General features: G+C 38.0%; 4 protein-coding genes across 4 annotated transcripts; 3 read left to right on the top strand and 1 right to left on the bottom strand.

The window, feature by feature from the left end:
* Positions 1 to 7,915: 7,915 nt before the first annotated feature.
* On the top strand, positions 7,916 to 10,091 carry LOC107765588 (uncharacterized protein At2g23090). The gene is made up of 3 exons (XM_016584255.2): positions 7,916 to 8,208; positions 8,310 to 8,350; positions 9,781 to 10,091. The coding sequence occupies exons 1-3, from the start codon at positions 8,136 to 8,138 to the stop codon at positions 9,898 to 9,900; spliced, it is 234 nt and encodes a 77-aa protein (XP_016439741.1). The 5' UTR covers positions 7,916 to 8,135; the 3' UTR covers positions 9,901 to 10,091.
* A 2,732-nt stretch (positions 10,092 to 12,823) lies between these two features.
* Positions 12,824 to 16,796, top strand: LOC142166811 (uncharacterized). The gene is made up of 2 exons (XM_075226222.1): positions 12,824 to 14,819; positions 15,164 to 16,796. The coding sequence occupies exon 2, from the start codon at positions 15,672 to 15,674 to the stop codon at positions 16,794 to 16,796; it is 1,125 nt and encodes a 374-aa protein (XP_075082323.1). The 5' UTR covers positions 12,824 to 14,819; positions 15,164 to 15,671.
* A 4,153-nt stretch (positions 16,797 to 20,949) lies between these two features.
* Positions 20,950 to 33,567, bottom strand: LOC107765591 (transcription initiation factor TFIID subunit 4b). The gene is made up of 15 exons (XM_016584257.2): positions 32,975 to 33,567; positions 32,749 to 32,857; positions 31,520 to 32,112; positions 31,339 to 31,434; positions 31,164 to 31,248; positions 30,298 to 31,064; positions 29,536 to 29,666; positions 24,867 to 24,954; positions 24,611 to 24,746; positions 24,423 to 24,478; positions 24,293 to 24,349; positions 24,051 to 24,191; positions 23,887 to 23,952; positions 23,503 to 23,767; positions 20,950 to 21,398 (listed from the first exon to the last, which is right to left on the bottom strand). Exons 1-15 carry the CDS (start codon positions 33,011 to 33,013, stop codon positions 21,223 to 21,225), a joined length of 2,805 nt encoding a protein of 934 aa, XP_016439743.2. The 5' UTR covers positions 33,014 to 33,567; the 3' UTR covers positions 20,950 to 21,222.
* An 11,316-nt stretch (positions 33,568 to 44,883) lies between these two features.
* Positions 44,884 to 50,741, top strand: LOC107802487 (protein SYM1-like). Its single transcript, XM_016626004.2, has 5 exons — positions 44,884 to 45,468; positions 45,904 to 46,132; positions 46,384 to 46,508; positions 46,601 to 48,873; positions 50,218 to 50,741. The coding sequence occupies exons 1-4, from the start codon at positions 45,157 to 45,159 to the stop codon at positions 46,682 to 46,684; spliced, it is 750 nt and encodes a 249-aa protein (XP_016481490.2). The 5' UTR covers positions 44,884 to 45,156; the 3' UTR covers positions 46,685 to 48,873; positions 50,218 to 50,741.
* The last annotated feature ends 21,348 nt before the right edge of the window (positions 50,742 to 72,089 follow it).

The following is a 72,089-nucleotide window of genomic DNA, read 5'->3' as shown; positions in this document are numbered from 1 at the left end:
AAGGAAAATGGAGAGAAATCCTGCCCGAAGTCCTTTGGGCATATCGGACAACGTCAAAATCCAGTACGGGGGCGACCCCATTCTCCTTAATATATGGGTCTGAAGCATTGATACCAGTCGAAGTCGGTGAACCCAGTACCAGATTTTGATTCACGATAGAAGAATTAAGTAATGAGGCTATGAATACCAACCTCGAATTATCGGACAAAAGGCGAGAAGCTGCCCAAAAGCACCGAATCGAAAGATTTTATAATCGAAGAACCAAGCTCCGCCATTTCAAGCTCGGGGACTGTGTTAAGAAAAGTTACCATCAATACCCAAAATCCGAACGAAGAAAAACTAGGACCAAATTGGGAAGGACCATATCAGGTTCTCAAGAACGTCAGAAAGGGATCGTATAGGCTACATTACTTCGAGTTTGAATCATTCACTCAACGACTAAAGCCTACAGGCTACTTTTATTTCGAGTTCGAGCAAGCACTCACTCGATCATTACGCCCACGGACTGCATTACTTCGAGTTCGAATCATTCACTCGATGATTAAGCCTATGGGATACTTTTATTTTGAGTTCGAGCAAGCACTCACTCGACCATTACGCCTACGGGCTACTTTTATTTCTAGTTCGAGCAAGCACTCACTCGACCATTACGCCCACGGGCTACATTACTTCGAGTTCGAATCATTCACTCGACGACTAACGCATACGGGCTACTTTTATTTTGAGTTCGAGCAAGCACTCACTCGACCATTATGCCCACGGGCTACATTACTTCGAGTTTGAATCATTCACTCGACGACTAAAGCCTACGTGCTACTTTTATTTCGAGTTCGAGCAAGCACTCACTCGACCATTACGCCCACTGGCTACATTACTTCGAGTTCGAATCATTCACTCGACGACTAAGCCTACGGGCTACTTTCATTTCGAGTTCGAGCAAGCACTCACTCTACCATTATGCCTAAGGGTTACATTACTTTGAGTTCGAATCATTCACTCGGCAACTAAGCCTACGGGCTACTTTCATTTCGAGTTCGAGCGAGCACTCACTCGACCATTGCGCCTACGGGCTATATTACTTCGAGTTCGAATCATTCACTCGACGTCTAAGCCTACGGGCTACTTTTTCGAGTTCGAACAAGCACTCACTTGACCATTACGCCTACGAGCTACATTACTTCGAGTTCGAATCATTCACTCAACGACTAAAGCCTACGGGCTACTTTCATTTCGAGTTCAAGCGAACACTCACTCGACCATTACACCTACGGGTTATATTTCTTCGAGTTCGAATCATTGACTCAACTAGTAAGCCTAAGGGCTACGTCACTTCGAGTCTGAAAAACATAATCAATCATAGAGACTACGAAGTCCAAATTTGATTAAATTGTTAAGATCCTTGTGAAAACATTTGTAAGGCACGTATAAAGTCTTCACAAGTCGGCCAAGTTGTCTATATACAAAATTGTCTACATGATTGATTGCAAACGTAAAAAATTAAGAACTAAGCTTCCTGATCATCCTCAGGGGCGTTTGCTTCTCTATCAGGCTCTTCCCCGTCCTCGGATCCGCTCTTGCTACCGTCATCGTCATCATCATCATCATCGCCATCAGAAGCCAAGGCTTCAGCTTCAGCTTCGAGCTCTTTAGCCTTTTTTATTTCTTTAGTAAGGTCGAAACCTCGAGTGTGTATCTCCTCAAGAGTCTCCCTCCGAGACCTACATTTAGCAAGTTCGGCAACCCAATGTGCTCGAGTGTCGGCAGTATCCGCCGCTTCTCGTGCCTCCATTTGAGCAGCCTCGGCATCAGCCCGATACATGGCAATGGACTTATCCGCCAAGATGTTCGACGACTCAACCTCCACCTTGGACTCAGCAAGCCGTGCTTCAAGCTCCTCGATCCTCTTAGCTTGAGCTGAACCCTTTTGCTTGACGTTTCGAAGCTGAACATCGGCCGATAATAATTTGGTCAAAATGGTCTCTTTTTCCACAGCCAGTCGGTTGATAGTCTCCTTCCACCGATTACATTCAGCTTTGATTTGATCAACTTCTTCCCAAAGTAACTCGATCTTTTCAACCTTTTGCTACAGCTGAGACAACGAAGGGTTAACTTCCACAGTTGAGTCAAATCCATACTTTAACAGAACGAGGCTCACCTGCTTATCGAGTTCGGCTTCTTCTTCACGAGCCTTAGCCAAATCCGCTTGGAGGTCCTTTATAGCCTCGTCCTTTTGCCTGCAAATAAGTCGCATGGCGTCTCTCTCCCCCGAGACCTTCTGAAGCTCGATCTCACACTGGCTAAGGTCGACTTGAAACCTACTAATGGCCTGCACAGTAAGGAAAGAACACAAGTCAAGTTTGGAAAAGAACAAAGAAACCAAGTATAGTAAAATCATTACCCCGAGTAATGAAACGTTGGGCCTCTTCTAGTAGAAGGAAAGTGTCACCAATATCGGAAGCATCATCAACTCCAGTAAAGTAATCCCGAAAGGGATCCCCTACACTAGAGCCTCCGCCCATATCAGGGATCTTCAATTCTCGAGCTTTCTTTAACACCTTCTCATAAAAGGTTGGAAGGGAAGGCGAATGATCCACTGTCATAGCCCCAAGGGAATCACTCGAGGAGCTCCGATCCAGACTCGAGATTCCGGGACTGACCCCGACCGCTACAGCCGCCATCGGCTCAGGAGCTCTGGTGACCTTGATAGCTCTCGCAGATCGGATCACCAAAGCTGAGGCATTGCCTTCTTCTTCTTCTTCTTCTCTCAGTCGTTGGACCGAGTCAATCGGAAGAGCAATTGCCTTCCTCCTCACCCTTCGAGTTTTGGGCTTGGGGTCCTCTGACCGAGAGACAGCTTTTCGCTTCTTATCTTTCCCCGATTTCGGGACAGGGAACTTGGTTCCTTCTATACCGCTCGAAGGCCTCAAAGCGGCATCCTTGGTTACACCTGCATGAAAAGAAATTGGTAACGAATGGAGCACAAAGAACACTTCCAAGGAAATGAGAAGTAAAACCTTATCATGATTCTTGGCCTCCCATCTACCTTTTGCCAAATCACGCCAAGCGCGTTCGACATAAGAGGAAGTCAAGGTTAACTTCTGAACCCAATCCTCGAGGTTGGGCACCGCTTGTGTCATCCAAGGGGAAGTTGTATATTGGAGAAAGACATCAGAAAAAATCGGGAAAAGATACGAAAAGCAACGTCTTATGAGAACTACTTACGGTCGAAATTCCATTCCTCGGGGAACGACATCTTCTCTTCCGGAATAAGGTCACGGGTCCTCACCCGAATATAACGACCCATCCAACCCTGATCCTTGTCTTCGTCGATGCTCGATATCAAAGCCTTCGATGCCCAGCGATGAAGTCTGATTAGTCCTCAAAAGATTTGAGGCCGATACAATCGTATGAGGTGATTCAGGAAAAAATCCAGCCCACGGCTTTGATGAAGAAGAAGCGAAGTAGGATTACTATATGCCATAGAGGGGGATGAATTTTACCAAGGGTGACCTGATATCTTTTGCAAAAATCCATGATCACCGGGTCGAAGGGACCCAATATGAAGGGATAAGTGTAAACACTTAAAAATCCCTCCACATGGGTGATGACGCTCTCTTCGGGGGATGGAATTTGCAACACAACCTCGGAACCCAGTTGCAGTCTTTCCTAATGGCCTCGAGATGACCCTCCGTTATAGAGCACATGTACATCGACACGTGCTCGCATAGACCCGGAACAAATGAAGGATTCTCAACCTTAAAATCGATCTTCAAAGTACACGGGCCGGGATTATAGTCATAGGTGGACGACTCCACCGACGCCTTGTCGCCGGACGGCCGTAAAGAAGAAGCTTTCTCCTTCTGAGGTACAGTTTTCGAAATATATGAGAGGAAGAAAGGCAAAGGAAAGTAAAAAATTGATGACACCAAAACTCTGGTGTAGATGGCTCTACAAGCGACGAAATAGAGAGAAAAGATAAGAAAATTTGGAAGAGTGAATGCGTAAAAGTGATAAATGTTAGATGGAAGGGTTATTTATAGGCTCTCATCATGACGGTTTAATATCAGAGGTGGCCGACCGCCATTTGACAAGCATTAAATACCTTGAAAGACTAAATCGATGGGATAACTATCACATACGTCATAATCTGTCACGACCCAACTGGAGGGTCATGACTAGCACCCGGGCCATACTTGCCGAGTACCAACGTACATTTTATCTAACCTTCCTTATTATCTTTAAGAGCCAACAAGATCAATATAAATAGTAGACATGGATCATGAACATCCAACAATGAAAGATAATGTCATGAACATACATAACATGGGACAACAAGACTGTCAAGAAACTACATATAAGGTACGAGCTACCATGATGCCATGAAAGACTATACAACAAAAATCAGCCGACAAGGCATTCTAAACCATACATAAGTCGACACCTGTCTATGAGCCTCTAAAAGAACATAAATGCTACAACATTGCCGGAACAGGGCCCCGACATACCCATAATGTCTATAACAAAAATGCATACCAAGACCACGGCAAGTCCGGAGAAGGGATCTCGCCAATAACCGCTGAACCGGATAGCCTACTGTGATGGGGGAGCTGCGTCTACCCGTCTATCAGGACCTGCAGCACGACATGCAGCGTCTACAAATAAAAAGGACGTCAGTACGAATAAAGTACTGAGTATGTAAGGCAGGAAAGCATAAGTGAGAACAGTAATGTAAACAGGGATAGAGAATATACAACCTGTGACATCTGGGTACCTCTGAGGGCTACTGACATGAAATACATGATACATACATATATATACATAAACTTTTAAAACATACGCCTTTGTGGGCATCACCATCATCATATCGTACCCGGCCGTAATAGGCTCGGTAAAACGTACCCGGCCATCATAGGGCTCGGTAGAATCGTACCCGGCCACGTGGAGCTCGGTAAAACCCAACTGATCAGTGGTTGCACAATAGGTGCCATACCCGGCCGACTATAGCGCGGCTCGGTAGAGTAAAATAGATACATATATATGATGCATGCTGGACTCATTGGAATCACATTTTGAACCTTTCGGAGTGACGTAAGGTCGGTATCCTTCGTACATGTTATTAGGATTAAATCTTCATCAAGAATCTTATAAGAATAAGGAACTACAAACAACATTGATAATATAAGAATAAGAGAAGTAACATCAATATCAATCGTTTCATAAGAAGGGCAGCAATGTAAGTACTGCTAGCTTCTAAGAGTAGAGTATCTTTGGGAGCTCATTCATTACATTATGTACAATCGGAGTCGTGCAAAAGAATGAAGGGGATAGCCTCACATACCTTGTATATACTGCCCAACCTCAAGCTATGCAAATGTCACGACTCCTTAGTCTACAATAAGACAAATGACACTATCATTATCGTTTAAGCGTCGTAACTATTATGTATCGACCACAACCTATTTTATGATGAAACGGACAGTACCTCCCCTATTTATATGACTTTCCACAAGTCAATACAATCACCAAACAGCCCAAACAACATCATTAATAATCATATTGAGCCTCCAAAACAGTCCACCAACCAACAACATTACTACCAAGCCTTTCGATATATATTTCACAAGTTTTAGCTTCAACGACTTAGCTGCAACTTGGATAATCTTAAATATATATAGAGTAAGAGGTTCTTTACCTTTAAACAGAAAGAACAACTCCAATTTGACTTTAATTTTCCACGAAATATCCCTTCAATTCTGCCACAAGAACAAGGAAGCAAAACTAGCAATTAATTTGGATTTTTCGGCACTAGAATTACTTTAGAAGACTTGAAATCACCTAGGGTTGATATTAAAAACTTAAAGGTGTATTTACAGGACATAAAACACTTAAAACAACCTCCCACACGAGCTAGAACAACACAAAAATCAGCAACAACAAGAAGAACAAGAAACTTACTAGCGCCACGGGATTCCTGACATTTGATTTGTGTTGTTTGCCCTTTGTTTGGTTCTTGGATCATGAGAGATCCTTGAGAGACTGATTTTAGGGTTATAAGGTCTGAATATACTGAAAAATAATGACTTAAAACGGGGTTGAGGTATCTTATATATGTCCATATGTCTTAAACCGCCTTTGTGGGCCCCATAGAGAGCAGCTTGGCGCACTCTCGCGAAAACGCGAATATCTCTCTATTCTGAGATCGTATCGACGAACGGTTTAATGCGTTGGAAACTAGACTCATAGATCTTCAATTTGATAGGTAGATCACCCCATAATTCCAAGCACATTGGGAGAAAAATGCAGTAACATTTGACCTAAAGTTTAAGTAAAATTATAAACCTAAATTGCGACAACGTTTATCGACTTTTATTTCATAACTCGCTTGACTTCATGACTTATGATGCGGATATTATATGATTCAAATACATTAAAACAAGACCTCTTGGGACAGTTAATCACCTCTAGTGTTACCCGAAAATACGGGTTATAACATTCTTGATTCGTTTAACTTCTAATATTTGTTAACCACTCTTATACACCCTTGTATCGTTTAAGACCAATAGGATTAATTTCTTATCATCTCAAAGATAATCTCTTCTTGGATTTACGTCGATTAACTTACGGCGTGATCTATGGTATGCGAATTTGGGTTGTAACATAATCGATCCCTGTTAAAACGTCAGCTTATAACCCGATCGAACCGTCGAAAATCATATCGATTCTCACTGCATCCTTCGTGAGAAACGAGGGGACTATCTGTATATGGTCGAAATAGATTTCGGTCTTCCTACGTTCGATCGAGTTCAAGTGGTAAGAAATCGGAGTGGAATTTTGGGAGTGAGCTCCGAAGACAGTACTAACAAGCCTCGAGTCCGAAGGCTGCTTGAGGAGTTGGCTCGATATTCTTATCAAGCACGTGACCAAATCAATCCGCAAGACATTGCTTCGAGGTCGGAAATGCGCGACGCACGTCCCGAAGGTCGAACTCGAGCCAAGACCGAAGGGCTCGACCCAGTAACGAGTTCGAGCTAGTATCGAGCTCACAAACAAGAGCCGTTGCAACCGCACCAAGAGAGAGAATCTTTGCGGGAATCGAGGAAGAGACAAATCGTCATGGGTCCTCCACTATATACTTTTTTTTTTTTTGTTATAAATAAAGTAATGACCCTCTACTATAAAAGTGGGGATCTTTGTAAGCTATGCATATACTGAATACACTGGAATAAAAGATATCTCCTATCAAAAACTTTGCTTAGTGTTGCAAAATTTACTGCTGATAATGATTTGTATATTGAGTTTTACCTCGTGTTCATTTTGTGAAGGATCGCACAAATAGTAAGTTACTTCTGGACGGTACATAAATTTAACGTTATCTTATTTTTCGGGTAAACAACAATATTCCATACAATTTACATTATCTATCTTTTACCGCTTTATACGATTTTTAAAAAGAAAATCAACAACTTTATTCACAAGAGTATTTGTTTAATTTAACATGTTCAGCAATGTCTCACTTAATTAATACTTCAGTAATTAAAACAATAAATGATAACTTTGATATTAGAAGCAGATGCAAGGAGTGAATTCTTCTCGTGGAAAGATGACTAGCACTTTAGTATTAACAATAAAAGAAAAACAAGTATAATATAAAAATAATATACTAGTAACGTTTTGCATAGAGACTCCTAGGTATAAAAAAAAAACGGGTTTGCTCAGTTGGTGGCACCTTATTGGTGAGAGTTTAATTCTCCATATATACTCAAGGATTTTCCTTTTAAAAAGTTAATATTATAATTTTTTATCTTAATTTATAATTTGTGCTTCCTACAAAAGAAAAAAGAATAAAAAAGACAAAGAAAGTAACGTTTTGCTTTTGCAACATTGCATAAAAATAACGCGTTGAACAGTGAATTGCAGTTTCGTGTGGATTTCCAATATCTGTCTTTTTTCTTCTCCTCTCAGCCCCCCTAACCACACCCACAATTCCATTTAATTCACCACCCAACTACCCTAAATTCTCACTTCTACTTTTGCATATAAAAGGGTTCCTCTAAAGCCCAGTGCTCAAAAAACAAGCAAAAAAAAAAAAAAACTGGTTTTCGTATAGGAGGAGAGATCAAAGAATAAATCAAGCTATGGGTGGAGGCAATGGCCAAAAGGCAAAGATGGCTCGTGAAAAGAACGCTGAAAAGATGAAAGGCCAAAAGGGTAATGCTTGTTTATGTTTTTTTTTTGGGTTGTATATTTAGAATTTCAAAATCAAATTTTTATTAGCTAATTAAGATTATGAATTTATGGTGTCTTCGCAGGAAGCCAGCTCGAGGCTAACAAGAAGGCCATGAGTATCCAGGTTTTTGTTAATTCCCTCTAAAATACCCAAAATTTCTCTTATTTTGGATTAATTATCAATTATCTCTAGAATTCTTCTCAACCAGCTTAATAATCTAAGGTTCCCAAATTGGTGTCTCCCCCCCCCCCCTGGTTTGGGGGGGGGGGGCTTTAACAAAGGATTTAAATTGACCTTGACTTGCTAAAGTTTTGGACTTTTTAATTGGATAAGTCTATTACCGGAAGATTTGTAGTTTAGACCGAAAATTTGTTTAGATCTGTTTCAGGACTGTAAAGGGGAATTTGGGTGCTGTAATTTGTTGATGTCTTGTTAATGGATTGTGTTTACACGCTAGGCTATTGCCTTACATCATCTTAGAGGAGCTGAGTTAATAGCTAAAATTGTGTTCAGATATGACACAGTTGCCAGTTATACGGTAAACTTAATGATTGATAGGAGGACTAGCAATTCTCTGATGAAAAAAGTGTGTTACTGTTTGCACTTTCCATAGGGTTTGGCTGATCTAGTCCTTGTCAAACTTTTAAGCAAGATGTTATTACTGGTTTATTAGAAATGCACTCATGCAATTTAGGAAACCAGGAAGCCTTCTTTGTCTGATGCAGATGAGGTAGAAAGAATTATTAATCCTGTTTAAATAGCAGCAATTAGCCCTCATAATTATTGTTTTCGGTAGCCTCAAACTTTCTGTCTTAAATGGAGAAGTCAAGTCAGAGAGTGCACATATGTAGCTGAAAACAGTTGTTCCTGTCTTTAGAAAACTCTTAACCTTTAGCGACAAATGGATGATATTGCTGGTTTATTAGAAGCTTTACAAAACCTGGGAGCGTTCTTCGTATGTCACAGATGAGGTAGAATGAACTAAATAGCATCAATTAGCTTTCACGATTGTTGTTATCTGCAACATCAAACTACTGGAAAAGTCAAGTCAAAGAGTGCAGGAGTGTTACTTACTCTTTTCTCAATAAAAGAGTGCACGTATGCTGCTGAAAATGGTTAGCCGTATGTTTAATCTTTAGTGACAGAGTTTGTTTGGTTAAACCTTGTAAGAAAGAAAAATTTGCCTTTTAAAGGGCAATAGAAGGCAGCTAATGGCATGGAGAAACATGAAATAGATTTATTATTCATTTACCTTTGATGTGGTGTAAGGTCTGCGGACACACTACCTTCCCAGACCCCACGGTGTGGGATAATACTGGTATGTTGTTGTTGTTGTTGTGGTGCTGTGCCATTTGGTTTTGATGTTTCAAGAAGTTTGGGCGTTTATGGTCTGAAAACACATAACGCCTGTCCAATCAAAAAACTAATTCTTGCTGAAGTTATCTCCCTTTCCATGGGACAAAGGGAATAAAGAAACAAGATAGTAAACAATGAAAATGTCAGCTAAACACTGTTATCTATTTCTCCTAATGTTTGCTAATTGTCAAATGCAGTGCAAGGTGTGTATGCAGACATTCATTTGCACCACTTCTGAAGTTAAGTGCAGAGAACATGCTGAAGCAAAACATCCCAAAGCTGATGTCTATGCATGTTTTCCTCATCTCAAGAAATGATTTGCATTTCGGAAACCTATAGACGGGCTTCCAACTATGTTTCTAAATCTATCAACCATGATAAAAAGTTTGAATCTGTTCCAAAGTTGTTTGCTTAGTTCTGCTTCAAACTGTTGGTGGCTACTTAGTTTGGAACTCTTTGTGAAAAATGTTTATAATAACTGCCTCCTCATATTGCTTTACCTTTTCAATACTGGTGGATTATTTACTGTTACTAGTTCTAAACATTTAGTGTATAGTGTCCAATCTCATAGTCACTATATACTTAACTAGAGTTCATCTTCTATTTTCATTTCTTCCTTCTCAAAAGTAATATATTCAACACTTTCTGCTATTGAATATATTGTAACACCGAGATCCTTATAGCTTTTGACATTTAAATGAACTACCGAAGATGATGGTTTTGAGATCTAGATTTGGGTAAATCTAGGTTTCATTTAGCAGAATGTTATATTTTTATTGAAACAGGACATATTTTAACACTAATCTAATAGCCTGTTTGGCCAAGCTGGAGAAATTAGTTTATTTTGAGAAGTGCTTTTGAAAATAACACTTTCGGAGAGAAGCAGTTTGTGTTTGGCTAATCACTCTGAAAAGCACTTTTGAGTAATAATTTGTGTTTGGCCAAGCTTTTCAGTAAGTGCTTTTAAGTATCAAATTACGAATAAGGACATGAATAAATTTACTTAATAGTTAATATTATAAGTAAATAAATAATCTTAAAAAATTGTTATTACATGCAATAATTAAATCTTTTCATTTTATTTAAATAAAATATGAAAATAAAATTTAAAAGTACTTAATTTTTTTTAATATAAGTTAAATATATTAAAAATCATTCAACAAATATAAAAGTATTCACCCCTAAAGTCACTATATATTAGAAAGTTATCCTAAAAATAATAAGAAATATTTATACATTAATATCTTAAGTATTAGGTTTAACAGTTATTTTGCTATATACTATATTTTGTTAAGGGTATTTTTGGTAAGAAGAAAAGTCAAAATTGTTTCTGCTTTTGGGAAAACTACTTTTTTCTGCTTCTCAGAAACTGCTTCTGCTTCTTCCTAAAAGCATTTTTTTTCCCCAAAAAGTTTGGTCAAACAACTCATGTTAGAAAAAAAAAGAAAAAGAAGTGCTTTGAGTTCTCTTTGAGAAGCTTGGCCAAATAGGCTTTAAATGTATAAGGAATAGAACTACCGAGAGTGCTTACATAGCCTTTAGTTGATACCACCCCACCACCCACGAACACAATCCCAATGATAATTTGATTCTGGAACTGCTTTGAACTGTTCTAGAAGTACTAATTTACACAAGAGTGAAGAAATTTGCCAAGGAAAGAAAAATAAAATAATGTTGGATTCTTTGGTAGATATCAGAGAATTGAGTTTTGATTCAGAAACTTCAGTCTTTACTTGTACAAGAACCTACATTTCCTTGAGAAGAGTAAAGAATATGCGAGCTGACAAAGCTAAAGAAAAATATGAAGAACCAAAATCGAAGTAACTAATATGGCGAAAATAAATATTCCTTTTTGAGAAGCGCACGATGATTGTAAAATCATGTTGTTGTATTCTAGCGGCAATAAGAAAGATTTTCACAAGAATCATTGCTCAAAGAAGAAGCTTGGAATCTTTTTAAAAGAAATTCTGGTGCAAACGATCCTACCTTCAATTAAATGGCACAAGAAGTTGCAAAGAAATGTATGTCTTTACCACTTGCAATACTTATTATTACAACAATGCAAGCACAATTGAGTTTAGTTTCAATGTTTCGAACTGTTCGTCATTTAAATATTTCTATAAAAAGTTATGACGGATAACAAAGCAGTCACAGGACGCGAGCGACGCGAGCCCATCAAAGATCCATAGTGAATTTTGAAGCTATAGTTTGCCCGGGTGCATTTGGTATGGAGGAGAATTCCTTTCATGAACAATAATCTTGCGGAAAATGTTTTACATTCAGAAATATTGTTTAGACCATTTTTTAGTGTTTGGTTGATATAAAAATCTGGCTGTACAAGATATTATACAAGTGTAGGCCATAAGATAGGATTTATGAATATAGTACTTTAATATTTATTTTTAGTGTTTGTAGGTTGGTTGACAAAGAAAGTCTTTAATTGAAGCAAATGATATAAATATAAATTTGAGATAGTTAAATTAAAAAGAAAATAACTTCGGAATATAAATTGTAGAAATTATTTTTCTTCTTTGAAAAAAATATATATTCCTTGGAAAAAAACTTTCTCAAAAATTAAAGATAGCCAAATATAAAAAAATGTTCCATAAAAAACATATTTTAAATAAAATATCCTGTCATATCAAACACACCTATTAGTGATTAGGTTTTTATGGCACCAACCAAAGAACCAACAACTAAATGTTCTGAAATTGAATACAAGATATTTATCAACGACAAGTTGCAAACAAGAAAAATACACATAAATTATTTAATACATGTTGTTTGGAAGTCCAAAGTCTGAACTTTAATATTAAATCTTGTATATTAAATGCATTTCTCAAAATCCTGTATATTAAACTCATAGGAAAATTAGGTACGTAACTAATTAAGTGACCACCTATACTATAATTTGTAACATCATATGTTTTTACAATTAAGTTAAAATTTGGAACAAAGTTTTATATTTACTACGCTCAGAAAAAAGAAGTTAACTGCCCATGTTCATGTTCAAACAAGGACAAGGTGGTTAACTAGTTGTTCGTTTGAGCATAAAGCATGTCGACAAATATATATTTTTAATCATTATGAAAAATAATAGTCGATAATATATATATATATATATATATATATATATATATATATATATATATATATATATATATATATATATAAAAATATACATATTCAATTATCACAAGGGTTTCGGGCATTTTTACATTTTGGATCTATAATTAGGTTTAATAGTTCAAACTCCCCTACCAGAATAGATGTAGTGGTACTCTTCAAGCAACCTCCTAGCTCCGCCGAATTTTTAAACACCACAGCCCAAAAATTATTGGAGTTGAGCATAAGCTGGCCCAATCTGTTGGTGATGCTGAGGCACACCCTACATAACATGCCCATTTGATTTATTTATTTGTAAACAACCCACTTATAATAGTGAGGTCCATTCTTTGTAATAGGCATACTAGTACATATTAGTCCATTAGTTACCTGGTTCTTTTAAGTAGACAACCACTTTATATTTTTGGATGCTTCTAGATGTACATAACATTTTTCTCTCTTTCAGCCAATCGAATAAGAAAATATCTGCTTCTCTTTTCCTTTCTCTCTCTCGTTTCATTTTCCAAACCCTAGCATAAAGTCTTGGTAGATTCATGGAATTCAATATTTTCATATTGTATTAGAGCAGAGATTCGGTTTCTACTTCTCACCAACTTCCTCGTGATGTTACCCTCGCTTATTTTCGTTAGAGATTTCTTGTTCGTTGAGAAGTTTGGAGTTTTCTGATTCCGTTGAGTTTTCTTCTGCAATCGCTGCTTCGAAAGCTTCTTTATACCGGAGTTTCACTGGATTGACGTGGAAATCAGTCGATTCCTCCAATTTTTCCTATCCAACTATTAGGGTTTGTTTTTCAAGTTCAAGGTCGTTGCCGTCTTTCGGTCGCAAAGACAGAGGGTATTCTCCATATCTAGCTTATTTTTTTTTTATTAGAATCTAATAGTTCTTGATTGTGGTAGAGGTATACGATTGCATGCGTTGTGGTTGAATTCTATGTGATTTTTGACTGATTATTTGAACTCAAAAATGGTGAACGTCGTTGATGTGTCTACATCTACTAATTCCTCTGTTAGTTTCATCCCTGATCCTTCAAATCCACTTTTTCTTCTGTCTTCTGATGTTCCAGGGGTTGCTCTTGTCAGTACACCCTTTTCTGGAACTGGATTTGGGGGTTGAAGACGGAATATGATTGTTTTCCTTTCTGCTAGAAATAAGATAGGTTTCATTGACGGAACAATTGTTAAACCTCCTGAAAATTCCCCTCAATTTAGGCAATGGGATAGGTGTAACAATATGGTCATCTCTTGGTTGACCAACTCCCTTACACCAGACATAGCTGAAAGTGTTCAATATTCTGACACTGCCCAAAGCATTTGGACTCAACTTAATAAAAGGTATGGTATTGTAAATGGAACCAAGGTCTTTGAGATAAAACAAGAGTTAGCTTTCACCAGGGGTCTCTAGACATAACATCTTACTTCAGCAGACTCTAGAAATTGTGGGATAAATTGGGTTTCATGCGTGCCTCTCGTGGTAGCTCTAGCATATGTGCTACTAAATCTGAGCTTCAAAGAGAGGATGATGAAAAAAAAGTTGCATCAGTTTCTCATGGGGATTAATGAGACTTATGTTGGAGTTAGGAGTAATCTGCTCATGATACAACCCCCTCCATCTCTAGACACTGCCTACAACATCTTGCTTCAGGATAAAAGACAAAGACTAGTGTCCTCACCAACCCAATTCCGTATTGATTCTGTTTATTTCAATGCCCATCTCACTGACAAATTCTCAGGGACACCTGCCCCTCCCAAACAGTTCATTCAAAGAGTCAATTTTAGGTATAACAAGTCAAATCTAGTGTGTAGGTATTGTAAGAAACTCAGGCATTTGGTTGACAAATGCTATAAGCTCCATGGCTTTCCACCAGACTTCAAGTTTACCAAGGGAAAATAGATTATTTCAAATGTTGAGGTGCAGGGCCTTCAAAATTCTGCTGGTCATCAGAATTCTGCTGAAGTTTCTCACTCTCCATCTGATGGGTCTTCTGATTCAGAGTCTATAATCCCTGGGTTAACTAAGGATAAATATTCCCAACTCAGGATGCTGCTTCAGCAAACACAAATTTCAGAATCACAACCCCACTCCAGCCTCATGGCATCTGCTAACTTTGCTGGTATTCTCTCTTCACCCAGTTGTATGAAAAATGTATCTTATGGTGCTTGCATGCTGACTAAAATAAATGAATGCATTTGGATTATAGACTCTGGGGCAACTAACCCCATGACCTCCAATAAAGACCTTTTTGATATTAAACCCTTAATCGGACCATACTTAGTCACCTTACTAAATGGTTATAAGGTTAAGGTAACTTGTATCAGATTCATTCAATTTCTTTGTTTCACATAGCATCATGTCCTTTATATTCCTAGCTTTCATTACAATCTTATCTATGTATCCAAACTTGTTTGCCAGTTGGATTCTATTGTCCTATTTACTATTTTTTCCTGTTTAATACAGGCCCCTTCACTGAAAAGACCAATGAAAATTGGTAAACTGGATGATGGACTATACAGACTTGTGCAGTCTTCCCATTCTCTTCAATCTCATGCAACTGCATGTCAATCTAGTTCTATGAGTGATCTTTTACTTTTTGAAAATGTTCCCTATAAATAACATCCGCCATTAGTTGTTGATTCTGTTTCTTCTTCTCATTATACATATCATTCTGAATTGAATAAAATGGAGATGTTGTGGCATAATAGACTGGGACACACCTTTTGTTAGAATGAGAGAAATTCCTTATATACCTTGTAAATTATCTTCTAAACAACCCTTTACCTGTATTGTCTGCCCATTAGCAAGGCAGCCCAGGCTACCTTTTTTTGATAGTTCTATTAAAACTACACATGATTTTCAACTCATACATGTGGATACCTAGTGCCCTTATGGAAGCCCTACCTATAATGGGTGTAAGTATTTTCTAAGCATAGTTGATGACTTTACTAGAGTTACTTGGACTCACCTTATGGGATTCAAGAGAAATGATTTTCCTCTTATCAAGGCTTTCATTGCCATGGTCAAAATACAGTTCAAATCATTTGTACAAATTATTAGAAGTGATAATGCCTTTGAGCTTGGCTCCAGTAACTATGGCAATGAATTCTTTATTGAAAATGGAATAATTCACCAAACTTCTTGTCCTCACACACCACAACAAAATGGTGTGATTGAAAGAAAACATAGGTATCTTTTAGAAACCTTAAGAGCCCTACTTTTCCATTCTCACTTACCTATTAAATTCCTAGGAGATTGTGTGCTTACTGCTACATACCTTATCAACAGGTTCCCTTCTAAGCTTCTTAACAATAAAACACCCTTTGAACTACTGTTTGGGCAACCTCCTTCTTATAATCATATTAAAACATTTGGTTGTCTATGTTTTACCACAGTTCCTAAGTACCATAGGGACAAGTTTCAGCCTAGAGCTGACCCTTGTGTATTCCTGGGATATCCATTGGCTAAGAAGGGATATAAGCTATACAATTTGAAAACTAAGCTTACTTTGATATCCAGAGATGTAGTTTTCCATGAAATTTTTCCCTTTGCTCCTTCTTTCAAACAACCTAGTGCTCCTCCTCCTCTAAATCCTGTTCCTAGTTGGAGTTTACTAGTTGACAATTCCCTCTATGATCCTCCTTATCCTCATCAATCTCCTGTGCTTTCTCCTTCTACTTCTGTCTCACCGTCTCCTCCTTCTCAAACATCTGCCTCATTCCCTTCTCAACCATCTACCTCCTCACACACTCCACCTGCTCCCAGAAGATCCAGTAGGACTCATATTCCTCCCGCTCACCTGAAACAATATGTTTGTAACCTTCCTCCATCCCTGTTTGGCCTTCATAGTTTAGTTAACACTGTTGAGATTGAGCCTGGCTCATATCAGCAGGCAGCATCCATTCCTGCATGGCAGGAGGCCATGTGGAAAGAATTTGAGGCCTTAGAGGCCAATCATACTTGGTCCATTGTTCAGCTGCCACCTGGTAAGAAACCCATAGATTGGTTGTTAGGGGTGACACCCAGGTTGAGGGTGTGGACTTCAATGAAATATTCTCACCTGATGTCAAATTTTTCACTATTAACTTCAACTTGAGGTCAACAATACCTTTTTGCATAGTGACCTAGATGAGGAGGTCTATATGAGGTTGCCACCTGGGCTACCAGCCACTCCTTTAACTGGTTCTGGTTCATCTTCTTCTCCTTTGGTTTGTCATCTTCAAAAGTCTTTATATGGTTTGAGACATGCTTCAAGGCAGTGGTATGCCAAGTTGTCTCAAGCTTTATGTTCTAGAGGATACTCTTCTTCTCTCAATGACTATTCTCTCTTCTCCAGAATATCTGGTTCTTCCATTGTCTTGTTGGTTGTGTATGTTGATGATATTATTCTCACTGGTAATGACTTGGCTGAAATTACTGCATTAAAGAGTTTTCTGGACAATGAATATAAAATCAAAGACTTGGGAGTTCTCAATTATTTCCTTGGGATTGAAGTTGCATACATTTCTGGTGGACTGTTGTTACATCAGAGAAAATTTATTAAGGACCTTTTTAAACAGTACCATTGTGAGAATTTTACTCCTGTTACTTGTGCCCTTGACCTAACTGTCAAACTCAAAGCAAACATGAGGGATCCTCTTACTTCTCCTAAATCAAATAGGAGTCTGGCGGGCAAGCTCAACTTCCTCACTCACACCAGACCAAACCTGGCTTTTGCTGTACAACACCTAAGTCAATACCTTCAGAAGCCCACCTCCTATCACATGCATGCAGCCCTGCATATACTCAGGTATCTTCGAGGGTCTTCTGAAATTGGAGTTTTCATCAGCAACTCCCCTGATCTTTCACTTTCTCCATATTATGATAGTGACTAGGCTGCTTGCCCAGACATAAGGAGATCAGTTACTAGTTACTGGGTTCTGCATTCTCTTGGGGTGGTCTTTTATTGGTTGGAAAGCTAAGAAGCAGCATGTTGTCTCTCTCTCTCTCTCTCTCTCTTCTGCTAAGGCTGAGTATAGAGCAATTAGTAAGGTTGTAGCTGAACTCACTTGGCTGGTCAAGTTACTTTCTGACTTTGGTATTTCTGTTTCTGCTGTTATTCTTGTCTTCTGTGATAATCAAGCAGCCATCCACATTGCCAAGAATCCTGTATTTCATGAGAGGACAAAACATATTGAAGTAGACTATCATTTTATTCGATCAAAGCTTCATGAAAGGTTGATTGCCTTGAATCATGTTCCTACTAATTCTCGGCTGGCTGATGTTTTTACCAAGCCCTTGACATGCCTGGTTCATCATTCATTACTGTTGAAGCTGGGGTTCAGTCACCCTCCACCTTAAAGGGGGTGTTGGAGTTGAGCACAAGCCCAATCTGTTGCTGATGCTAAGGCACACCCTACATAACATGCTCATTTGATTTATTTATTTGTGAAAAGCCCACTTATAATAGCGAGTCTCATTCTTTGTAATAGGCATACTAGTACATATTAGTCCATTAGTTACCTGATTCTTTTAAGTAGATAGCTACTTTATATTATTTATGCTTCTAGATGTACAGAATATTTTTCTATTTCAGTCAATCGAATAAGAAAATATCTGCTTCTCTTTTCCTTTCTCTCGTTTCATTTTCCAAACCCTAGCATAAAGTCTTGATAGATTGATGGAATTCAATGTTTTCACAAAAATTCATGGATATTTTTTACTAATACATACTATTAAAATAAATAATACATTGATATATACTACTTCGTATTCTCAAAAATAGTACAAAATAAACATCAATTCAAGAAACTCCAGAGTCACCAATGGAAGCACTTCGCTAATAGCACTCTCATTTTAATTTACATGCCCAAAATGCGATGCTGATTTCTCTTTCCGGTCACTATTTACACTAATTTCACCAAACCTGTCAATGTTCGAGCTGAAAAAGATAAAATCCAAAACTAATTTACAGATTTACAGTGAAAATCACTCAATTTTACTTTTTTGACCGCTTTTGCAAAATTGCTAATTAACGAGGCTGATGCTGAGGAAGCCGGAACCGAACCTGAGACGCCGGAGATCTGACGGCGACGCCGTGCCAGCATATGCCACCTCGGCACAACTCCTCGGAATGATGACGTGGCTGATAAAGCTGCTGAGTAGGATGATGATGATGATGAAGATTACGATTACGTGTCAACGCATACCTAGCCTTACGTGACACGTCATACGTCAGACTCAAAATCAATATAATACCTACTACAGTTGTCGACACAATCAGCACAAAACCTCCGCCGTAGCTCCGCCCAGTCATCAATCCATAAGCCTTCATACCAGCTATCACCAACAGGTACAACGTTGTCAAATTCCCCACTACTCTGTCCGAAATCGCCATTTTTATCACTCAATTTTTGGAAATTATCAGCAGCTCATATACTGATATAATAATAGAAATTATCAGCAGCTCCTATACTGATAATAAAAGGGTATATGATAGGGAGTGAGAATTACGACTTTTGGTGGGGTGGGTGGTGTAAGATGATGCTATGGGGTTTTGAGCTTATCTTCTCTTTATTTGTTATTTTTTGGTGTTTTTGAGGAAAGGGAAAGGAAACAATGAATGTGATTCAGTACCCAACTATAGAGACTCATCCATTGGCTGATACTTATGACAGTTCCAAATAATGAAGACGTGTGTTTAATATTAGGTAGTCTTACAATTATCACCTTATGTTACGTGGCCGCACAACATTCCTTATTGCAACTGTTAAGACACCCAATTATGTCGTCATTTCATGTTTTAAACTATATTATTTATAATTATATTGACGAGAAAAATTATAATTTATATTATTTTTTGTATGATTTTTTAATATTTAAAATATTTAATTAAACTAATTCAATTTAAGTTCAGAGTGTATTCAAATTGATTATCGATAAGCAAAACCAATAATATATATTATTGGTTTGAATTAGCTCTCAAAGGTATGACTAAACTGTTAATAAAGTGAATAAAAAACTATGAAGAATTAGAAATCAAATTTAGCAGAAATTAAAAATAATAAGTGATTTATGCTCATTATAAGTTTCAGGTGTCCAAAATTATTAGTAAAGCTCATAAAACATAGTATTAGTTTCTTGGTAATGATCTTATCTTTGTTTTTGGGTATGGGGTCTTAATGGTGACTTTGCTTTTGTGCGACGTTAAAGAATGTATTTATTCTCCTTAAAAAGTGTGCTGGAGTATTTGTTTTTCTGTTTTCTTGCCAAGAAAACTGAATAAAATAGACATGAGATTGGTCATTGGTGATATGTACCTAAATTCTGTCCAACTTTCTTTTTCATTCTTTCTCCTTATATGGGGTTTTCCATTTTTGGCTTTCGTGGTCTGTGCTGGGGCACCATCAAATTATAACAAGCAACAACTCATACATTATGTAGTCGTCAGTATTAGGCAAAAGCTCTGCCATTTTTATTTTGTCCATTAATAATATTTAAAAAATAGTATAACAATAAGAGTTGGGGTCGCATCTTGGAGTTTAAGCTATCAAAATACAAAAATGTAAGATAAGACTGCACACGATAAATTTGATATGTTATGATCGAATACCGTTTATAGCAGAAAACTAGTGCATCGATCTACCTTTTTAAGAAGAAAGACGTGTGAGAATATAGTCACAGTAAGGTATTTTCAAGTAATTTCTTTGTTTATTTAAACTTGAATATCGTAAAATTGTGTGATGGATAATCTTGAAAAAGAAGTGTGTGATATTCCATTGTCTCTTTTCCTTATTCCTTTAGTTCCACATGTCAGCTTAAACAAGTTTTTCTATATCTGAAAGCATGTTTTATTCTGTTCTATTCGTTAAACTAAAAGGTAATGTATGAGTCCTTATGTTCTCGTAACAATAACAAGTAAAGTACTATACAAATCAATTGCACAAATCAATTTTATTGAAGTGGGATCAATGGACTACTGCCTTATTAGATACTATATATAAAATATACCGTAAGAACGGTCGAATTATTTTCTTGTTTCCATTTTTTTACTAATAAAGTCATTATAGTCATGGCAGAAAGCAAGGAACACAAAAAGAACAAATTGATCAGAAGCCCTTAGCCTCTTAAAATTTCTTTTTTTCCCTTGAGGGGCCATTTGAAAATAACACAAATTGATATATTTCTAGAATTTGATTTTCTTTACTCAGACCTGCAACAGCAATTGAATCGTTAAACGCTACTAAAGCGTTACATTTCTAGACACAAGCTACACTCAGCTAATTTACTTGACATTAAAGGGAATACAATTGTTCTACAACAAGTTATAACAAATATATTCTTAGATCTTGAAAGTTTTGACCTACTTTCATCTAACTTACTTTTACATGAAGTTGTCCAGATTGAAGGATATCGTTATCTAATAACGAGCAGCATGAAACTGGGGGGTTTAATTTATGTGATACAGATTATAAACAAGATGTATCATTGTCGTAAAAAGAGAAAAATGAGGGCTAGTTCAGGATTTATGCCTCTTCCAGGAATCACGATGATTCAGCTGAAGCATTGGACCGAGCTTTCTCATACAAGCGGTATATCAATGTAGACTTGGACATTTGGGGTTCCCTTTCTAGGACAGCGATCACATCCTTTACAGTAATACTGCGAGCAATCCTAGTCTGAGTTATCACTTGATTTCTCCCAGCTCTTCTCGCAGCACCTACAGAAAAGAGAGTAGTCCAAAGAAATTAACAGAAATTCCCAAAGGTTGCAGCAGCTAATGGTTAGGGGACAGGCTAAACCTGAGTAACACACTAAATAAGAAATATCAACCATATGTCCTGTATAAAAAGAGGAACAGTAATATCACGTTCCAGGATCACAAAAATAATTACTATTGCACCTCAATCCCAAGCAAACTATGGGTGCCGTTGAACCAAGTAGGTTTGGCCTAGATCCTATATATGTGTTAAGAAATCCACCTTGGCTACATCCGGGGTGGATCCACAGTATAAGCTATCGGTTCGACCAAACCCAGTTGTTTGTAGGATGATCCCTACATATGTGTTAGGAAAGGTATACTATGAAGCTTCCTACTTGGACATGTACATGTACCCTCGATTTAACGATTATAGTAATCATTATCCCCTCCTAGGATACTCGGGGAACAAAGGTAATCAAATTACAACCTGACTTTCTCCGTCTCTATGTCTAGTGGGTTATTTTGTTTGGATCACGTAAAATGAAAAAATTTCATTGAAACCCATCCAAGGATGCAAAAGTAACATCAGCTGAGCAAAAAAGGAGTCGTAGCTCCTGTATAATGAACCCGTGGTTACTAGTAGTAATTCAAGGAGCTAACAAAATCCATAAATTTATCTCAACCTTTACCTGATCCAAAAAAAAAAAAATCCATAAATTTATCCAGATTATTTACACTTTTAAGTCGCAGCAAAAAAGACTGATCAGGCATCTAACTTTAAGTTTGTCTAGAAGAGACAATATGACAATATCTAAGGTTTCTTTCTTTCCAAATACTCCAAAAGAGGCGTGCTGGTACCCTTTTTCTATCTCTGTTTTGTAGCCTTTCCAACTACCCAGAGGGCATATGCTTCTTTTAGTGGTATAGGGCATTACCCAGCTCACACCAAAATGGTTAAAAAACATACTCCAAATGTCTCTGGCAGCTTGAAAGTGGAGGGATAAAAGGCTGATGTTTTCTGATTCTTGTAGACATATGTCTCACTTGCTGCAGAGCATTATTCCCCTTTTTGCAAGGTTATCACGAGTTGAGCAAGATTCCCGGATTGCTAACCAGCTGAAAGAGGCTATCTTTGTCGAAATTTTGACTTTCCACACAAGTTTCCAGGGCCACACTTTCAGCAATGTTGCTGTTGGATCAGATCTTCTTGTAACAAGATTTAACAGTATATGCACCACCCTGGCTGAAACTCCAAACTAATCTGTCCTTTTCCAGAAGTGTCTATTGAGAACCCTTGCATTCTTTCCAGAAGAACTCCCAGCTGATCCACCTACCAGTCTTGAAAATTCCTTCTGAACTGCAAATCCCAACAGTTCTCTTCCCTGCATTGGCTAACTGTGACTTGGGGCAGCACATTTAACTGGTATATTCTTGGGAACTCCTCCAGTAAAGTACTGTTCCCCAGCCATATATTGTGCCAAAATTTTAGGAGTTCCCCATTACCAACTCTAAAATAGGTATGCTTGGAAATATCTTAATCTTCCTAAGGATTCTATATTTTCAAATCTCTGAATATTTTCTTTCAAACGATTATTTATCCATGTCTTAACATTCTTCCAGAATTTGGTCAATTTCACTATCATAGAGCATAAGGTGACAAGCATTATTGAACAGGGTATAGTTTTTTTAAAATCATAATATCTACTTCTGAGGACATTAAAGAAACCTTCCTTGAAGATGAAATGATGAGAAGACATAAAGATGCCCCTTTAAAAACCCAATTACGCTTTTAGAGTCGTGGAAGAAAGGTATAGGCATAGCACATAGTATTTCACCAAGCATCATTCAAGAGCCCCTCCGTTGATCAGGCACTTCCGACAGATACTTCGAATTAATTCAAACTTTAAGAGTCTAGATAATGATGATTCATTAGAATACGTGGATATGGTGGTTTATGCAAAAGAAAAGCAAAAATGTGATTTCAAACAATGTGTGATTCAGGATCATATCAATCATGCTAACCAAAGTCATAACTGCATATAAACAAACATCATCCATATTCAGAATGCTAGTCATATGAATCTCGGAACTAGGTCCAATAACGGATCATCATCATACATACCAGGTGTGACTTTTGCAGATGACTGGCTCCTGTTCTCAGCTTCTTGATGTTCCTTTGAGGTTCTTGTGGGAGTCGATAAATTCCTCCGAGTAACATCTTTACTAGGCTGTGAACCAGAAGCCACATCACCTCCCCCTTCACGCTTTTGCCTGGCCTGCTCAGCCATCAATTGCCACTTTGACAACATGTCATCACCTCCAACAGCAGCTCGAGCAGCAACATTTGCAGCTGTAGTTCGCATCTTATCATCCTCTTCCTTGTTTGCCTGCAAATATACAATAAGTTGAGAAGGATCAAAGTCATGAAAGAAATTACTTTTTGATACTTTTATACAGATCTTAAAACTATCTAGAAAAACAAAAGTGTGCAAGGGAGAGTACGCACCTTTATTGATTTCCCACGACCATCATCCTTCTCCTTATCACCGTCAACTCCATTACTACCTTCAGGCTGATATCCAAGTCATTAAGTTACACACTTCGCAAATTAACATTGAACAGTAGATAATTAGTTGAAGTACGCCCAAAGTGGAAAGAAGGATAACTCACTTCATTTGCCTTTTGGAGTTTCTCCACATCAGCCTGTTTCTTTTCCCATTCTTCCCGGGCTTTTCGATTGATTGACAGGATTTCTTCACGAACATCTGAAGTGACAATTGTTCTGTGTCTTGACTTCTCAATGTCAACTCTCTACAAAAAGCAGGTCTCCACCTCAGGTTCATATTAGAATCCTATAAGCTTTTCAGATAGCATATTTTTTAAAAAAAAAATTAACCAAGCAGAAGGTTAACCTGTTTTGACAGTCTGATGAGACTACTTATAAGTCCACGCATTCTTTCCTCCACACACTGGAAGTTGAAAGTTTAGTGGCACAAGCATTTCCCAAAATAAGTAAGACAACAAAAAAAGATCATATCTCACCAATGACAAGCATCGTTCCACATCATTGCTCATATTCTTTAGACCACATTTTGCCACTGTCAGACACAAAATCAGGTAAGCAATAAAACATAGTGATTCAAGTAAGGAAGATGACTTACTTTATCATGTAACTTTATAATACCAAGTTGCATATCAAAGAGAGTAAAGAACTAAAAGAGGGATTTAACTGATATCTGCCAATTTCTTCTGAAGTGGAATTTTCTGCAAGATCAGCCTTTCCTCTTCTTCTTGTACAACTCGTCGAGACGCTTCAGAAACTCGACTATCCTCCTTGGGCCCAGAAAATAGCTGTTCTTCCTCTTCCTGTTTTATGCATTACAAAATAATATCAAGCTAGTACGAAATACTTCTGAATAACTGCTTTAAACAACTTGTGATGAGCACAAAATATATTCCACTGTGGGGAATCGAGGGAGGTATTACCCTTAGATTAACTCCACTAACAGCAGTAACATCATTAAGTTGTTCAATGCTCTGATCCAAAAAAGCTCCTGAAACCTTTTGCTTCTTCCTGCAGTGTACAAATAAAAGAATATAAGGTTTCATTTTGTGTATGGGGTTTGGCATTCTGTGAAAACACCTAGGGTCTTCTTACCTGATGATGGGTACTATATCTTTAAGTTTGAATCTCAAGAGGACAAAGCCTGTATAATGCAAAATGGACCTTACACTTTTAGGAACAGGCCAATGATTCTGAAACAGTGGAGTCCAGAATTCCAGTTATAGAAGGAACCAATGTGTGTATTACCAATATGGGTATGCTTTCCTTGGTTGCCACTCCTATATTGGTCTGAGGAAAATCTAGGGAGAATTGCTAGCTTCCTGGGCAAACCTATGTGCACTGATATCTTAACAGCTAAAGGTGAAAGAATATCATATACCAGATTATTAATTGAGATGGATATCACACAAACATTGCCTGAATCTGTAAATGTTGAAGCCTCAGATGGTAGTATTTGGAGCCAAAAGATTGAATATGAATGGAAGCCTATTCTATGTCAAGAGTGTATGCAATTTGGGCATAACAAGGAGCATTGTCCAAAACAGAAGCAGGGAATGCAAGGCTTTATCAGGAATGTACCCAAACAGGATAAACACACCAGGCAAGAATGGCAGCCTAAGCCAAAAGCTAATGCAGAAGGGTCAACAGCTCCATCTGTAGACCAAGACGTGGCAGTCCACACTCCTCCAACAACTGTACACCAGGAGGAAACTCACACTGCCCCTTCCCAAGTTCAATTCAGAGGGAAGCAAGTGGTAGTGTTTCAAGGCAGAAAGGAGATCCCACAAACAGATGAAGAGTCAGATAATGAGGTTGATTTCAATCAATTCAGTAAACTATGCTTAAAGATTAGAGAACCTGCAAGTAGAAGAATTCAGGGACACAGAAAAGGTAACAGTGGAAAGTTGCAGAGGGATGGACCTATTGCCAAACCTCCCCCATGATTTTTTGCTCATGGAATATTAGGGGGCTAAACAAGCCCTTTAACCAAAATGAATTTAAAAACTTTTTGCTCAAGAATAAAGTTGACTTAATAGGGTGTCTACAAACAAAAGTTAGACAGCAGAATGTCAATAAAATTACTCGAAAGTTTGATACGGATTGGAGATTTCACTTTGATTATACTCAAGTTCCAAATGGTAGAATATGGTTAGGCTGGAAGCAAAGCTATGTGGCTCTTACTATACTGGAAAGCACTCCACAGGTACACTGCCATGTTGAGGATAAGAACTCTCAATTCCAAAGCAAGATATCTTTTGTATATGGTTACAATACTGCAGGGGGCAGAAGGGAATTATGGGAGACACTAAGGCACATTAGTACTTATACTATTGAGCCTTGAATTATTCTTGGTGATTTCAGTGCTATACTTTCCACTGAAGATAGAGTTAATGGGCTGCCAGTGCATGTGAATGAAACAGTAGACTTTCAAACTTGTGTCACTGATATTGGTCTGGGTCAGGTTAATAGAAAGGGTTGGCAATATTCATGGTGTAACAAGAGGGATGGAGATGATTGGATTTATTGCCATATTGACTGGGTGTTTGGTAATGACAAGTGGTTCCAGGACTATGGAAACCTAGAGGCAGTTTATTATAATCCAGAATGTTCAGATCATACTCCTATTGTTATCAGAACAGTGATTCCTAGACAAAGGTTGAAAAGACCTTTCAGACTCCTTAATGTACTACTCAAGCAAGGCTCATTTAAGGAAGCTGTCAAACATTGTTGGGATCAAAGCTTCACTGGATGTCATATGTATAGACTGTGGATGAAACTTAAGGCATTGGAAAGTGAAGCAAGGGTGATGAACAAGGAGATGTCCAACACAGAGATTAGAATTGCAAATCTACAACAGAAGGTGCAGGAAGTACAGAATCAAATGGCCAATGACATGTTCAATAATCAGTTGATAGCTGAGGAGAAAGAATTACTTAATTCAGTTAGAAAAATGGACTGGAATTCAAGAGCAAATATTAAGGCAGAAGTCCAGAGCTACATGGATATCATATAGAAATGCCAACACAAAATATTTCCATGCCCAGCTGAAAGCAAGACAAGCTAGGAACAGGATCTCTTCTATTTGCAATGACCAAGGAATCCTACTCTCAGAGCCATGTTTGGTACAACAACAATTTTTGACAAATTATAAGCAGTTGCTGGGAGATGTAGAGTCAATATTGCCTTGAATTGATACTAGTATTGCCAGAGATGGTCCTTGCCTTTCATTGAGCCAGCAACAGGAATTACTAGAACCAGATACCAGAGAAGACATAATTCAAGCTATCAAAAACCTTCCAAATGATAAAGCCCCTGGTATTGATGGATTCACAGCAGAATTCTTTAAAGCACACTGGGGAACAGTAGGAGAAGATATGATTAAGGCCATATTACAATTCTTTGATAATGGTAAACTGTTGAGGGAGGTCAACTGTACCACAATCACCTTGGTTCCTAAAGTCTCTAACCCTACATATGCTAAAGATTTCAGACCCATAGCATGTTGTAGTACTGTCTATAAGATAGTTGCAAAGGCGTTAACTGTAAAACTAAAGCCTATGGTTGACTACTTGGTGGGGCCATCTCAATCTACATTCATTGAAGGAAGGAATATCCTGGACAATGTGATTATAGCTCATGAGTTAGTGAAGGGTTATGGGAAAAAAGGAGTATCACCTAGATGCCTAGTAAAAGTAGATATCAGAAAGGCATATGATTCTCTGAATTGGGACTTCCTGAATTGGGCAAGTGCTATTGGAATTTGGTCCCTCAGAAGCTGGTCAATTTGATCATGAACTGTGTCTCCACAGTCAGTTATTCATTGTTACTGAATGGTGGTCTAACTCCTATATTTCATGCTAAGAGGGTTGAGACAAGGGGACCCCATGTCCCCATATCTATTTGTCCTAGCTATGGAATATCTAAATAGATCCTTGAAGCAACTTAGAAACAATCCTAACTTCAATTACCACCCCAGGTGTCCAAACAGGGAAATAGTACACATTTGCTTTGCTGATGATCTACTAATGTGCTGCAGGGCAGACAAGGTCTCTATTCTACTCATGATGCAAGCATTTGATCACTTTTCTAGTGTTTCTGGACTGAGCCAATTTGGAGAAGAGTTCATTCTATGTTGCAGGAGTGACACAAGAGTTTAGAGCTCAGATAATGCAAGATATGCATTTCACTATTGGGGAGATGCCATTCAAATACTTGGGTATCCCATTGTCTTCAAGGAAGCTTTCTATTCACCAATGCCTTCCCTTAGTTGAAAAGATAATTGCTAGAGTTCAATGTTGGACCACTAAGTTCTTATCATACAGTGGTAGAGTACAACTCATCAAAAGTGTACTCTTTTAGATGCAGACATACTGGGCCCAAGTGTTCCTATTGCCTAAGAAGATCTTGACTATGGTGACAAATGTATGCAGGAATTTTATGTGGACTGCGAGTAATGAAAATTCAAGAAGAGTCCTAATAGCCTGGAGTACAGTATGTCTACCTAAAGCAGCAGGAGGATTAAATATATTGGATTTCTTTACCTGGAACAAAGCTGCAATCTGCAAGCTACTGTGGGCAGTGGGTAAAAAGAAGGACAAACTTTGGGTGCAATGGATCCATAGCATATACATAAAGGACAGGGAGCTGAACAGCATGCCAACTCCAAGTCAAGCCAGCTGGTTAGTTAGGAAGATATTTGATGCAAGGAAATGGATGACTCAATCTGGTAATTTTATGGACTACCTTGAAGCATTCGAAGATAGAGAGAAGTTCAGTATCAAGAAGGCCTATCAATCTTTTACACCTCCATTTCCACAAGTCTCATGGAAAAGCTTGGTCCTAGTGAAAAGAATAATTCCCAGGCATCAGTTTATTCTATGGCTGACAGTTCATAAGAAGTTATCATCAGTGGACAGGCTCCAGAAATGGGGAATTCAGGTGATGCAGGACTGTCCTATGTAACACAAATGCAGTGGAGACATTGGAGCACCTCTTCTTTTGCTGTGACTATTCAAAGTCCATATGGAGCTCGTTGCTACACTGGCTAGGGGAGAGGAGACCAATCAGAGGATGGGATGAGGAGGTCATATGGGCATCCAAGAGAACTAATAACTCTAGAGCAAGAGCATGCATCATTGGCTTCTTATTTGCAGCAAGTATCTATCACATATGGGCTGAGAGGAATGCAAGAAGGTTCAGAAACCAAAGACGAGAAAGCAGGCAGCTGATCAAAGAAATTATACTTCAACTACATATCTATGGTCAGAAGAATGGCAAATGGCAACAGCAACTGAATGGCCTGAATAGTTACCCAATATAGGTTCGTAAGTATTGGATCTGTTATCACTAGATAGTGTCAGTAGTTATAGTAGTTAGCTGGATAAGGAACAATTAGATTAGTTACAGAGATTATTGAGATATGACTCATGAGTCCAATGAGTCATTTGTACATATTAATTTACTTGGTTAAATAAATATTTTAAGTTAAACCAAAAAAAAAAGAATATAAGGTGAAGTCAGTTCAACAGACACAATAATGAGACACTAGTCCAGCAAGACATCACAGTAGAGGTGCTCAGAACAGTATACCCTGAAGGTGGAGGTGAGGAACCTAGTGTATCGAGGGGCTTCTTCTGTCCAATGGAAGGCTTTTTCACAGGAGTCTTTCCATTGTTTCCTGGCCCAAGTAGAGATGTCACAGAAGTTGTCCGAGAACTCAACTGATGCAGCAAAAAGTGAAAGAATAAAAGCAACAGTGAGAAGCATGGAGATAACAAAGTGCATCTAGTCGACAACATCAAATTAATACCAGCAAGACAAAACATGAAAAATTCAGAAATGAGCTCAGAAACGTGCAATCAAAAATATTGCAAGTGAGAAATAAGATATGATGACGACCAAAGTGACTGCAAGGAACAGATCTCATGTTGCCAATCATCTGGCAGATATAACTTTTCACATTCACTTTGACCCTCAGTGGTGAGGGCATTGTGAAAAAATATCGATACTTTCTACTTTAAACTTTCCTATATTTCCGTTTAGCTGCCATGGGCTTTCTTTCATAACCCAGAAAAGAGAAAAATATTCCAAGATACTAAAGGGACCTGAAGTGGATACAAGGTTGCAATAAGAGGAAATACTGATACAATCTATTCTATCTTTTCCTATCTGAAAACTTGGAAAGCGGTTCTTCTATAAAATATACAGAACTCTCACATAGACTAGACAAGCTATGTCTAGAAATATATGTATGTATATATAAGAAGCATGTAAATATACTTCTAAAATCTGTAGTATATCCTCACTTGAAAACTCAATAAATCAAGTCAGGATGCAAACCAAGAATATTACCAATGTGCTAGTATCCATTTGAGATGACATGAAAGACGAGGCTGAATTAGAAGGTTTCATGCTAGTGGTTGTTGATAAACCAATTCTGGAGGTCTGTTCAATAGACTCATCCTTTGAACTTTCTGAAGTGGAATTTCCTTGCTCCACTTGAACAGAGGAGAAGGGCGACAACTGGGATCTTTGCAGCTGGTCATGGAAATGATCAATTGGTTCAGACTTTAGATTGGTCACTGGTGATGAAAGAATACTTTTCTGCTCTTTATTGGCAGACTGTTGCCATTGAACTGAAGGCTGCTGGATTCTAGAAGTACTTGGAATATTAAGACTCCCACCAGGTAATCTTTTGGCTTCGCCAAAAGTGTTTTGCTTTTCAAACTTAGGAGCGCTCATCATTCCCATGGCCTGCGTTGGCACTCCTAACTGAGTTGCATTTCTGTTCTGTTGAGCTGAAAATTGTCTCATTTGTGCATCATCAGATTGCTGTTTAAGCGGTTGTGTTGTAGAAGAGTGGACATTAGATGCAGAATATGCACTATAATTGTTCCCTGCATTTGGAAATGTGGGAAATGATGCTTGTGAGAAGTGCAAATGCTGTTGTTGTTGCCTATTAAGTCCCTGTATTGGGAATGGTGAGTGGTCCCTTTCTTGTTTTACAGCAATCAAACTAGAAGAAGGCATCTGGTTTCCTTGGGCTCCACGCAAATCTGCCTGATTTTCCACCTCGCGCAACTTTTGAGCATTACTCTCAATTGCCATATTACTAGAATCTGTCCATATTCGCATAGGAGCAGCAGAAGAGAAGTAAGGTCAGCAATAAGCTGGAACCTGATTAGAATGAACCAAAGAGATTCAAAGAACAAAGGTACCATCTGTTGGCATTTGCGAATATTGCTGCTGTGAAGCCGGAGACTGAGGAAATTGACCGGGAACAGTTGGTGAGTTTCTAGATGCCTGAATTAAATTTTGGCATAGAGTTAATACACAAAGATTGCGAAATTTCAATTTTTTATGTAACAACTGAAAAAATGCTGCTTCATCTACCTGAGATTGAAATTTATATACAGCCATTTTGAGCATTTGATCACCAATTATACTTCTCATGTGTCTTACAAAACCTTCCTTAGAAATTTCATTTTTCTGAACACATATTCCATTTGTTAGCAAAACTACTATAACAGAAAAGGCAAAATGATGCAAAAACAAGTCAGCTATAGCAAACTACTTTCAGTTTAACGTAAAGAGTCTGGAGTTGCATTGCCCTATCCTTATCAAGCTGGGGTTGTATGTGAGGGAAAAGCATGGCAAAGGGCACTTGTTTTCCCTGTTTAGCCACATTGATTGCTGCTTGGCTACTTGACCCAGTTGCCGATTCTGACTGATTACTTGCCTCTGCTGCCACAAGGGGCAGACCACTAGTTCCTGTTGTCAAGGACTGAAAGGATTTTTGATTATTCCCTCCCTGTAAGTTTAGATGTTGAGATTCTGGATTTTGAGCATTCTTTTCAGGATTCTGTGTATTCACTGCTTTAGAAGAATGAAGTGTGTCCTTTTCAACCTCTGTGGTTTGATAAGTATCCTGGGAAGATATATGCTGCAAAGGAAGGGAAATGATCTCCTGTGAGGAATCATTTTTTTGCTGCTGATTCTGAGAATCGGTATCATGTCGCTGTAACTGCATATCAGACATATTTCCCTCCTTTTGCTGAACGGTCTCTGAATCTTGAAGACTATGACGACTGGCATTTTCGTCATGGTTAGAAGTTTGCCATGATGCAAACTGATTTGAGGTGTAACTGCTTCCTTGAGATAACGGTACTGTTTGTTAAAGTTATGCAAAAGATAAGATTTTTTTCCAAGGAAGGAGAAAGCGAACACTACTGAAAACACGAGAAGTAAAGCAAATGATAATGGTACAGTAGCTTTTCAAGACAATATTCCAACCACAATCACAAAATTGTTACACACCAACACTCTTTAAGCTCAGAAATTCTCATGCAAATCTGAAATATCTATTCTGCTGATATTATGAAACATAGATGAATTTACCAAACTAGAAGAATAACTCTTCTCTTTGTTAAATCAAGGGAAGGATAGACTTAGTCAAAAGGGTCCCTCCACCTACAACAATGAGGTTAAGGGTTCGACTCTCCAAGGGAGCAAAGCAGGGATCAATTTTGACTAGTATTGGCAGTGGCGGAGCCAGGAGTTTATAAAAAAGGATTCAACGGTAGCAATTATTGAACCCCTTTGTTACTTCAATAGAATTTTTTTCTTATGTCTATGGGATTCAACAGCTTATATATAACCTAAAAAGATCCAATTATTTTACCTTTCCACAGTATAATCTTTCAATGAAGTGTACAATCCAATGAATCCATATTAAAAATTTGACAAAAATTAATTGATTAGAATAAAACAGTGAGTAAGATCCAAAAAAGCTGATGATCTTACCGCTATCAGAATCGGACGGCTGAGATTGTGAATTATCTGCGCCTCCGATATCCCTATTTAGGGCAGCAGTGAATGCTTCCACATCCGCCCCCGAATGCATTGTTTCATCCTATTACATATCATTAATCCACCATTTCAAACACAAATAAATATACATATATATACTGCAAAATTTCTTTATTAAAGGAAAAAAGGGCTAAATTGGAAAAAAGGAAAAAGAGGTTACCTCGTCTTCTTCAAGGAGTTTCATGATAGAAGGATCCATTGAGGCCGAAATTAGAATATGGTTGTTTCAGTAATAATAAGAATTTCTGAATTCGGCTAGGCTGGCAATAAATTATTGTATGTTACAGCAGCAACTGATGCGTTTCGAGAAAAGTGGGGAGATCTCTTAATTGCTGAGATGCTGGGCTTGAATGTGCGACTTGGTTTTATGAAAGATAACGCAGAAACAGTGGCTAGATTTTCCTGAGTCTGGAAAATAGTTTGATTTACTCGGAGAAATTGACGTTTATCTTTGTTTCGAGCAGGATGTTCTAACGGATACGCGAGGAACAAAGTGAAACGGTTCTGCCTTTATTTATTGAGTATTGTGGTGCTATTTATAGAGGAGGGTTTCTTTATTTTTCTTCTCCTTTTTTTTTTGTTGACCTTTTCAGTATTTCTTTTTCCTTCAAGAAAAAGAAGTATTATTTTATGTTTGTGAAAATTGATAAAGAAAATGTAAAACAAAACAAACAAAAAAAATCAACCCAAATTTCTACTGAAAGGAATGGAGAAAATTCGAGGAAAGTGGATAATTGAGGATATCATATGAATAAGTATAAATTGTACTCCTCGATTGCAAATTTATCTCAAGCAAATTGTTTTTTCCGAAAATAACTTTTTACTCAAAAACTTTAAATAATACGTAAGACTTGAAAGAAGGAGGGCTTTAGGTAATATTTGAAATTACAGAATAGTTATGTCTTGTGAATCCAAACCTTAAAGGAAACTTTTATGTAATTTTCTTTAAATTTAATGTTAAACTAAAATTACACCTCACGTCTCACATTGCTGATAACCTGTAAATGATAGTAATAAAAAGACCTGACAATTTGCTTTATATAAGCTCCCCTAATAGCATGTTCATTGTCTTCTTTTGCACGAGCGGATGCAAATAACCAACCAAGAATACAATTACGATTATAAATTAATTGAAGTGTGATGATTAATCTTCTAAAAATATTTGAAGCACTTTATTATAAATGTGAATAGCATAAACAGACAAGTTTAAATGAAATTTGTGCGAAAAACAATGCTTTAATATGGTACTTCTTGAGCTAAATGCGGTTGAAAAAGTTTGTTTTGGACCCTTTATATCCTATTCACATTTGAAATATATCTTGTCCACAATTATTAGAATATTTGATTGGTCTTTAATTGTTACTGTCATCATAAATCTGACGAGGAACTAAGCTGAGCTAATTTTATCACAAAACAAGATTATAAGTGAGTCGATGGAATTAAAAGGGATGAAAAATAATTAATTAAGAAAGTGATTACTCCAAAAAAGTTGTAACGACTTCTGAATATTAAACTTTTATAACACATCAAAAGCACGTCAATGATAAAATTGAATATGAGAATTACAATTGTGCTTTTAATGGGACAAAATTGAAGAATTTATTATAAGAAAAATCAAATTATGGTGTATGTCTACTCTTCCTCCATGATCTTCTCAAATGCTTAATGACATATCCAATGACATATTTCTATGTTTAATGACATATTTTTCTTCACTTTTCATGCTTATATAAAGGCCTTGTAATAGATAGGAAAATACACACAATTGAAGAAGAAATAAGAATCTCTCCTATCTTTCTCTCTATATCTCTTAGCTTATTTTTTCTTGTTCTATATTGTTACTTTGAGCTATATTTCATAACACGTTATCAGCACGAAATCTCTAACCTCAAGGTTAAATTCCACTTCTGTGTTACAGGCACGTCTTTATGCTATAGCAACAAGTCCGAGCTTTAAACTAGATAAGTTTATGCCAATATTTGGAATAGGCAATTGTCTGGTTATTAGAAAATTAGTATTTATGTGGTTGCTAAGGATGCCACCTTGTTAAATTTTCGTGAACTAAATAATAGGTGGCATGCGGTATACTAAATAATCTACAAAATTAAAATTATACTTTATTATGTATGCGTATGGTTTTACCTTATAATACAATTTTAGTATGCCTAGTATAATGATTATACATTAGTTTACTGTCAAATATAATATAATAATAATACGACTATTCGTAACTATTTTATTTTAATAAGATAAAATATTAGTACAAGAAGTATGTACTGCACCAAATTTTTCATTGATGATAGTTTTTATCAAATTAACATGTTGAATTATTTCTATATGGAAAGCATATAGTAGTAGATAGTAGACAAAGATTTATCCCCTATTGTTTTTTATTTCTTGATTAACCTAAAGGTTCTGATATATCTCTTTATTTTTCTAGAGAGTACAATAATTAGTTTTCACAAAAGTGCATGGTAACTAGTAGTACTATATTATTCTATTTTATATATCATTTTTCTTTAATGTTCTTGTCATATCACTTTCATCTTGAAGTAAGCTTATTGCAGCAAAGACTATATATGAATTTTTAATATTATTTTGTATTTTCATATATATATTTGACACTAATTACTTAGTTGATTTGAGTAAACGATAGTCTATTGTTGAGAATTATATCCAAATGACATTATGAAGAGTTTAACTCAAGAGGTAAGCATTTTCTTCGTATTTGAAATTGTTTTTGTCCTTTGCTATTAATGATATCAACTTCAGTGAGTTCAAGTCACAATGCACCATGAGGGTAAGACATCAGGATCAAGTCCTGATGCTCCATGATGATAAGAGTTGGGTTTGAGTCCCAATTCATTATGACCTAACATGCCTTTATATTGGTAAGACATTGGGTTTGAGTCCCACTATACCATATTGATGATATAATGATAACTAAAGAAAAATAATATATTTTTCATGAAAAGGCATGAATATTGTTCCACTTGATTTCCTCCATTCTTGAAGTGAATGTGATAGCGGAGCATAATAAGTCTAAATGAAGACAAGTAGTTGAACAATGAACGTGGACGTTCCAAAGATCAAAACAATAATATTCATCACTATGATTATAAAATGAGAACAATAAGGGTTCTCAAAATAGTTCTTCAAAATGTTAAGGCAATGTTTACCATCAAATTGGTATGAAAAATAATAAAGCACGCCGCTGATTATGATCCATTCCTTGAAGAGAATGTGACTTATAATAAGCATTGAGAATGCAAACTCATTCCTAAAGGTGAATGTGACAATATGTGATAAAAGTAATGAATAAAGACATGCAATGCATGATTAGATGAATGCCACACAACTCACCTCTAAGGGAGGTTTGAGTGAAATAAAGAGAATAAATATTATTGTGTGGTTACATGAATATGTCATTGGTCGTGTATATGTGATACGCCAAAAAACAAATATTTTGTTGTGCCTTATAAAAGGTTATTAAAGCAAGAAATGATTTTGCTTATGATGATTTTGACCATGACAATTTATTATGATATAATTTTCTCCGTAAATGAGACATTTACCATATAAATGGTGTGACAAAAGATCTTGTAGTACAAAAGTTATTAAGAGCTCCGGAAAAATTAATTTGTTACTACCCGGATGAATAAAATTATTCACGACATTGATATTGTAAAGTCTCAAAAAAAACTTTTTGAGTTTTAAATGTATAAGTCAAAGTGGTTGGCATATTGATACTATAAATATAAATAAAAGGAATATTGAATATCTTCATATTTCTATAATCATAACGGGTAAATATGAAAGGTTACCCGATTTTTTTTCTATTTGTACTACACAAATATAAGCATGATGATGGAATCATATGTCACAAGGAAACTAGAGGTTTACTGAAACAAATATTAGTTAGTATGACCGGTTGACCATGTTGATTCAATTATGATGCGAAAAATTAATTGAGAATTACATTGGCATATATTGAAGAAATAAAAGATTCTTCAAGAATTCTCTTGTGCTGCTTATTCTCATGATATACCAGTTAAGGTTGAGATTGAATCCCTTGATTTCTGGAATAAATAAAAGGTGATAAATATATGGGCTCAGTCACCTGCCATGTGGATCATTTACTATTATATGATTTTAATAGATGCATCTATTCTATGGTCACATGTGCATTTGTTATCAACTTGCAGTTTGGCTTTTGTAAGATTGATTGCTCAAATTATTAGAGCACAGTTTCAGAATATAAATTATGATGATTTATCTTGATAATACTGGTTTAAATCCAAGTTGGTTTAGCAAAAATTATATGTCTCCAATTATATCTAAACCATTGGTTATGAGAATAAAACTGCCAAAATAAAATTTGGTATGTGATGTATTATTTAATATACAACAATACTTGTACGCATTTAGCCAAGTTATGATAAGTTCTCCCTATCACAATCGGTTAAGGGTCAAGAACCAAATAATTTCTATCTAAAAATATGAATGTGCTATATGATTTAATTATTCCACCACAATGCACAAATATGGATCCCTAAATAAGGCTAGGGATATGTGTTGGTGATCCCAATAATAGGGGGAGAAAATGGGCAGCTGAAAAAGTAATGGATGTAATGAATTATTATGAGTACATCTAGATCTCCGTACGAGAAAATGTGAACTTGAAGTTCAAGTGATAATTCATTTGCAAAATATTGCTAGATGTATTTGCTGACCCAAAGCTAAATGTCATATTCAGCTGCTAATGCTCCAAATAAAATAAAGTTCATAATGAATAGAGTCTATGACATGCATAAAGCATAATAGACTAATCAGTTCCAAATATAAAATTCCTTGAAGAAGGAGGAGAGCAAATGTTCAAGATGGTCATAATAAGGAGACAAATGCTCTAGAAAAGCACCACGACATAACACTTCATAAAACCTCATGGGAGAGGCTCAAGCACCTGAAAATAATGAGATAAAGAGATCTCAATAAGTTATGTCTTTATTAGGTAATAATGGAACCGATATAAAATGATCGTCGACAATATTGTTAATATAATGTAGCGCTCAATATTATTAATATTGACGAGGATCTTGAGCTCGAATCTGTCATGAAAGTTGGACAGATAAATGATTGGCCAAATGAAAAATACGCAATGAAAATTGATTTCACCTGAAAAATATGAAGTTGGACGGATAGTCCCAACACGTGAAAGTATAAAGCTAGTTGAGGTATAAATGTGTTCTTGTGCGAAAAGAAAAAAAGGTTAAGTCGATAGACATAAAGACGACTTGAGTCACAAGAAGATTTGTAAATATCCTGGCATTGATTATATAGAGACATGTTCTCCTGTGGTGGATGTCGTCATTTCAAGTTTTAATTTGGCAATACAAGAAAAATGTGATATGCGTATAATGGAAATCATTGAAGGATTTAAATTGTTTTGAAGCATATTAAAGTTTTCAAAAAATTTATTAAATAAATCTTCAAAAATCCTTATACGGATTGAAACAATCAGGGTGTATGTGGTATAATCGCCTGAGTGAGTACCTGTTGAAAGAAGGGTACAAGAATGATTCAATTTGTCCTTGTGTCTTTATAAAAAGATCTGGATCTAAATTTATTATTATCGGCATGTATGTTGATGATTTAAATATCATTGGAACTCCTAGGGAGCTTCCTAAAGCAGTAGACTATTTAAAGAAAGAATTTGAAATGAAAGATCTTGGAAAGACAAAATTTTGTCTTGGTCTACAAATTGAGTATATGAAAGATGGAATTTTTGTCCATCAATCAGCATACACTAAAAAGATTTTAAAGCGATTCTATATGGATAAAGCACATTCATTAAGTGCCCCGATGGTTGTGAGATCACTCGATATAAATAAAGATCCCTTCCGACCTCATGAAAATAATGAAGAGCTTCTTGGTCCCGAAGTACTATATCTTAGTACAATTGGTGCACTAATGTATCTTTCTAACATTACAAGGTCTGACATAACTTTTTTAGTTAATGTCTTAACAAGATATAGCTCTGCTCCTATAAGGAGACATTGGAATGTAATCAAACACATATTATGGTATTTAAAAGGGACTACCGATATGGGATTATTTTATGACAATGATTGCAATCCCGATCTTGTTGGTTATGCCGATGCTGGGTATTTATCTGACCCACACAAGGCTCGATCTCAAACAGGCTATGTGTTTACATATGGAGGCACTGCCATATCTTGGCGATCGACTAAGCAATCAATCGGGGCTACTTCATCTAATCATGCTGAGATAATTACTATTCATGAATCAAGTCGAGAATGTGTATGGTTGAGGTCTATAATACACCTTATTCGAGACAAATGTGGTTTGATGTGTGACAAACTACCCACAATTTTGTATGAAGACAATGCAGCATGCATAGCCCAATTGAAGGGAGGATTCATAAAATGGGATAAGACAAAGCACATTTCACTAATGTTATTTTTCACACATGATCTTCAAAAGAATGGTGATATCAATGTACAACAGATTCGTTCAAGTGATAATATGACTGATTTGTTCACCAAATCTCTACCGACGTCAACCTTCAAGAAACTAGTGTACAAGATTGGGATGCGAATGCTCAAGGATGTGAATTGATGCTCTCATCAGGGGGAGTTAATACGCGTTGTACTCTTTTTTCCTTACAAGATTTTGTCCCGCTAGGTTTTCCTTGCAAGGTTTTTAACGAGGCAACCAAAAGGCGTATTTCTAAACATGTGTACTCTTTTTCCTTCACTAGGATTTTTTTCCCATAGGATTTTTTCCTAATAAGGTTTTAACGAGGCACATTATCTATGGACATCCAAGGGGGAGTATTATAAGAAAAATCAAATTATGGTGGATGTCTACTCTTCCTCCATAATCTTCTCAAATACTTAATGACATATTCAATGACATATTCAATGACATATTTTTCTTCACTTTTCATGCCTATATAAAGGCCTTGTAATAGATAGAAAAATACACACAATTGAAGAAGAAATAAGAATCTCTCCTTTCTTTCTCTCTATATCTTTTAACTTGTTTTTCCTTGTTCTATATTGTTACTTTGAGCTATAACAGAATTTATTTAGTCTTGTAATCCCTTCTATAGGCCGGATGTGGCTGATCCAATCTAATCATGAGAGCAAAGGGCAGAGATGAAAGCACCGTGCAAGATCAAGGATTGGAGGCAAGCTTTATTTCGAGCTTTTCAGGTTCACGGACTTAAATCTAAGTATGGGTACACCAATGACACTAACAATATCCTTTGTTTGAGTATCCTGTCTTTCTTTTGAAAGGTTACTGCTGGTGCACCCGTGGCGGAGCCAGAATTTTCGTTAAGGGGTGTCAAAATATATAAAAATAAATATTTCAGAAAATTTAGGGGAGTCAATACATAATATATATATATATATATATATATATATATATATAATTTATTTTTTTATCTAGCTACACAGTGTATTTTTTTCGCAAAGGGGTGTCATTTGACACCACTTCATGTAAGGTGGCTCATCCAGTGTGGTGCACGACTTTAAATGACTATTGATCATAGTGACAACTTTAAGATATCATGCATACTACAATCAAGTAGATAAAAAAGTGGGGATAAATAAAATTAATAAATAGGACGAATTACGGAGGGACAAAGAAGAAAGCAGAAAGGAATCAAGTAAATTGAAGAGACGACAGAGAATAGCAAGAAGACATTAATATGACTACAACGACTAGAGAATAACAAGAGTATCAAATTTTTTTCCCTACCTCATCAAGCCAGGACGATTGGCAGGATGTGTTGAAGTATAATTTTCACTTTTTTTATTTGTTTCACCTATTTTTTCTTGGGCATTATAATCTAAGAGTGAGAATTAATTTCGATTTTTGCTTTGTTGACCTTTTCTTGCGAAATCTTTATCGTATGCCTTAACTTTTTTTGACCGAATCTATAAGATAACAAGCATTTCTATAGAGTTAAGCTCCAAACCTCGACATGTCTTGAGGATTGGTATATAGTTCCAAACCTGGAACTTATTGGACTATACAATTATAGTGGAGTTATATGTTAGTGAAAATTAATATTCGTCATTTGAAGTGGGAGGAATACGCACACCTTAATTAGCTAGCTAGATGGTAGCGAAAAAATGGCTGGCAAATAATCAATACTTGAGTGCCAAAGCATGTTCCCTCTTAATATTAATCATATAACCAGATGAGATCTTTAGGATAAGACTGAAAATCAAACACAAGAATTGAGCAAATGACAACTATAACCAGGTGGATCCGAAGAAGGTGGAAGCAGTACAGAGTTGGCCTAGACCATTATCAGCTACGAAGATTCGGAGTTTTATTGGTTTGGCGGGGTATTACCGTCGTTTTGTAGAGGGATTCTCATCTATTGCAACACCTATGACCAGGCTGACCCAGAAGGGTGCTCCGTTCAGGTGGATAGAGGAGTGTGAGGAGAGCTTTCAGAAGCTTAAGACAGCTTTGACTACAGCCCCAGTATTGGTATTACCTACAGGTTCAGGGTCTTATACTGTATATTATGATGCATCGTGTATTAGTCTCGGCGCGGTGTTGATGCAGGTCGGTAGGGTGATTGCCTACGCGTCTAGACAGCTGAAGGTGCACGAAAAGAACTATCCTGTCCACGACCTTGAGTTAGCATCTATTGTTCATGCCTTGAAGATTTGACGACACTATTTGTACGGTATCCCTTGTGAGATTTACACCGATCACCGGAGTTTGCAGTATCTGTTCAAACAAAAGGATCTTAACTTGCGTCAGCGGAGGTGGTTGGAGCTGCTTAAGGATTATGATATCACTATTTTGTACCATCCGGGGAAGTCCAATGTGATGGCCGATGCCTTGAGTCGTCGAGCAGATAGTTTGGGGAGTTTAGCATATCTACCAGCAGCAGAGAGGCCATTGGTGTTGGATGTTCAGGCCTTAGCCAGTCAGTTTGTGAGATTGGATATTTCTAAGCCGAGTCGAGTATTGGCTTGTGTGGTCTCTCGATCTTCTCTTTATGATCGTATCAGGGAGCGTCAGTATGATGACCCCCATCTGCTTGTCCTTAAAGACACGGTTCAGCACGCTGATGCTAAGGAGGTCACTATTGGGGATGATGGTGCATTGAGGATGCATGGCAGGCTATGTGTGCCTAATGTAGATGGTTTGCATGAGTTGATTCTCCAGGAGGCTCACGGCTCGCGGTACTCCATTCATTCGGGTGCCACAAAGATGTACTAGGACTTGAGGCAACATTACTGGTGGAGGATGATGAAAAAGGACATAGTGGAGTATGTAGCTCGATGTCTAAATTGCCAGCAGGTGAAGTATGAGCATCAGCGACCAGGTGGGTTACTTCAAAAGTTAGAGATTGCAGAGTGAAAATGGGAGCAGATCACTATGGATTTCGTTGTTGGACTCTCACGGACTCAGCGGAGGTTTGATGCAGTTTGGGTGATTGTGGATAGGCTAACCAAGTCAGCTCATTTCCTCCCTGTGATGACTACCTATTCTTCTGAGCATCTGGCTCGAATTTATATCCGCAAGATTGTCAGGCTTCATGGCGTACCGGTATCTATCATCTCTGACCGGGGTACGCCATTTACATCACGGTTTTTAAATATTCATTTACACTGACATATAACTGTAAATGAATATTTAAACCGACTAAACAGTTATATGTCGGTGTAAATGAATATTTAAAAACTGACTAAACCGACATAATCGTACCGTGCCGAACCGATTTTTAGTTTTTTTTAATAAAATCGTATGTTTTTATATAAATCTATAACTGTACCAATAATTATGGTAGATTTTTTATTTTATAAAAATAAACCGAAAAAAAATTGAACCGTCAAATTGAAAAAAAATAGATTTTGCAAAATATTTTTATTTTTTTAAAACTAATGCATATGTAGTCCACTGCTTTAGGAGAGTTTTGTTTTTCAGTTTTTTAAAAAAATATTTTTTTTGTTTTTACAAAATAAATACTTTAAAAAAACTGAAAAGACTTAAAAATATATATTTTGCAAATTCCTTTCTTTTTCTAGTTTTTACAGAATATATATTTTTTAGTTTTTAAAAGCATTTTAAAAAAAATAAAATTCCAGGGCATTATTGATCCATTTTGAATAACACAAGGACATTATTAGACTCATTTTATAACAGCAGGATCATTTTTGGATTCAAATTTAAACGGAGGTTATAATTGATCCATTTCGAATACCACAAGTTCATTTTTGGGCCTTTTCCCATTATTATATACCAATGGGTCTGACCTGACCTCGTCACTACTCGACCGGGGTTAGGCTTGGCACTTACTGGGTACCATTGTGGTGTAATCATGCTACTCTTCTGCACATAGTTTTGTGTGTAGATCCAGGTACTTCTTATCAGCCCCGCTACTAGCTGAGAGTGCTTGCTGTTGTACGGAGACTTTAAGGTACATCTGCCGCGTACGCAGACCTCGGAGTCCCCCTCTATTCTTTCCTATGTCATTTACCTTCCGTACTTCTTTTGTTAGACTCTGGTGTATAGAGATACTAGTTTCCTTCTGTAGCTTGTGACTTATGATGTTTTAGGTTTTGGGAAGACTGTGTATTTATAGAGTATTGGTTATTGCACATGCCGAACGATATTGATACTAGTTATTTAGTTATCCACTGTTGTTAGTTGCCAAGTTTTACTTTCGTTTTGTTATTTTTCCGTAATTTGTTAGGCTTACCTAGTCGTAGAGACTAGGTGTCGTCACTACGTTATACGGAGGGAGTTTGGGTCGTGACAAGAACTCAATACCATAAAAGATGGTTGTTGTTTCTTTTTGACTTGAGATCTCATTTCTTTCAACATATTTTAATTCTTTGAATCTTTTTTTTTGTTGGTAATGTCCAGTTAGGAATGGGGAAGAAATCGCTGCAAGGTTGAAGCGCGACCTGCTCCCAACAATGATTAAAGGACTTATGTACTGGCCAATGTGTGATTTCTTGACATATAAAGTAATCCCCGTCCATTTGAAGGTATTCGCATTTCATAGTCTTGCTTCATTAGAAAAATGCTCACTTCAATTCCTTCTATATCATTCTAATAATGTGGTAATGTTCTTTGGCAGTCGTTGATTAATAGTTCATTTTCCTATGCGTGGACTATATATTTGACGTATGTTGCAAGTTTGAAGAAAGCTGATTAATTTGCACGCCCTGCTTTGGATGTTTCAATATATTTTCAAGGATAGAATCAAATGAAAATAACATCAATCAGCTGAGAGATTAACAATGTCGGACTTTTTACAAGCTACCTCGCCATTCTTTACCATTTAGATTAGACCAAAAGATGTAGCTCTTCCCAATTGGTCATTTCCGTGATCAAGATGTCACAATTCAAGTTGCAGTGCACGATATTGAAATTTCAGCGCTTATTTGAGTTTTTCTTACTCCTTGATAATTATGTGAGGAAAAAGTTATATAAAAAAATATATTTGAGAATCACTTTGATTTTTATTCACTAATAATTCCCTTATCGATGAACGAACAGAAGTTTCCTGTGGGGTAGTTTGATTGTGATATTAGATAAATTAATCACAATATAAAATTCTATGTAAGATAATGTAATGTTTGGTTGATCGCATAAAAAAGAACATTCGTCGCATAATATAAAGTCGGTTTGTCATTGAGACACAACTAATTGACTGAATGACAATAATATTGTACAAGATAATTGGTAGAAATCTCCTTCGGAGTCGTTTGGTTCATCCCGAGAATCATAATTCAAAGAATATTTATACGGTGATTACTAATAAAGTGATTGTTTTACGATAATTAATAATAGTGGATCGTTATACATGAATTTATTACTTTAAAAGAGCAATTTTATATGTAAATAGTTAATGTCAGTGTTGCTAATATACGAATTCTAATTAAAAATAACTCTATAAACATATTTTATCCTATACAGTGGACTATGCGATCCAAGTGGAATTATATGTTTGCGGAAATTAATATTCTTCATTTGAAAAAAAAAAAACAAACAAGGACAACTTAGATATATGTGGGAGCCAAAGCATGTTCCCTTTCAACATTACTCCGATAATGAGACGAAATTTCTGGGATTGAAAATCAGACACGAGAATTGAGCTATTGAGCAAACGAAAAAGTCAAGTGAAACATATAGATCCAAGTCAAAATTTTCTCCCCTTTTCTAGCATCCTTAAAAAGCAGATCCCCACCATTTTTGGTTCCCCCAAAGGCTATATAACGTTCTCCATAAGACTAGGAAAAATCACAAAACAGAAATTTCTGAATTAAGAAAAAAATGGGTATCGATTTACTAGCCAAGTTAGGCAAACATAGCATAGTTCATCACTCACAGCGTCACTTTGTTTCACACTATCAACAATGCAGAGCTTACTCTGCTCGATCTATGAACACTGCTGCAACTAAAGTCCCTAAAACCCATTTTCTTTCGTTTCCAACTTTTCTTCGCAAATCAGTTTCATCTTCTGAATGTGCAAATACCAAGATGGGATACTTGGCATGGTATTTGGGAGCTCTTGAGTCTCGTCCAATCATCACCAAATCAATTTCTTCTGCTATTATATATGCTGTTGCCGATGTTACTTCTCAGGTACTCTTGTTTTTCTCAATTCTGTGATTTTTTAAATTTTGTGGTTGGCATGTAACAGGTACAAATAGAGCAGAATTAATATAGCTAGATGAATAGATGATCATACCCGGTCAGATATGTATTTGATATTTAAATTTGATAGGTTGAATATTTATGTTCTCACCGGTCACCATTGAAGCGTACCTTTGCACTTTTACAATCATGGGTTTAGAACTTAATATTTGTTGAAATTTTAGTAATTTTAACATAGTATATATTATGCTTAGTGTCGAAAATATTAGGTTCAGTTAATATGTGAAACTATGCAGTACCGATTGTGTCAAAGTCATAGTTGTTATTTATGATTTTACTGCTTTAATTTAATCAAATATTTAAAAATTTGAGTAAATTTTGAATCTTTTTTGGTGGTATAATGATGGGATTTGTATTTGTGAGATGGTTATCATGTCGCCTTCAGATTCTCTAGATATAGTAAGGACTCTGCGTATGGCTGGTTTTGGATTGATTATCTTAGGAACAACACAACATCTCTGGTTTAACTATATGGGGAGGGTATTACCAAAGAGAGATGTAGTTTCTACCTTGAAGAAATTGTTGATAGGACAGTTTGCTTATGGGGCTCTAATTAATTCTGCTTTCTTCTCTTTCAATGCCGCTCTACAAGGTATACATTTGCTTCTTTTATTTCATTTGGTTTCTGCATAATTCTTACCTTTCTGAAAGTGAAGTGGTTTAACTGTTATCCAATTATGTTATTTTCTTGATTAGTATATGATATTGTGAACCACTGCAAATGTAATGCAACTATAGAACTCAATACCATAAAAGGTGGTTGTCGTTTCTTTTCTGACTTGAGATCTCATTTCTTTCAACATTTTCTAATTCTTTGAATCTTTTTTTGTTGATAATGTTCAGGTGAGAATGGGGAAGAAATCGCTGTAAGGTTGAAGCGCGACCTTCTCCCAACGATGATTAAGGGACTTATGCACTGGCCAGTGTGTGATTTCTTGACATATAAAGTAATCCCTGTCCATTTGCAGGTATTCACATTTCATAGTCTTGCTTTATTAGAAAAATACTCACTTCAATTCCTTCTATATTAGTCTAATAATGTGGTAATGTTCTTTGGCAGTCATTGATTAATAGTTCATTTTCCTATGCGTGGACTATATATTTGACGTACGTTACAAGTTTGAAGAAAGTTGCTTCTGATTAATTTGCACGCTCTGCTTTGGATGTTTCAATATATCTTCAAGGATAGAATCGAATAAAAATTGCATCAATTAGCTGAGAGATTAACAATGCCAGACTTTTTACAAGCTATCTCGCCAAATTTTACCATTTAGATTAGACCAAAAGATGTTTCTCTTCCCAATTGGACTTGTCCGTGATCAAGATGTCACAATTCAAGCTGTTGTGCATGATATTAAAATTTCAATCCTTTACTGCTCAGTTGAGCTTTTCTTACTCCTTGATAATTATGTGAGAAAAAAAGTTATAAGAAATATAATAGAGAATCACATTAATTTTTATTTGTTAATAATTCGCTTATCGCTGAACGAAAGTTTTTTAGTGGGGTTGTTTGATTATGGTATTACATCAATTAATCACAACATAAAATTTTAAGTAAGATAATATAATGTTTGGTTGGTCACATAACAAAAAATATTCGTTGTATAATACAATGGCGGTGTGTCATTGAGATACAACCGATTGATTGTATGACAATAATATTACTCACGTACAAGATTATTGGTAGAATTGTTTTTCGGAGTCGTTTGGCTTACTCGGGAATCAAAATGCAAAGAAAGTTTATACGGCAGTGATTAATAATAGTGGATTGTCATACATGAATTTGTTACTTTAAAAGAGAAATTTTATCTTTTAATAATAGTTAATGTCAGCATTGCTAATACACGAAATCTAATTAAAAACAACCTGTAGACTGGTGAGCCTGTTTGGATGGTCTTAAAAGCTGGTCAAATCAGAAATCAGACCAGCTTTTAAGCAGTTTTTAACTTGTAGAAGTGTTTGACAACCAAAAAAAATGGTTTAAAAAAAGTTAAAATCTGCTTAAAAAAAGTCAAAATCAATAAGTTGGAAAATCCAACTTTTTCGAAATTGGCTTAAAAGCCATATTGCTTTGACCAAAGATATTACATTCTTATCCCTTATAATTATTCTTAATCCTGAAATTATCCCTCAGTAGAAAACCCTACAACATACTATCTTTTCTTTCTCCATTCTTGTTGCAGCAGCCTCTGCTTTCTTCTTCGTCTTCTTCCATAACTTTCCTCTCTTTTCCTTTCATTTTTTTCTTTACACTTTCATTCATTATTTTTCCCTCTTTTTTCTTTCCTTTCTTTCTTCCCTCCCTTTCCCGTCACTTTCCTTATGTCAGTTCTAATCTTCGTTCTTCATCTTGCCTTTGCTACTGTCATTCTCCAATATTTGTCAATTTCTTGAAGTTCTTAACATGAGGCAAACAGTAGTTTTTTAAATAATGTTTGATACATTCCAATATTTTGTAAATATTGTTCTTTTAATTTTTTTTTTTGGTTCCATAACATTTAATTTTTCTGGTCGTTGAATCCTTCCTTTTTTTTTTAAATTGGTGTAGCTATATTCTAAAATCAAATCATTCATTGAATTTATGCGTTACCCCTGAATTTGAAACTATGAACAGAAAATATAATATTATAGTCATCATCTTCTTTATAATGTTAACAACTTTAAGAATATTTCAGTCATTTTAACAAAAAAAAGAGCTGACCAGTACTAGTTTACCAAATACTTCATCACCTTGTTTTCAGTTTCAACACTTTTATTCAAATATATAATTACTTATTTATAAAATAAGTTTCATCACTTATAAAATATTTTTAAGCAATTAACTTAAAAATTATTTTTTTTAAGCCAATCCAAAGGGCTGTGTGTCATGTGGTGATAAAAAATCTAGGACGCCGGCATTGGTGATGTTGCAATCAGCAGAGAACGGTCATTGTCATAGGTTGTGAACCGGCTCGGACCTGCCACGTGTCAAATGTTGTTTTCTACTTATAACCACCAAACGTTATTTACTTATTTCTGCAACAAACATCCCGCTCCATCTCCTTCTCTTCTTGAGAAAAATAGAGAGAAGAGAGAGAGTTCGGTTTGTATTTTGCTTTGTTTTTTCCGATCTCTGTTTCTCCTTTCAGATTCCCACATACACAAATTCTATTAAGGAAAAGGAAAATCTTGCTTCATTTGTTTCGTGAGCTAAACGTTTGGAACTTGGTTTGGAATTTGTTTTGTTCAAATAATCATCAGAATAAATGGTGATGGAGTTGTTGGACAAAATGATGGTTCCTATGCGCAAAGTTTGGACCAAAGTTTCTAGACGTCTCCGCATTCGTAAAAATGGTCAGTTCTCATTCCTCTCCTATTATCCTCCATGCACACACTTTATAATTTCTGTCATTAGGGACGGATCCCGCCTTTCCGTATCGGATTCATCTGAATCTAAAAATTTCGACGTGAAATATAAACTTATGTGTAAAAATTTACTAACAAATTGTAGATATGAATGCATAATTTTAAAGATATAACGAGTTTAATTCTAAGAATATAGTTTAAATTTTGAATTCGCATATGTTGTCATGCTCATCAGGGGCGGATCCAGCACAATAACTACGGGTTCCCGTGAACCCAGTAGCTTTTGTCTAGATCCTGTATTTGCATTGAAAAATTCATTAAATGTATAAGAATATTTAGCTTGAAAATCAGTTCGATAATTCAGTTATTATTATATATTAACTTGAGTTTTTTTAGGAACCCATACATTTAAAATTCTAGATCCGCCTCTGATGTTCATGTATCTATTTAACGGAAAGAAACAAAATGGATATAAAGATTGATACAGTATATTCAAACTAGTTTATGATTGAGTTGTAATTAATTAAACATCCCAGGGAAACGAAAAACCGAAGTCTAGCCCAAGTTATGCAATTTCAATTTATTTCTTCGGCACTTTGATGTTTTCAGTTGATTCTTTTCTCTTGCTTTTATCTAAGGCCTCTGCTTTTTGCAGTCGAAAATAATACTTAATTTATGGTTTTGCTTTTTAATGGGAAAATAAAGTCGATGTCTTTTAGGGAATAACTGAAATAAAATTGATTTTGATTGCTTTTGGAAACAGAAAGAGGATTATTCTTCACTAATCATTGTAACTGCGCATTTCTTTCTTTAGTTTCTCTTTTTAACAGAGGTAATATTTCAATTTTGGAACCCTTCAAATCGACTCATTTCTCCTCATTGTTTTATTTTTTTCAATCATTTTCTTTTTGAGAATTAATCCAGCAACAAGTTTGATTGCCCCAAATGTAAATGAAAATAAGGTCAAAACAATGATGTTTGGTTTGTGATTGGTTATATATGCTGAGTTGCTGACTATGCACTCTGTCACGTCATTAAGAAATAAATAACTGCTTATTCTTTAGGCAACCAGATTAACGATGGTGGTTATTTCTTAAGACCCCACAAGCTAGTAGATAATTAAGAATATCAGTGTTGATGTTGCTCGTGGGGTATTTTCATTTTTATTGTTGATTAAATAAACTCATATGCGAGACGAATCTAAAAAACACAATCCTTCACTCAAGGGATTAAAAATGATCTTTTTTCACTATTAGTATATAAAAATTAAACTCGTAATCTAAATGTACTGATGACCACAATAATTATCACCCTTCAAACTTTTATTTATAGGGCTTGTAAAGCTTCGCCGTGATGTGAGGAAATGTGAATATGAAGATGTTCATATTTTGTGGGAGATGCTGAAAAGGAATGAAACAGGGGATGCTACTACATCTGCTGCTGCACGCAAAAAAGTTCGGTTTTGGGATATTTTTGATTGGGCAAAACGTGCTCCGTTCATTTGCCGTAGCATGTGACCGTATGTTTTAATTGTAATTTCTAGCTTTTATATGTCATATCCCATGTAGTTTTAGCACGTCAATATGGATTAATTAGTGATCATGTGGATTATGAGAGCTGGTTTTAGTGGTAGTTTAAAAGCTGCATGCATGAATATCTTGGAGTATATATGTATAATCTCTGTTGGAGATGGATGTGATGTTTTACATATAGATATTTCTGGTATCTCAAGTGAAATATATAAGCTAAGTTTGTAGCATGTAACTTTGTATACATCTGTACTTACGTGGTGATACGTATATCTATCTGTACATAAATGCATATATGAATTAGTCTACCTCTGAGGTGCTTCTACATACTCATTTTTCCTTTCTATTTGGTGGGAAGTGAATAGCTTATTGTCTATACTTAAAAACTTAAACAAGTATGCATAAACTCTGACTGCCTATCCATGCAATTCAATTCTTTTTTTAAAAGGAACAAATAATGTTAACAGTGATGAGGAGGGTCTTTTTCTCAATACTCATATAATGTAAATTCTAGCGTAAAGATTCAATTTGTCCATCACACATTTTCTTTCTTTGTTGAAGTGAATGTGAATACGAACAACACGAGAATCTTGAATCCAACAGAATTTCCAACCACTTCAAAAGCTGCTTGATTACTTCATCTACTTTAAAGTATAGGACTTTATCTTAAGTATGGAATTATGAAAATTAGATAATCACCAAATATCTTTGTCTTATTGTTGTCTTCAAGCCTCTATATGTCAACAGAGGTGAGAACTAACATTGGTTAGGAACTTGCTGTAGGACCTGTAGCATTCTGAATTGAGATTTTTTACCTTCTTATACTACATATGAAACTTTATTACCTTCTTTAATCAAGTTTTAACTTAATTACATGGTCATATACAATTTACCAATTATATACAAATTAATTTTAAATGAGTATCCCTTTAAATTATGAATTGAATAAGGAATCCGTTATTTTCCATTCCTGTTCTCTCTCTCTCCGTTTCTCTCTGTCTCTCTATCTCTCATTCTCTGTCCTTTCCCAAATTTTTCTTCCTTTGATGTTCTCTACTTTTTATCCTTTCATGTTGTATATATTTTTAATGAAATTTATCAATGGATTTCAATCATTTTACTATAGAGTTTTAACTTAGTAATTTCCTTTCATGTTGTACAATTGTTGTTCAAATTGAAATTGTCAATCAATAAATTTTGAAGGTGTTTGACTCTCCACCATTGACAACCATTAAAAAGCTTTGAAGCTTTAAAATAGAATTTGGGCTTTCAAAAATCATTATTTGTTTGGATTGTGTGTTGTTGCAAATAATTGGGAATATTGTTTGGAGTTTATATCTCAATTTTGAGGGTGTTTGGTGAAGATTAGACTTGATTTTGGCTGAATTTCTATGATAACCCGATAGGTCATCTTATGTTTTAGAACCTAATTCTGCGTTTTGAAGTCTTAAATACCTCATTTTAGCCTTTTTCGATTTGCGTGCGTAGTCCGGGTATTTTTTCGGAAAGCTTTTATGTTAAAAACCTAGAAAATATGAAAATTTTGGCCTTAAAATCCATTTGAGTTGACTTCGGTCAACATTTTGAGCAAACAGACCCGAATTCGTATTTTGACGGTCTCGGTGGGTCCGTATCGTGATTTGGGACTTGGGAGTATGCCCGAAATCGAATTCGGAAGTCCCTATACTGAGTTATCGGACTTTGTTGAAGTTTAAAAGTTTGAAAGCTTAAAGACTTTGAAAGTTTGACTAATGTTTGACTTTCTTGATATCGGGTCCGTATTTTGGTTCCGGAACCAGGTATAGGTCTAATACTATATTTATGACTTGTCTGTCAAATTTGGTGAGAAACAGAGTTGGATTGACGTGATTCGGACGTCCGGTTGTGAAATTAGAAGTTCATAAGTTTTCTTAAAAATTTCCTTTGATTTGATGCTAAATTCGTAGTTCTAGGTGTTATTTTGGCTATTTGATCGCGCGAATAAGTTCGTATGATATTTTTAGACTTGTGTGCGTAGTTCGTTTAGAGCCCCGAGGGCTCGGGTGAGTTTCGAATAGGCTACAGAGTGAAATTGGCCTTAAAAATGTTGCTGGTGTTTTCAGTTCGCATTTGCGACCTCTGATGGGTTCGCATTTGCGAGGCTAAAGTTCGCATTTGCGAACTTGACTATTCCGCTTTTGCGAAGGTACTGTTTGAGAATCTTCGCATTTGCGAAGGTAGGGCCACATTTGCGAGGGTTGCAGGGTTCGCATTTGCGGCTGTTTTATCGCATTTGCGATCACTGGGATTTCTGAAGGAGTTCGCAATTGCGACCTCTTTCTAGCAAGTGCGCACCTTATATCGCAAGTGCGACATCTGCAGCTGGATAAAACTTAACTTAAACGAGATTTTTGCTCATTCTTCAAAATTTTCAAAACAAGAAACCCTAGAGGCGATTTCTCAAAGAACCTTTCTTCCCCAAATCATTGGTAAGTGATTCTAAACTAGTTTCTTTCAATCTTTTACTACATTTCCTAAGATTTCAACCTAAAATCTTGTGTTTCCATGGTGGAAATTGGGGGTTTGGGTAGAAGGGATTTTTGTAAAATGGGGATTTAGACCTCAAATTGAGGTCACATTCCAAAATAAATTACATAACCGGGCTCAGGAGTGAATGGGTATCGGATTTTGGTCCGAATTTCGGGATTGGACCAAGCGGGCCCGGGGGTTGACGTTTTCAATAATGACCTAAATTGAATCCTTTGCAATCGTGGGTAGTTCCTAAGGCTTAATTTGAATAGTTTGGTTGGTAATTTGCTAGATTCCATTGGTTCAGAGGCTTGTTTGAAAGGTAAAGTTGTGATTGAGCTTTGAGTGGACTTTTGGAGCGAGGTAAGTATACTGGTTAACCTCGACTTGAGGGATTATGAATTGTTTGTCTATTTTCTACATGTTTAGATGTTGGGTACAATGTATATGTGAGGTGACGAGTACTTATGCGTTGTTGTCGGGTTTAATCATGTGGGTGGGGCTTGTCTCTTGTAGTTTATTGCTTGCATTGATCTTGTTATCCATTCTTAGACTAGTTACTTACTAAATCGATCGTTCTTATCGTGTTTACGAGCTTTTGTGATAATTGAGTATTGATTCCAAAGTTGAGATTGGTATTGTGGAACCATTGTTGAAGTAAGGTTTGTTCTTGTCGATTCTATCTCCCTGCTTTTCCTTTTTCATTATTATATGGCGAAGGAGAGTGTTAATGCACGAAGGGTGATGCCGTGCTATGTTATGAGAGTTAATGCACGAAGGGTGATGACGTGCTATGTTATGAGAGTTAATGCACGAAGGGTGATGCCGTGCCATATTGTGAGTGTTAATGCACGAAGGGTGATGCCGTGCCTTATCTATTGATTTACATTGTGAGGTTGAGAGTAAAAGCACGAAGGGTGATGCCATTCAATATCTTTGTTTCATTGTGAGGTTGAGAGTAAAAGCACGAAGGGTGATGCCGTGCAATCTCCTTTATTATGTTTAATTATTTTCACTGGTTAAAGGCATACTGACTGTTCTGGTTATCATTTCCGTTGTATCTCTTATATCATGTTTCCCCCCTTTAGCATGTCCCCCTCCCAATAGTACATGTTTAGCTGTTATTGTTATTTTCTTGTACATATACTGTTTTCTGCACAGGTTTATGATGTGGGTGTCTTGTCATAACCTCGTCACTACTTCGTCGAGGTTAGGCTCGACACTTACGAGTACATGGGATCAGTTGTACTCATACTACACTCTGCATTTCTTATGCAGATTTTGGTACCGGTCCTAGCTGATCGTGAGGCTTAGCGGCTTGTACTTGCTTATTGGAGACTCAAAGTAGATCTGCTGGCGTCCGCAGACCTTGGAGTCCCCTTCTATCTCCCATATTTTACTGTTTCTTTTCATTCAGAACGGTTGTATTTCTTTCAGACTCTCTTTGTAGAAAATCTTAGAAGCTCGTGAGTTGTGACTCCAGATCCGAATTGTATCAAATATTATGGGCATTATGTTATTCCATATTTCAGTTTTAGCTTCCATTTAGTCTAATTGATTCTGTTATTGAAATTGATTAAAATTGGTTTAAAGAATCCTCTAACACTGGCTTGCCTAGCCAGTGAAATATTAGGCACCATCACACTCCCGAAGGTGGGAATTCCGGGTCATGACAAGTTGGTATCAGAGCACTAGGTTGCCTATGTCTCACAAGTCACGAGTAGGCTTAGTAGAGTCTGGAGGATCGGTATGGAGACGTCTGTACTTATCTTCCAGAGGTTATAAAGTTTAGGAACAAATTTCACTTCTATTCTTCTCTATCGTGCGATTTTGTTTTCTCATTGCTAATTGAACTCTTCTGCTCATATTCTCTCGCAGATGGCGAGAACACGTACCACATCTTCGGCTGAGCAGCAGCCAGAGCCCCCAGTGGTAGCTCATACGAGGGGTAGGGGTCGAGGCCGTGCTAGAGGCCGGGGCAGGGGTAGAGCTCAACCCAGAGCTCGAACAGTAGCACCACCAATGGAGCCTCAGGTAAAGTTTGACAAGGAGGTTCCAGCCCAGACTGTTCCTGTCGGACCAGCTCAGGTCCCGGAGGGGTTCATCGCTACCCCAGTACTTCAGGATGCTTTGGTCCGTTTGGTGGGCCTTATAGAGAGTGTGGCCCAGACTGGAATAATTCCCATGGCACCAACCGTCTCTCAGGCTGGGGGAGGAGCACAAACTCCCACCACTCCCCCTCCGGAGCAGATGGCTCCCCAGTATCAGACTCCAGCAGCTCAGCCAGTGGGAGTAGTCCAGCCGGTTGTTGCGGCACAGGCCGGTGATGGACCAACTATGTCTTTTGAGGGCCTATTGAGGTTGGACAAGTTCACCAAGCTCTTTCCAGTTCACTTCAGCGGTGCACCTTATGAGGACCCACAAGATTATCTTGACCGCTGCCATGAGGTTCTGCGGAACATGGGGATAATTAAGACGAATGGGGTCGATTTTTCTGTGTTTGAGAAGACGGGTTCTGCCAAGAGATGGTGGAAGGATTTTGTATTGACCAGACCAGCGGGGTCGCCTGCTTTTACTTGGGACCAGTTCTCTAAGATATTTCTTGAGAAGTTCTTTCCTGTCACACTGATAGAGGATTTTCACAGGCAATTCGAGCGTCTCCAGTAGGGCAGTATGTCTGTCACTCAGTATGAGGCCCGTTTTGTAGATCTGGGCCGTCATACTATTCTTCTTCTTCCTACTGAGAGAGAGAGAGAGAGAGAGAGAGAGAGAGAGAGAGAGAGAGAGAGAGAGAGAGAGAGAGAGAGAGAGAGGTTTATTGAGGGACTCACTCACCCTATCAGGCTACAGATGGCCAAGGAGACCGGAAGTGAGATTTCCTTTCAGGCGGCTGCTAATGTTGCGAGGAGGATCGAGATGGTTCTTGCACGAGGAGGAGGTCAAGGGTCTGACAAGAGGACTCGTCATTCCGGTAGGTTCAGTGGTGCCTCGTCTGGAGGCAGGGGTAATTTTGATAGAGGCCATCCTCCTAGGACGTTTCATTCAGCACTCCAGGCATCCCACAATGCTTCAGGTGGACGTGGCCCGTATATGCCTTATTCCGACCAGCTAGCCTATAGTGCACCACCAGCTCCTATTAGTGCACCTCCACTTTAGAGTTTTCAGGGTGGTTACTCAGGTCGATAGGGTCAGTTTCAGGGTCAGTAGTCACAACAACCAATGTCCTATTATACTTGTGGTGATCCGAGGCACATTGCTAAATTTTGCCCTCGGGCATCGGGCAACTCACAGCATCAGGATTCTCGTGCCATGGTCCCGGCACTAGGTGCTTCACCACCCGCTCAGCTAGCTAGAGGTAGGGGTCAGGCAGCAAGAGGTGGTGCTCATGCCGTTAGAGGTGGAGGCCAGCCAGTTAGGGCCCGTCCTAGAGATGTAGTCTAGAGTGGTAGGGCCCAGCCCCGATGCTAAGCTTTCCCAGTCAGGCCCGAGGCTGAGTCATCTGATGTTGTTATCACATGTATTGTTTCAGTTTGCAGTAGAGATGCTTTAGTTCTATTTGATCTGGGTTCTACTTACTCTTATATGTCATCCTATTTTGCTTCATATTTGGTTGTGCCTTGTGATTATTTGAGTGCTCCTGTGTATGTGTCCACACCTGTGGGAGATACTATCATTGTAGACCGTGTTTATCGTTCGTGTGTGGTCACCATTGGGAATCTTGAGACAAGTGTAGATCTTCTACTTCTCGATATGGTAGATTTCGATGTTATCTTGGGTATGGATTGGCTGTCACCATATCACGCTATATTGGAGTGTCACGCTAAGATAATGACCTTAGCCTTGCCGGGGTTGCCTCGATTAAAGTAGAAAGGGACTCCTGGCCATTCTACCAGCAGGGTTATCTCTTATATGAAGGCTCGGCGTATGGTCGAGAAGGGATGTCTAGCTTATTTGGCTTATGTCCACGATTCTAGTGCGAAGATTCCTACCATGGTTTCAGTACCAGTTGTCTGTGAGTTTCCAGATGTGTTTCCTATAGACCTGCCGGGGATGCCACTCGACAGGGACATTGATTTCTGTATTGAATTGGCTCCGGGCACTCAGCCCATTTCTATTCCTCCATACCGTATGGCCCAGCCAGAGTTGAAAGAATTGAAGGAGCAATTGCAGGATTTGCTTGATAAGGGCTTCATTAGACCTAGTGTTTTACCCTGGGGTGTGCCTGTGTTGTTCGTGAAGAAGAAGGATATATCTATGAAGATGTGCAAAGATTATCGGCAATTGAACAAAGTCACCATCAAGAACAAGTATCCATTACCGAGGATTGATGACTTATTTGATCAGCTTCAGGGTTCCAAGGTATTTTTGAAGATTGATTTGAGGATGGGCTACCGTCAGTTGAGGATTAGGGCATCCGATGTCCCCAAGACAACTTTTAAGACTCGATACGGGCATTATGAGTTTCTAGTGATGTCCTTTGGGTTGATAAATGCCCCAGCATCATTTATGGATATGATGAACCGAGTGTTCAAGCCTTATTTGGACTCCTTTGTGATTGTGTTTATTGATGATATCTTGATCTACTCCCACAGTCGAGAGGAGCACGAGAAACATCTTTGGATTGTACTTCCGACTCTGAGAGACAGCCAATTATATGCTAAGTTTTCAAAGTGCGAGTTTTGGTTGGATTCGATCGCTTTCTTGGGGTACGTTGTATAAGAAGAGGTCATTCAGGTAGATCCTAAGGAGATTAAGGCAGTTTAGAACTAGCCTAGGCCCACTTCAGCCACAGAGATCCGGAGTTTCTTGGGATTGGCGGGTTATTACCGTCGGTTTGTGGAGGGGTTTTCATCTAAGTGACCCATTTAGATGGTCTGATGAGTGTGAGGCGAGCTTTCAGAAGCTCAAGACTGCTTTGACTACAACGCCGATGTTGGTGTTTCCCATGGGTTCAGGATCTTATACGGTATATTGTGATGCATCCCGTGTTGGTCTCGGTGAAGTATTGATGCAGGATGGCAGGGTGATTGCATATGCGTCGCGACAGTTGAAGGTTCATGAGAAGAATTACCCTGTCCATGACTTAGAGTTGGCAGCCATTTTTCTTGCGCTGAAGATTTGGAGGCACTATTTTTAAGGTGTGTCGTGTGAGGTTTTCATAGATCATCGGAGCCTACAGTATTTGTTCAAGCAAAAGGATCTCAATTTGAGACAGAGGAAGTGGTTGGAGCTATTGAAAGACTATGATATCACCATCTTGTATCATCCCGAGAAGGCCAATGTGGTGGCCGATGCCTTGAGTAGAAAGGCAGCGAGTATGGGCAGCCTTGCATACATTCCAGTCGGTGAGAAACCACTTGCATTAAATGTTCATGCTTTGGCCAATCAGTTCGTAAGGTTGGATATTTCTGAGCCAAGTCGTGTTCTATCTTGTACAGTCACTCGACCTTCCTTGTTTGAGTGCATCAGGGAGCGGCAGTATGATGAACCTCATTTGCTTGTCCTTAGGGACACAGTGCGTCATGGTGGTGCCAAGCAGGTTACTGTTGGAGATGATGGAGTTTTGAGGATGCATGGTCGTGTTTGTGTACCTAATATGGATGGACTTCATGAGTTGATTCTTGAGGAGGCCCACAGTTCTCGGTATTCTATTCATCCGGGTGCCGCCAAGATGTATCAGGACTTGCGGCACCATTATTGGTGGAGGAGGATGAAGAAAGATATAGTTGTATATGTAGCTCGGTGTCTAAATTGTCAGCAGGTAAAGTATGAGCATCAGAGACCGGGTGGTTTGCTTCAGAAGTTAGAGATTCTTGAGTGGAAGTGGGAGCATATCACTATGGATTTCGTTGTTGGACTCCTACAGACTCAGAGGAAGTTCGATGCAGTTTGGGTCATTGTGGACAAGCTAACCAAGTCAGCGCACTTCATTCCTGTGGCAGTTACATATTCTTCAGAGCGGTTGGCATGGATTTACATCCGCGAGATTGTCCGTCTTCAAGGTATGCCCGTGTCTATCATTTCTAATCGAGGTACACAGTTCACCTCGCACTTTTGGAGGGCAGTATAGCGTGAGTTGGGCACGCAGGTGGAGCTAAGCACAACATTTCATCCTCAGACGGACGGACAGTCCGAGCGTACTGTTCAAATATTGGAGGATATGCTCCATACTTGTGTTATAGACTTCAGAGGTTCTTGGGATCAGTTCTTGACATTCGCGGAGTTTGCCTACAACAACAGCTACTAGTCGAGCATTAAGATGGCTCCCTATGAGGCATTATATGGTAGGCGGTGTCGATCGTCAGTTGGATGGTTCGAGCCGGGGCATGCTCGGTTGTTGGGTACAGATTTAGTACATGATGCCTTGGATAAGGTCAAGATTATTCAGGTTCGACTTCGCACAGCTCAGTCCAGGCAGAAGGGTTATGCTGACTGTAGAGTTCGTGATGTTGCATTCATGGTCGGAGAGAGAGTGTTGCTTCGGGTATCACCCATGAAGGGTGTGATGAGGTTCGGAAACCTAATTTGAAGCCTTAAATACTATGCTTAAAGCCTAATTTTAGAACCTAATTCTATGCTTTGAAGCCTTAAATACCTCATTTTAGCCTTCCTTGATTTGCGTGCACAGTCCGGGTGTCTTTCCGGAAAGCTTTTATGTTAAAAACTGAGAAAATATGAAATGTTTGGCCTTAAAATCCATTTGAATTGACTTTGATCAACGTTTTGAGCAAATAGACTCGGATTCATGTTTTGGCAGTCCCGATGGATTCGTATCGTGATTTGGGACTTGGGCGTATGCCCGGAATCGAATTCGAAAGTTCTTATCCCGAGTTATCGGACTTTGTTGAAATTTGAAAGTTTGAAAGCTTAAAGACTTTAAAAGTTTGACCAATGTTTGACTTTCTTGATATCGGGTCCGTATATTGGTTCCGAAACCCGGTATAGGTCCAATACTATATTTATGACTTGTCTATCAAATTTGGTGAGAAACGGAGTTGGTTTGACGTGATTCGGACGTCCGGTTGTGAAATTAGAAGTTCATGAGTTTTCTTGAAAATTTCCTTTGATTTGATGCTAACTTTGTAGTTTTAGGTGTTATTTTGGCGATTTGATCGCGCGAGCAAGTTCATATGATGTTTTTAGACTTGTGTGCATAGTTGGTTTAGAGCCCTGAGGGCTCGGGTGAGTTTCGGATAGGCTACGGAGTGAAATTGGCTTTAGAAATGTTGCTGGTGTTTTCAGTTCTGGTGCAGGCCTCTGAAATCGCATTTGCGAGATCAGGCATCACATTTGTGACCTCTGATGGGTTCACATTTTTGAGGCTAAAGTTCGTATTTGTGAACTTGTCCATTCCGCTTTTGCGAAGGCAGAGTCGCATTTGCGACGCAACACTATTTGAGAATCTTCGCATTTGCGAAGGTAGGGCCGCATTTGCGAGGGTTGCAAGGTTCGCATTTGTGGCTGTATTATCGCATTTGCAATCACTGGGATTTTTGAAGGAGTTCGCAACTGCGACCTCTTTCTCGCAATTGCAATTTTCGCAATTGCGAACCTTATATCACAATTACGACATCTGCAGCTGGGTTAAACTTGACTTAGACGGGATGTTGCTCATTCTTCAAAAGTTTCAAAACAAGAAACCCTAGAGGCGATTTCTCAAAGAACCTTTCTTCCCCAAATCATTGGTAAGTGATTAGAAACTAGTTTCTTTCGATCTTTCATTACATTTCCTAAGATTTCAACCTAAAATCTTATGTTTTCATGGTGAAAATTGGGGGTTTGGGTAGAATTAGGGATTTTTGTAAAATGGGAATTTAGACCTCAAATTGAGGTCACATTCCAAAATAAATTACATAACCGGGCTCAGGAGTGAATGGGTATCGGATTTTGGTTGGGTAATCGGGTTTTGGTCCGAATTCGGGATTGGACCAAGCGGGCCTAGGGGTTGACTTTTTCAATAATGACCTAAATTGAATCCTTTGCAATCGTGGGTAGTTCCTAAGGCGTAATTTGAATCGTTTGGTTGGTAATTTTCTAGATTCCAATGGTTCGGAGGCTTGTTTGAAAGGCAAAGCTGTGATTGAGCTTTGAGTGGACCTTTGGAGTGAGGTAAGTGTCGTGGTTAACCTCGACTTGAGGGATTATAACTTGTTTGTCTATTTGCTACATGTTTAGATGTTGGGTACAATGTATATGTGAGGTGACGAGTACTTATGCGTTGTTGTCGGGTTTAAGCATGCTAGTAGGGCTTGTTTCTTGTAGTTTATTGCTTACCTTGATCTTGTTATCCATGCTTAGACTAGTTACTTACTAAATCGATCGTTCTTATCGGGTTTACGAGCTTTTGTGATAATTGAGTATTGATTCCAAAGTTGTGATTGGTATTGTGGAACCATTGTTGAAGTAAGGCTTGTTCTTGTCGATTCTATCTCCCTGCTTTTACTTTTTCATTGTTATATAGTGAGGGAGAGTGTTAATGCACGAAGGGTGATGCCGTGCCATGTTATGAGAGTTAATGCACGGAGGATGATGCCGTGCCATATTGTAAGAGTTAATGCACCAAGGGTGATGGCGTGCCATATTGTGAGTGTTAATGCACGAAGGGTGATGCCGTGCCATGTTATGAGAGTTAATGGACGAAAGGTGATGCCGTGCCTTATCTATTGATTTACATGAGGTTGAGAGTAAAAGCACGAAGGGTGATACCGTGCAATATCTTTATTTCATTGTGAGGTTGAGAGTAAAAACACGATGGGTGATGCCGTGCAATCTCCTTTATTATGTTTAATTGTTTTCACTAGTTAAAGGCATATTGACTGTTTTGGTCATCATTTCCGCTGTATCTCTTATATCCCGTTTTCCCCCTTTAGCATGTCCCCTCCCAATAGTACATGTTTACCTGTTATTGTTGTTTTCTTGTACATATACTGTTATCTACACAGGTTTATTATGTGGGTGTCTTGTCATAGCCTCGTCACTACTTCGTCGAGGTTAGGCTCGACACTTATAAGTACATGGGGTCGGTTGTACTCATACTACACTCTGCACTTCTTGTGCAGATTTTGGTACCGGTCCTAGCTGATCATGAGGCTTAGCAGCTTGGACTCGCTTATTGGAGACCTAAGGTAGATCTGCTGGTGTCCGCAGACCTTGGAGTCCCCCTCTATCTCCCCTATTTTACTGTTTCTTTTCATTTAGAATGGTTGTCTTTCTTTCAGACATTGTTTGTAGAAAATCTTAGAAACTCGTGAGTTGTGACTCTAGATCCGAATTGTATCAGATATTATGGGCTTTATGTTATTCCGCATTTCAGTTTTAGCTTCCATTTAGTCTAATTGATTCTGTTATTGAAATTGACTAAAATTGGTTTATAGAATCCTCTAACACTGGCTTGCCTAGCAAGTAAAATGTTAGGCGCCATCACGGTCCCGAAGGTGGGAATTCCGGGTCGTGACAATTTCAGATTGAAACTCGAAGAAGAAGCTATCATACAATATACTTACGAAATTGTAGTAAAGTTGTATTATAATTGTATGTAAATTGTATTATGTTGTAGTTATATATATATATATATATATATATATATATATATATATATATATATATATATATATATATATATATATATATATATATATACTTGAATATTGTATGAAAGTTGAAAAATAGTTGTATAATGAATGAAGCGTTATATAAAATTTGTATTTAAGTTATAAATACTATATTTTTACATAAAGTTATTGATATGTATCAAAATTATTTTAAGAGAGGAAGTTTTGATTGGAATTTTAGAGAGGAAGAAGAACACATCACTTACAAAATATATACAAATCATATATAAAAAACATACAAAAGACATTGTATAAAAATTGTATTTAAGTTGTATGATGTTGTTGTATTTAAATGTGTACAAATAATGTATGAAAGTTGTAGATAAGTTGTATACTATATAATTTATTATATAAAAATTTGTTTTTATTATGTATGTTGTTGTAGATGTTCAATTTGCCATTAAATTTGTATCAAATTTGTTTTTTATATGTATGTTGATGTACCATACATTTTTCTTTTCTCAATTGATTTATTAAAGAAAAAAGGTAGAGAATGAATTCCAAATTGATTCATGTGCACTAATTCATATTTGTTTGAACTGAAAAACTTGAATATTGATGGGAACTGAATGATTTGGTGGAGAAATTTCGAGTTTCACATTAAAAGCGCCATCGTCGCACTTCGGAGAAACTTTATGTGAGATTTAAATTTTGTGTGAGAAATTAACTGGGTAGCATAGATTCTTGTTGAGAATATTAATAAAGTTGAATCTTAAGTTTGGAGGCAATCAAATTTAATTTGACTCATGGAGCTACATCAACATGCTCACAAGCCACTATTAACGAGAAAGTACAACTTTGATACCCTATATAGAAGTACTACCAATGTATATCACCTACCTTGTTGTACAAATTAAATCTAATAACTTTAGATCATTTAGACTTCAAGTTTATCAGTTGAGTAGCAACGAAACTACCATCTTCACCGCAATTTCTCGAGGCAAAACACATTCGACCTTAAATGTATAAGTTGGTAGGGATGTTAAACAACTGGAAGGAATCTTATTAAAAGAGGAGTGGAGAGAAAATAGGAAAAAGAGTAACTAAATCCCCTAATTTAAAGCACTAATAATGGATTGTATATAATTTGTAAGTAATTCTTATTTAGAGTGGATAATATATAAAATTAGGATAATTTTGATAAGTAAGTTTTAAATATTGTATATGTAGGAAAATATTCCTTCTGAATTTCTGAATGGTCTTGCATTGGGTTGTATAAGCTTAGCATAAAATGGGCCAAGACGACCTGATGTGGATGATAGGGAGATATTTATGGGGGATTTGCAGTCGTACCCTATATTTGTGCCACCTTTTAACCTATACCCTATTTATAAAAATTATTGATTTGGTAACCATCTGACAGAAAATCCGTAATAATATGACAATTATACCCCTAACAAAAGATATAAAAGATGAATCACGCATTAATCGCTTTACCGTTCTCCTCCTTCACTCCGTCCCTCCTCAGATCTCTTCTCACATCTGCCATAATCATGATCTCTGTCATAACCAGAAAGTTGGACCAGATTCAAATTCCGAATTTAAAATTACAAAATACATTGTAAGTATTGCAATTCATCTTTAGAATTAAAATTAGTTTTTGAAACTGATTAATCTCCATGATATATGTTTCTGCAATTATTTTCGTAATTCATCATGCATTTTAAGTTTTAATTCTATCAACACATATAGATTTTTTCACTTATGCTAATTTAATCACACTTGCATGAAATTATTTGACGGATGAAATATGAAGTTTTCACTTATAGATCTTCAAAAACTTTGCATGAAAGATATAGAATAAAGTTGTTTCATGTTGAATTCAAAAGTTTTAATCAAATACAAGCTAAAATTTCATGCTACTGTAGCACGAAGATTTTTCACGCTAAACCTAATTTAGCGTGAAGTTGTTTCACGTTAAAGCTAAAAATTCACACTAATGGATGCTGAAGTTAATTAGTTCATTTGCTAAAACTTCAAACCCCAACATGCTGAAGTTTTGTCCTGCATTCAACAGTTTTGTCATGAGCTTTTTCCGAAACTTCAGTCTAACCTAGCTGAAGTTTTTCAGTTATTGCTAAATCTTCAGGACAATCATGCTGAAGTTTTTATCCTGCATTTTATAATTTTATAATGAATTATTGCTAATGCATGGTGAAGTTATTTAGCTAATTTGCTAAAACTTCATACTTGTAACAACCTGGCCGATCGTTTTGAGTGTATTAGCCCAGATTCCCTATTTACTACTTCCCCCGTATCGTTTTCTACTTATGAGACTTGCCGGGAGGTTTTTTTTGTGTTTTCAGAGTGATTTGGCACAATTAGTCCCTAAAACGGAAGCTTAAGTCTTAGGATTTTGACCGTAGTCAGAACTGTATAAAGACAACTCCGAAATAGAGTTTCGTCGATTTTGTTAGCTCCGTTGGGTGATTCTAGACTTAGGAGCATGTCCAGACTGTGAATTGGAGGTCCGTAGCTAATTTAGACTTGAATTGGCGAAAGTTGAATTTTTGGAGAGTTTGACCGGTAGTGGACTTTTTGATATCGGGGTCGGATTCTGATTTCGGAAGTTGGAGTAGGTTCGTAAGGCTGAATATGATTTGTGTGCAAAATTTGTGGTTTGATAGGTTTTGGCATCAGATTTGAAGTTTCAAGTTCATTAAATTTGGATTGGAGGGTAATTCGTGTTTTTGTTGTTGTTTGCCGTGTTTTGAGGGCTTGACTAAGTTCATATGGTGTTTTAGGACTTGTTGGTATATTTGGTTGAGGTCCCGGGGGCCTCGAGTGTGTTTCATATGCTTAAGGGATTGAATTTGGACTTAGGCTTGTTGCTGAAGATTTTCTGGTTTCTAGTGTTTTCGCACCTGCGGAGGGGAGACCGCAGGTGTGGGCGCGCATGTGCGAATCGATGAGCGCAAAAGCGGAGTGGAGAGGTTTGGTCAGGGGTCTCAGGTGAGAGTAAAACGCCGCATTTGTGATGCCCGCAGATGCATTAGAGCAACCGTATGAGCAAAGGAAGACCACAGAAGTGGAATATCGTCCGCAGGTGCGGCGTCGCAGGTTCGACCGGTGGTCCGCAAATGCGAAAATGCGTGGGCACAACCTTTTTAAGCGAGGCTTCGAGACTTTTGGCCATTTTCTTCATTTTGGAGCTCGAGTTGGCGATTTCTTGAGATCATTTTCGAGGGATTTCGTGAGGTAAGTTCCTTGTGCTTATTTTTTATCAATAATTTTGCTTCCCCATTTATTTTTCCACCTAGTCAGTGTGTATTTAAGATGAAATTTGGGAGTTTGAGGCTAAGGATTTGAAGAGTTTGATTTTGGGTTTTGAGTGGTCATTTGAGGTTGGATTCGAGTAATTCTTATATGATTGGACTCATGAGTGAATTTGTGTTCATATTTTGTGACTTCTACCCGCTTCCGAGACGTGGGCCCGATTCGACTTTTTGGGGTGATTTTCTAATTTCTTGCTTTAGCTTTGATTTCATTAATTAGATTAGTTTCGTATAGTTGTATTTATGGTATGTAATTGATTTTGGCTAGATTTGGGCCATTCAGAGTCAGATATTCATGGAAAAGGCATCGTTACCGATTGATTGAGCTTGGTTCGAGGTAAGTGGCTTGCCTAACCTTGTGGGGGGGGGATACCCTTATGATTTGGTACTGTTGTGATATGTGAGCGCTGTGTACGTGAGGTGAAGAGTACATACACTGGGCTATTTGTTGTAAAACCCGATTTATTTTACTCAGTGGCAACCTGTTTTCCTTTAATTTGAGTTATACCGTTTAAATGAGTATTAGTCTATTTTCATTCTTAATTGAGCTATTCCAATATGTGTAATTGTCCTATTTAGTCTAATATTGCATGTCTACGTGCTTTTACTGCTTATGTGAACTCTTTGAAGCATGCCTAGTTGATTTCCTGCTTTTCCTTGTTCTTTAACAGTATAACTGTAGAAATCTTGATATTAACTGTTGTATTTATCAGTTTGAGTTGTGTGTTTACTTTTGAGACTACGAGGTGGTTCCTCGGGAGTTCTCCCTACACATTTACTTTTGAGACAACGAGGCGGTACCTAGGGAGTTCTCCCTGTATATTTACTTTTGAGACTACGAGGCGGTTCATCGGGAGTTCTCCCTGCACATTTACTTTTGAGACTACGAGGCGGTACCTCGAGATTTCTCTCTGCATATTTACTGTTGAGACTACGAGGCAGTACCTCGGGAGTTTTTCCTATATATTTACTTTTGAGACTACGAGGCGTTACCTCGGGAGTTCTCCCTGTATATTTATTTTGGGACTACGAGACGGTATCTCGGGAGATCCCCTGCTATTTACCCCTGTGTTGTACTGCTATTTTTTTGTGTTTTCCTTTTGTTCAATTCCAGCCTCATAATATACTGTTATATTCCCCTGCTTTATTTATTATATACCAGTGGGCCTGACCTGACCTCGTTACTACTCGACCGAGGTTAGGCTTGGCACTTACTAGGTACCATTGTGGTGTACTCATGCTACTCTTCTGCACATGTTTTTTGTGTGTAGATCCATGTATTTCTTATCAGCCCCGCTATTAGTTGAGAGTGACTTATGTTGTACGGAGACTTCAAGGTACATCTGCCACATCCGCAGACCTAAGAGTTCCTCTCTATTCTCCCCTATTTCAAACACTTCCTGTATTCCTTTTATTAGACTCTGGTGTATAGAGATGCTATTTTTCTTCTGTAGCTTATGACTTACGATGTTCTGGGTTTTGGTAAGACTATGTATTTATAGAGTATTGGTTATTGTACATGTCGAGCGGCATTGTTACTAGTTATTCAGTTATCCATTGCTGTTAGTTGCCAAGTGTTACTTTCGTTTTGTTATTTTCCGCAATTTGTTAGGCTTACCTAGTCATAGAGACTAGGTGCCGTCACGACATTATACAGAGGGAGTTTGGGTCATGACAAGTAGGTATCAGAGCTCTAGGTTCATAGGTGTCGTGAGTCACAAGCCAGTTTATTAGAGTCTCGCGGATCGGTACGGAGACACTTGTACTTATCTTTGCGAGGTTATGGAACTGTTAGGAAAAAATTCACTTCTTTGATTCCTTGTCGTACGAAATTGTTGACTTCGAAATTCTAAACTTCTTTATTCTATTCTCTCACAGATGGTGAGGATACGTACAAGCGGATCTGATAACCAGGCACTCATGCCCCCTGCTAGAGCCGCGAGAGGCCATGGCCGAGGTAGAGGCCGAAGATGTCCATGTGGTGTAGCCAGAGCACCCGCACGCGCTGCCACAGAGGAGCCCCAATAGCTCCAGCCGGAGGGCAGACACCTGAGATACCTGTTGCTGCACTAGCCCTCCAGAAGATTCTAGTCCAGTTTCTGAGCACGTTCAGCACCTTAGCTCAGGCTGGATTGATTCCACTTACTCCTGCCACATCTCAGGCTGAGGGAGGAGTACAGACTCCTATCGTCGGTACCCCAGAGCAGCGAGTTCAGGTAGACCAAGATCCAGAGATTATACCAGTACAACTGGTAGCTCCAGTTCAGCCCGAGGTTAGGGCAGCAGTTTTTGAGGCAGAGCAGCTCATACTTGAGAGGTACAAGAAGTACCACCCTCCTACCTTCAGTGGATTGGCGTCAGAGGATACCCAGAGTTGTTTTGAGAAGTGTCACCGTATTCTCTGTACTGTGGGTATAGCGGAGTCGAGTGGGGTTCCTTTACTGTATTCCAGCTTAGAGGAACATCCTATCAATGGTGGCGTGCTTATGAGTTGAGTAGTTCGGCTGAGGCAACTTCACTTACATGGACTCAGTTCTCGGACATGTTTTTGAGAGAGAATGTCCCTAGAGCCTCAGGGACGCATGGCGTACAGAGTTTGAGTAACTACGCCAGGGTGCTATGACTATGTCAGAGTATGCAGTTCGTTTCAGTGATGTGGCCCGATATGCACCGGCCTTGGTTGCCACAGTTCGAGAGAGGTTTTGTCGGTTTATTGAGGGGCTCCACCCCAGTATCAGGATTAGTATGGCCCAGAGTTGTAGATAGATATTTCTTACCAGCAGGTTGTGAGTATTGCTAGGAGATTAGAGGGCATGCTCACTTGGGATAGAGAGGAGAGGGAGGCCAAGAGGTCCCGAGTGTCTTGCACCTATAGTGGTACTCGTGCCCCAACTGCAGTTCGCCATAGTAGGGGCTATGAGAGTCACCCCATTCATTCAGATCTTCCAGCCGCCAGTGGTATTCCGGTCCCTTCTAGGCCCCAGGAGTCTTAGTATGCACCGCCAGTATCTAGTGTGCCTCCTGCAAAGGGTTGGTTTTAGCGGTCAGTCCAACAGACCTGGCCCGAGCCAGTCACAACAACCACGCTCTCTGAGAGCTTGTTTTGAATATGGCGACACTCGCCATATGGTGAGGGATTGCCCCAGACTTAGGAGGGGTGCACCTCCACAGGCTTCTTAGCCACCGCGTGCTCCACCGGGTCCTCAGGCTATGATCCCAGCATCAGCTACTGCCCCACCTGCTCAGCCAGCTCGAGGTGGAGGTCAGGGAGGTTGAGATCGCCCTAAAGGGGGAGGCTAGGCCAGATATTATGCTCTTCCAGCTCATACAGAGGCAGTTGCTTCCGACTCTGTCATTACAAGTATTGTTCCGGTCTGTCATAGAGACACGTCGGTCTTATTTGATCCAGGCTCTACATATTCCTATGTGTCCTCTTATTTTGCCCCGTATTTGGGCGTATCTCGAGACTCCTTGAGTTCCCCTGTTTATGTGTCTACTCCTGTGGGAGATTCTCTTGTTGCGGACCGCGTATATCGGCCGTGTTTGATTGATCTTAGTGGTTTTGAGACTAGAGCCGATTTATTATTGCTCAGTATGGTAGACTTTAAAGTTATCTTGGGCATGAAACTGGTTGTCGCCCCATTATGTTATTTTTGATTGTCATGCTAAGACTGTGACACTGGCTATGCCAGGATTAATGTGATTAGAGTGGAGAGGTATCTTAGAGTATACTCTAAGTAGAGTTATTTCATTTCTTAAAGCTCAACGAATGGCTGAGAAGGGGTGTGACGCGTATCTAGCTTAAGTGAGAGATGTTAGTATTGATGTCGCTACAGTTGAGTCAGTCCCAGTAGTGAGGGATTTTCCAGATGTGTTTCCAGCTGATCTTCCGGGCATACCGTCCGACAGAGATATTGATTTCGGCATTGATTTGTTGCCGGGCACTCAACCCATCTCTATTCCTCCATATCGTATGGCTCCTCCTAAGTTGAAGAAGTTGAAAGAGCAGTTACATGATTTTCTTGATAAGGGATTCATTCGGCCCAGTGTGTCACCTTGGGGTGTTCCTGTCTTGTTTGTGAAGAAGAAGGATGGTTCTATGCGTATGTGCATTGATTATCGCTAGCTGAAGAAAGTTACAGTGAAGAACATGTATCCATCGCCTCGTATTGATGATTTATTTGATAAGTTACAAGGTGCCAGTGTGTTTTCCAAGATTGACTTACGTTCAGGCTATCATCAGTTGAAGATTCGGGAGCCAGATATCCCGAAGACTGCTTTCAGGACTCGGTATGGTCACTACGAGTTCCTTGTGATGTCATTTGGGCTGACCAACGCCCCAGCAACATTTATGCACTTAATGCATTGTGTGTTCCGACCCTATCTTGACTCATTCATCGTTATGTTTATTGATGACATTTTGGTATACTTCCGGACTCGGGAGGATCATGAGCAACACCTGAGGACTGTGCTTCAGACCTTGAGAGAAAAGAAGTTATATGCAAAATTTTCAAAGTGTGAGTTTTGGCTTGACTCAGTGGCATTCTTGGGTCATGTAGTGTCGAGTGATGAGATCAAGGTGGATCCGAAGAAGGTGGAAGTAGTGCAGAGTTGGCCTATACCGTCATGAGCTATGGAGATCCGGAGTTTTCTTGGTTTGGCAGGGTATTACCGCCGTTTTGTAGAGGGATTCTCATCTATTGCAGCACCTATGACCAGGCTGACCCAGAATGATGTTCCGTTTAGGTGGACATAGGAGTGTGAGGAGAGCTTTCAGAAGCTCAAGACAGCTTTGATTACAGCCCCAGTATTGGTATTGCCTTAGGTTCAGGGTCTTATACTGTATATTGTGATGCATCACAGATTGGTTTCGATGTGGTGTTGATGTAGGACAGTATTGTGATTGCATACGGGTCCAGACAGCTGAAGGTGAATAGAAAGAACTATCCTGTCCATGACCTTGAGTTAACAGCTATTGTTCATGCCTTGAAGATTTGGCAGCACTATTTGTACGGTGTCCCTTGTGAGATTTACACCGATCATCGGAGTTTGCAGCATCTCTTCAAGAAAAAGGATCTTAACTCGCATCAACGGAGGTGGTTGGAGCTACTTAAGGACTATGATATAACCATTTTGTACCATCCGGGGAAGGCCAATGTGGTGGCCGATGCCTTGAGTCGCCGGGCAGAGAGTTTGGGGATTTAGCATATCTACCAGCAGGAGAGAGGCCATTGGCGTTGGATGTTCAGGCCTTAGCCAGCCAGTTTGTGAGATTGGATATTTCTAAGCCGAGTCGAGTGTTGGCTTGTGTGGTCTCTCGATATTTTCTTTATATTCGTATCAGGGAGCGTCAGTATGATGACCCCCAGGAGGTCACTATTGGAGGTGATGGTGCATTGAGGATGCAGGGTAGTCTATGTGTGCCCAATGTAGATGGTTTGCGTGAGTTGATTCTCCAGGAGGCTCACAACTCGCGGTACTCCATTCATCCGGGTGCCGCAAAATGTACCAGGACTTGAGGCAACATTACTGGTGTAGGAGGATGAAAAAGGACATAGTGGAGTATGTAGCTCAGTGTCTAAGTTGCCGGCAGGTGAAGTATGCGCATCAACGGCCAGGTGGGTTACTTCAGAAATTAAAAATTCCAGAGTGAAAGTGGGAGCAGATCACAATGGATTTCATTGTTGGGCTTCCACAAACTCGGCGGAAGTTTGATGCAGTTTGGGTGATTGTGGATAGGCTGACCAAGTCAGCTCATTTCATTCCTGTGATGACTACTTATTCTTCCGAGCAGTTGGCTCAAATATATATCCGCGAGATTGTCAGGCTTCATGGCGTACCAGTATCTATCATCTCTGACCGGGGTACACAGTTTACATCACGGTTCTGGAGGGCTGTACAGCAGTAGTTGGGTACTCGGGTTGAGTTGAGCACAACATTTCACCCTCAGACGGACGGACAGTCCGAGTGCACTATTTAGTTACTGGAGGATATGCTCCGTGCTTATGTGATAGATTTTGGGGGTGCTTAGGACCAGTTCTTGCCACTTGCGGAGTTAGCTTACAATAATAGTTATCATTCGAGCATTCAGATGGCACTATATGAGGCTGTGTATGGTAGGTGGTGTCGGTCTCCAGTGGGTTGGTTCGAGTCGGGAGAGGCTAGACTATTGGGTACATACTTGGTTCTGGATGCTTTGGAAAAGATTAAGGTGATTCAGGATCAATTCCGCACAGCCCAGTCCAGACAGAAGAGTTATGTGGATCGGAAGGTTAGCGATG

The sequence above is a fragment of the Nicotiana tabacum genome, chromosome 12, assembly GCF_000715075.1.
Source record: "Nicotiana tabacum cultivar K326 chromosome 12, ASM71507v2, whole genome shotgun sequence".
Lineage (NCBI taxonomy): Eukaryota > Viridiplantae > Streptophyta > Magnoliopsida > Solanales > Solanaceae > Nicotiana > Nicotiana tabacum.
The sequence above is the reverse complement of the archived record's forward strand: the minus strand, read 5'-3'. Positions and strand labels throughout refer to the sequence as shown.

Coding starts and splice junctions, on each gene's coding strand:
- LOC142166811 (XM_075226222.1), top strand. CDS start 15,672: ATGGGATTCAAGAGAAATGATTTTCCTCTTATCAAGGCTTTCATTGCC.
- LOC107765591 (XM_016584257.2), bottom strand. CDS start 33,013: ATGGATCCTTCTATCATGAAACTCCTTGAAGAAGACGAG. Junction 31,435..31,519: donor CTCTTTACGTTAAACTGAAA/GTAGTTTGCTAT, acceptor ATATGTGTTCAG/AAAAATGAAATTTCTAAGGA. Junction 31,065..31,163: donor TTCGCAAATGCCAACAGATG/GTACCTTTGTTC, acceptor GAATATGGACAG/ATTCTAGTAATATGGCAATT.
- LOC107802487 (XM_016626004.2), top strand. CDS start 45,157: ATGGGTATCGATTTACTAGCCAAGTTAGGCAAACATAGCATAGTTCAT. Junction 45,469..45,903: donor TTGCCGATGTTACTTCTCAG/GTACTCTTGTTT, acceptor TGTATTTGTGAG/ATGGTTATCATGTCGCCTTC. Junction 46,133..46,383: donor TTTCAATGCCGCTCTACAAG/GTATACATTTGC, acceptor GATAATGTTCAG/GTGAGAATGGGGAAGAAATC.
- LOC107765588 (XM_016584255.2), top strand. CDS start 8,136: ATGGGTGGAGGCAATGGCCAAAAGGCAAAGATGGCTCGTGAAAAGAAC. Junction 8,209..8,309: donor AAAGATGAAAGGCCAAAAGG/GTAATGCTTGTT, acceptor GTGTCTTCGCAG/GAAGCCAGCTCGAGGCTAAC. Junction 8,351..9,780: donor AGAAGGCCATGAGTATCCAG/GTTTTTGTTAAT, acceptor TGTCAAATGCAG/TGCAAGGTGTGTATGCAGAC.